Source organism: Nicotiana sylvestris, chromosome 2, assembly GCF_000393655.2.
Source record: "Nicotiana sylvestris chromosome 2, ASM39365v2, whole genome shotgun sequence".
Lineage (NCBI taxonomy): Eukaryota > Viridiplantae > Streptophyta > Magnoliopsida > Solanales > Solanaceae > Nicotiana > Nicotiana sylvestris.
The window spans coordinates 150478271-150550359 of NC_091058.1; the positions used below are offsets into that span (position 1 = coordinate 150478271).

The 72089-nt window shown below is 40.7% G+C and overlaps 1 protein-coding gene across 1 annotated transcript; it reads left to right on the plus strand.

Moving 5' to 3' along the window:
- The first annotated feature begins 29411 nt into the window (after nt 1–29411).
- LOC138885783 (uncharacterized) lies at nt 29412–29909 on the plus strand. Its single transcript, XM_070166762.1, has 2 exons — nt 29412–29464; nt 29558–29909. Exons 1-2 carry the CDS (start codon nt 29412–29414, stop codon nt 29907–29909), a joined length of 405 nt encoding a protein of 134 aa, XP_070022863.1.
- The last annotated feature ends 42180 nt before the right edge of the window (nt 29910–72089 follow it).

The window sequence follows — 72089 nt, forward strand, 5'->3', positions numbered from 1 at the left end:
TTTGTATGTTCGATTGGGTTGTGCGCCACAACATAAATGCAATGAATCTGGGTGTTTGACTTAAGATGTTGTCCTCTTTTGTGGTAGGCTACATTGTTCCTGGATGTTGTTTATCTTCATTGATTTGAGCGGTTAAGAGAGGCTTTGTTGTTCTCATTCGAAAAATGTGGTTATTATTTCTTTTACTGAATCTCTTTACTAGTATTTGTCTTTAATCCTATTATTACTATTGTTATTTTTCTTGTTATTTCTACTTCTTATTAACTGTACATGCTTATATGGTAAGCATCTTGTCATAGCCTTGTCATTGCCTCATCAAGGTTAGGCTCGATATTTATTAGGTACATGTTTGATTATACTCATACTATACTTCTGCACTCCTTGTGCAAATTCTAGTGTGAGAGCTAACAATGTTCAGAGGGGAGCATAACTTAGACATTAGGGAGACTTGAGGTAGTGTTGATGATGTGACAAAAAAACACTCACACAAGTGTACGCGGTCGTCAAGTAATAAAGTAGTGAGTAGAGTATCGTTCCCACGAAGACTTGTGATTAACTTTTGACTGACTCAAACTCAAATAACTTATCAATTCAAGAGGTTTCTTGCCAAATATATATAAGTGACTAATTTACTGCCTAAAAGTATCGCGCAATGAATTAATTAGAACTCAACCAAAATAGTTGAACAATTTCGATTAACAATCAGTGGGAGAGGATATTCCAGGGTCACAGTCTAGCTAACTATCGTGCTGCGTTCTCGGCTTAAAATGACGAATTGATCTATCTAGATTGTTGATTGACATGGTTGACATTACTCATAAGACTCTGTCGAGTTCTTACTCGCTTATTCAAGCTAACTTAATGCCTATATGTCTATAGAATTAATATTAACAAGAATGCATTTACATTTCCTATATTTTAATTAAGTAAGGCAATTAGGTATATGTCTATCCTAATTGCGAATCCGTTCCCCGATGCTCGGGTTCAAGAACTTGCTCTATTTAATTCTCTATGCAATCTAGAATTCCCACTTTCGAGTTCAACTCTAGATTAGTAGATAGTATTTCACTTTTAGCTACTTAGAAAAATAATTAAAAACTGAATTAAATAAACAACCCAATAAGATAAAATCAACTTTGTCAAATTAAACTTCAAACATCAACATTCATGTTTCACCCATGACCCTAGAACAATAGGGTTCTTAGCCACGCATGCTCATAGTAACAATTTCAAGTAATTCCCAACAATACATAAAAATCAATAAAGAAGGAAAAAGTAAGTACTCAAGACGAATTCCGTGGTTCCCAAGCTTTGTCGTGGCTTTTTCTCGCTTCCCAATATGTTAGATGACCTAAAAGAGGTGTTTTTGGCTTATATATTGCGTACAAAAGTCGTGGACCAAAATTCTCCTATTCCTAGTCCGACTTAACTTCAGGGATTGATGCTGGGGTGGATGCTTCGCATCCACCTCGTCCTCCACTTCTCAGCTTCGCATGCTAGGGTGGATGCGAAGCATCTTGTTCCTCCATCTCAGATTTGTCCAGGTGTGGATGCTAAAGTAGATGATATGGTCCGACTTTACTGCTAAGGGTGCACGAAACATGATTTTTCTCTAGGTTGGATGCGACTCTAGGTAGAGCATCGTTTCTTCATATTTTTGCACTCCAAACACCCTAAATCATCACACACAACTCCATTAATGATAAAACCAATAATTAAACCATGTTGGGTATTTTAAAGATCAAATAGCATCAAAAAGCAGTTAAAACATGAGTTATTAATATTAAAACATATAGAAATATGCCCAACATCACTACCCCACACTTAAACCTTTGTTCGTCCTCAAGCAAAGTAGAATCAACCCACAATAGATCGAACAAAATTAAGCTTATCGCCATCAAGCCACACATTTCAATTAAGCTTAAGCATCCATGACTTTGGTTGATAACAACAATTAGCCCTTTGCATATGCATTCTCGAAATTCCTCCCCATGTTAATAACATGCCAAGTACGCTATTGAACAATTCAGACCAATCAAATAGCAAATTCGGGACATCTCAACCTCAGAAACTGACTCCTTAGGATAACTACTTTCAAGCAAACTTACTCACTCTGACTGAAAAGTTTAATAAAGTCGCCTATCCATCATGAAACATGTTCCCTCACCACAAAACTGAGAAAGATAGTCCGCACACTCAAATAAAATTTGAACATAATTTAAGGACTTTAAACAATAGAAGAATTCTCTCGCTCTCTCAAAGAAGTACACATGCGCACAAAAGGTACCATATGCTTGCCCTTAATGTAAATCTCTACTAATGTAAGTCTGCTTGATCTAAAATCAATTAGGACTTTTCATGGTTTTAACGTGGGCTAAGGGACGGGTAGGATATATTTAGGAATAGTGGTTCACCCTCCTAAGCACTTTAACACGTCACATAATCAACTTTAAGCGCAAAAATCTTCAATACCAACTTCCATTTTACAACTAAAATCACTCCCAACAAGGTTCCTTTTTTATTTAAGCACTACTTTAATTTATACCCCACTAGTAAGAACAGGATATCAATTTTGTCACGACCCTAAACTCGGATCCGGTCGTGATGACACCTCTCGTGAAGACAAGGCCAACCGACACTTACCTATTACAATTTTTAAGCAATTAAACAATATGAATTAAGTCTAAAATGTAATAAAATAATCCAAAAGTAAGCAGTGACAATACAGAACAATTTGCGGAATACAACCTAACATAGCCCGATACCGGGGTGTCACTAGTCATGAGCATCTATCAATTCTAACACAAGTCTGATAGTCTACAAAGATATTACAAAGTCACTAAATAGGGAAAAGAAATGAGATAAGAGGGGAGAAACACGGGACTGCGGACGCCAAGCAGCTACCTCGTGAACTTTGAAGTCTGCCGGGAGCTCTCAACACGCGCTAGCAGGATTAGCAACGCCTAAATCTGCACATGGGGTGCAGGGAGTAAAGTGAGTACTCCAACTCAGTGAGTAATAATCATAAATAAAGATTGAAAGCAAGAAATCACGTAAGGCACAATACAGGCTATAATGAAGCAGTAAAAGCCAGTAAAACGGTGAATCAGTAAAGATATGTAAAAAACATTTCAGTTCAGTTTAAACTTCATAAAAGGCCTTTTTAACAATTAAAAAGGTAAATGACAGGCAATAAGGAATATAAACACATAAAGGTTCGCCTCCTAGAGGGGCCCCTTATGACCCAAACGCAATATCAAGCCATCTTGTGGCATCATCACTAGGCTCTTGGCCTCATATCAACAAGCCACCTCATGGCGTACATATCTCAGGCCCTCGGTCTCATAATCATAATCAGTGTTTCCTCACAACATAGGCCCTCGACCTTACTCAGTCAAAAATCCTCACAAGCCACTCGGGAAATAGTAAAACATGATTCTCAGCCCAAAATATCATTAAAAAAATCATTTAAGTGTTAAAACAGAGTAAACGTGGCTGAGTTATGAAAACAGTGGAATATAACATGACTGAGTTCAAGTATAAAGTCAAAACAGTGAGGAAATATCAATAAAAATCCTCTAAGGGTTCAAATACTTGGCACTAGGCCAAAATATGGCATTCAACCCAAAACATGATGATAACAAATAGATTTCAGGCAAATACGTTGTAAAATAGCCATTCGGGACGGACTAAGTCACAATCCCCAAGAGTGCACGACCCTACGCTTGTCATCAAGCGTGTGCGTCACCTCAATATAGCACAACGATATGCAATCCGGGGTTTCATACCCTCATGACATCATTTACAATCATTTCTCACCTCAATCCGGTCAAGTCTCTAGCCTGCGATGCCTTTTCCCCTTGAATTGGCCTCCACTTGCAAGGGAACGAAGCCCAAGAAAAAATATTCAATTTACAACATAAATCCCAAAATTACCAAAACTCGACCCCCGGGCTCGCGTCTCGGATTCTGGTAAAAATCACATCAATGTATTCTTCATCACTCTCCGAATTCATTCATACCAAAAGCATCAAACTCCATCCACAAATGACCCCTCAAATCCCAATTTCTAGGTCTCCAATTTCAAGCCCTAGTTCTTCAATTTTAAGCTTAATTCCCATGTTTAATTAGGTATATTCACATTAGAATCGAGTTTTAAGTCCATGAATCTTACCTCGAAGTGATTCCCCTTGAATCTCTCTTCAATCCTCTTCAAAAAACTCCAAAAACGCTCAACAATGGAGGAAATAAACCCCAAAATCGCGGATAAGACGACTATTTAAACATTCTGCCCAGGCCTGAAATCCTTCACTGCGATCGCGGGACCTCCTTCGCTATCGCGAAGCACAAATTCTCAGAACCAAAATTTTACCCTATGCGAACGCGTCAACTCCCACGTGAACGTGATGCTCAAGCATCCTACACCTACGCGATCGCGGACAGGGGACCACGTTCGCGATGCATAAACTCAAAGTCAAATCCCCTGGTCCACTTAACCCTACGCGAATGCGACCTTCTCCACACGATCGCGAACAACAACTTCACCACCTTATGTGATCCCGTCTCCGACTTCGCGAACGCGAAGGACAACCTGGAATGCCCCTATAAAAGCAATATGAGATCGCGAAACTCCCTACGCGATCGCGAAGAAGAAAAACCTGCAACAGCTGAAGCTAAAAATCCGCAACTTTTCCAAAACATGAAACGGTCCGATTGACCACTCGAAACTCACTCGAGGCCCACGGGACCTCAATCAAACATGCCAAAATATCTCATAACCTCATTCAAACTTGTTTCAACCTTCAGAACACTCAAAACAACATCAAAACACCAAATTCGCATCGGATTCAAGCCTAAGAATTCCAAAATCTTCTAAATTACGCTTTTGATAAAAAAAACCTACCAAACCACATCCGAATGACCTGAAATTTTGCACACATCCCAAATGACACAAAAGAACTACTGCAACTCTCAGAATTCTATTCCGAACCCTATATCAAAATCTTACCTATCAACCGGAAATCGCCAAAAATCCAATTTCACCAATTCAAGCCTAAATCTAATCCGAACCACCAAAACTCATTCCGATCACGCTCCTAAGTCCCAAATCACCTCCCGAAACTATCCAAACCATTGGAACTCACATCCGAGCCCTCTAACACATAAGTCAACATCCGGTTGACTTTTCCAACTTAAGCTTCCTCGAAAGAGACTAAGTGTCTCAAACCTTATCAAATCCTTTCCGAACCCGAGCCAACCAACCCGATCACATATAGAACTGATAGACAAAGCAATAAGAAGCAAACATAGGGGGAAACGGAGCGACAACTCATGAGATGACTGGCCGGGTTGTAACATCCTCCCCAACTTAAACAAACGTTCATTCTCAAACAACTGAGGATATCTGATTCGCATGTCCCACTCGGTCTCCCAAGTAGCCTCCTCCACGGGCCGACCTCTCCACTGCACTTTCACTGAAGCTATATCCTTTGATCTTAACTTTTGAACCTGATGACCTAAAATAGCTACTGGCTCCACATCATAGGCCAAATCATCATCTAACTGAACCGTGCTGTAATCCAGAATATGAGATGGATCCCCAATATACTTTCGGAGCATAGAAACATGAAATACCGGATGCACACTCGACAAGCTGGGTGGCAAGGCAAACTCATAAGCCACCTCCCCAATCCTCTGAAGCACCTCAAAAGGCCCAATGAACCAAGGACTCAATTTACCTTTCTTCCCAAATCTCATAACACCCTTCATGGGTGAAACCTTCAACAGAACCTTCTCGCCAACCATGTAGGACACATCTCGAACCTTCTTGTCAGCATAACTCTTATGCCTCGACTGCACTGTACGAAGCCTCTCCTGAATCATCTTCACCTTTCTAAAGCATCCTGCATCATGTCTGTCCCCAATAGCCTAGACTCACCCGGCTTGAACCAAACAATGGGAGATCTGCACCGTCTCCCATACAAAGCCTCATATGGAGCCATCTGAATACTCGACTGGTAGCTGTTGTTATAAGCAAACTCTGCAAGTGGTAGAAACTGATCCCATGACCCTCCGAAATCAATGACACAAGCACGCAACATGTCCTCCAATATCTAAATAGTGCGCTCGGACTGTCTGTCCGTCTGAGGGTGAAAAGCTGTGCTTAACTCAACCTGAGTACCCAACTCTCGCTGCACAAACCTCCAAAACTGCGAAGTAAACTGAGTGCCCCTATCTGAGATGATGGAAACTGGGACATCATGCAAACGAAAAATATTCCGGATATAGATATCTGCCAGCCGCTCTAAAGAATAGGTAGTACACAGGAATGAAGTGCGCGGACTTGGTCAGCCGATCCACAATCACCCAAATAGCATCGAACTTCTTCAAAGTCCGTGGAAGTCCAACTACAAAGTCCATAGTGATCCTCTCCCACTTCCACTCTGGAATATCCATCCGCTAAAGCAAGCCACCCGGTCTCTGATGCTCATATTTCACATGCTGACAATTGAGACACTGAGCTACAAATCCCACAATGTCCTTCTTCATCCTTCTCCACCAATAATGCTGCCTCAAATCCTGATACATCTTCGCGGCACCCGGATGAATGGAATTGTTACACCCCATATTTTCGTACATGAAGATACGCCATAAATAAATTAATGACAACCCGAAAGTGAGATGTCACGTCCCGCAGTATTACATTACGGTGATGTCACGTTTCGCAGTATTAAGTTACAACGACGTTGTACCCTGAAGTATTGTACGTTAAAATTTTATTTTCAGTTAACCGACGTAGACTCGGGGATGAGATCATCTTGACATTAACGTACTTACGCTATTTATAATAAGATTAATAAGTGTTATGAAGTATAAAGGGGTACATGGATTAAAGAAAACGAGTTTCGTTGAAAGTGGCCAATTTAGAATAAAATATGGGTCGAGCAATAATAACCGGTAATTATGAACTAGTACCATGCAATGTACCATATGGCCACGGTAGCATACTATATAAAGTAGAGATAAAGTATTTTAAAAATAAATAGAATATAAAGTAATTTGTGATAATTTTTAAATTATACGGGTAATTAATTAATTACCGAGTAACATGACATTAATCGATTAACTAATAAGTGGATAAAAATTAACAAAGAACTTACTCAAAAGAACGTGGCACAAATGCAACAAGGCTAAGCTGACTCTTGAGCCATCTATACCATGTGGCTATTTATGGCCAAATCACAAATTTAACTAACCTAAAAGACATAAAGTCTTATCTTCAAAAGATATCAGAAACATTTTCCCATTATGGAAAATCAAACAAAACACTTTCATTTCTTGGTTTTAAAACCAAAACGTGAGAAACAGATTTCAAAACGTTTTAATGATTTCAACAATTCGATCCTTAAGCCAACTTCTTGTTCAAAACGTAAAAGCAGAATCAATTCGTCCAACTTTATTAAATTTAAGCAAAGTTTCGTCCAATTTCAGAAGCAGAAGTATCACTTCGATCAAATAATTCAAGGAACAGGTATGTTAAGGCCCTTCATTCTTTCTTTTGGCATGGTCCAGATTATACGAAAGAAACGAGCAAATACACAGTTTCTATAAATTACTCTATTCATAGAAATAGTAGGGATGTCTATATTCTTGATTCCCCACGAGAATTATTATTATCTTATGTTCATGGGTCTCAGAATAATACGCAGTTGGAAAAGTTTATCCGGAAGGAATATCGAGATTAGTATGTATTTTTCATGCATTTCACTCATTTATACATGTGCATTAACCCATAATCAGATTGCATTATATACGCGTATATATGTAAATATATGTATATGGGATACGGGAAAAGGTTACAGCGTTATATACACACCACCACCTGATCAGCTGGTATATGATGATGATGTCGCCCACAGTGGCTGAAATATGATTCAAACAACGTTATATATGCATATATATGTAAATATATGTATATGGGATATGGGAAAAGGTTACATCGTTATATATGCACCACCACCTGATCAGCTGGTATATGATGATGATGTTGCCCACAGTGGCTGAAATATGATTCAAATGGCATTATATACACGTATATATGTATGTATATATATGTATATGGGATATGGGAAAGGTTATGGTGTTATAAACGCATCACCACCTGATCAGCTGGTATACGATGATGATTTTGCCCACAGTGGCCGATATGATATGATAGGATGCCCTCAGAGGCTGATGATGTTATGAAATATGTACCTATGCACGACATGACATTCATACGCAAATGCATGACGGTAAAAGTAATTTATAATTTACATAGTTATCCAGACATACAGGTTGAGTCAATTACTCTATATTTCTTCCATGTCTATTATGTACTTATTTATGTGCCTTACATACTCAGTACATTATTCGTACTGACGTCCTTTTTTCCTGGGGATGCTGTGTTTCATGCCCGCAGGTCCAGATAGACGGGTTAAGAGCCCTCGAAATAGGCTATCAGCTCAGCGGAAGATGTTGGTGCGCTCTATTTGCTTCGGAGTTGCGTGTTTGGTTAGTATAATTTAGATGTGTATTGCTTGGTATGGCGGGACTCTGTCCCGACCTCTATGACATTTATGTACTCTTAGAAGCTTGTAGACATATGTCTTGTACGTGAAAGATTGTACGGCCTTGTTGGCCTATGTTTTGAGTTTATAAAGGATCATGTTGGCCTATTAGGACCATATGTCACGTGTATATGATGATGTAATAAGAAAGATACGTTACGTTAGTAATCGATTGAGTAAGGTACCGGGTGCCTATTGCGGCCCATCAGTTTGGGTCGTGACAGGAATACCGCGAGCTATGGGCCTCCTCCAGAATCAACTCTCGAAGCACATCTACATTGGGCACACAAATCCGGCCCTGCATCCTCAACACCCCATCATCACCAATGGTCACATCTCTGGCATCATCATGCTGAACTATGTCCTTAAGGACAAGCAAATGCGGATCATCATATTGGCGCTCTTTGATGCGATCATATAAGGAAGATCGAGAAACCACACAAGCCAATATTTGACTGGCCTCCGAAATATCTAACCTCACGAACCGATTGGCCAAGGCTTGAACATCAACTACAAGAGGTCTCTCCCCAACTAGAATATATGCCAAACTCCCCATACTCACCGCCTTTCGGCTTTAAGGCCACCACATTGGCCTTCCCCGGATGGTACAATATAGTGATATCATAATCCTTTCGCAACTCCAACCACCTCCACTGCCTCAAATTGAGATCCTTCTGTTTGAACAAGTGATGGAGGCTACGATGATCAGTAAACACCTCACAAGACACCCCATACAAGTAATGCCTCCAAATTTTCAACGTGTGAACTATGGCAGCCAACTCCAAATCATGAACGGTGTAGTTCTTCTCATGGGATTCAACTGACGATAAGCATAAGTGATAACTCTACCCTCCTGATCAAAACACAACCAATACCAACTCTCGAAGCATCACAATACACGGTATATGAACCTGAAGTTGATGGCAAAACTAACGCTGGAGTTGTGGTCAAGGCTGTCTTGAGCTTTTGAAAGCTCTCGTCACACTCATCCGACCACACAAATGAATCACTCTTCTAAGTCAACTTGGTCAAGGGAGATGCAATAGAAGAGAATCCCTGGACAAACCGGCAATAATAACCCGCCAAACCAAGAAAGCTCTGAGTCTCTGTGGCTGAGGACGGTCTGAGCCAACTCTGAACGACCTCTATCTTCTTCGGATCAACCTGAATACCCTCGCTGAACACCACATGCCCCAAGTAAGCCAGTGAATTGAGCCAAAACTCACACTTGGAGAATTTTTCATTAAGCTTCTTCTCCCTCAATCTCTGCAACACAACCCTCAAATGGTACGCGTGCTCCTCCTGACTATGCAAATACACCAGAATATCATCAATGAAGACAATGACAAACGAGTCGAGATAAGGACGAAACATGTTGTTCATCAAATGCATGAATGCTGCTGGGGCATTGGTCAGCCCAAAAGACATCACCAAGAACTCATATGACCATATCGGGTCCTGAAAGTTGTCTTAAGAATATCCGAGTAACTAATCTTCAACTGGTGATAACCCGAACGGAGATCAATCTTGGAGAACACTCTCGTTCCCTGAAGATGGTCGAATTAATCATCAATGCGAGGCAAAAGATACTTGTTCTTAACTGTTACTTTGTTCAATTGCCTATAATCAGTGCACATCCTCATAGTGCCATCCTTATTATTCACAAATAAAACTGGCGCACCCCAAGGTGACATACTAGGCCGAATGAACCCCTTATCAAGGAGTTCCTGAAGCTGCTCCTTTAACTCCTTCAACTGCGCTGGTGCCATATGATATGACGAAATAGAAATGGGCTGAGTGCCCGGAACCAGGTCAATACCAAAATCAATATCCCTGTCCGGTGGCATGCCCGGCAGGTCTGTAGGAAACACATCAGGAATATCCCTCACCACTGGAACAGAATCAATACTGGGAGTCTCTGCACCGATATCCCACACAAAGGCTAGATACGAAAGACAACCCTTCCTAAACATACGCTGGGCCTTCAAGAACGAGATCGCTCTACTGGGAACATAATCAGTCACACCTCGCCACTCGATCTGTGGCACACTCGACATATCTAATGTTATTGTCTTGGCATGACAGTCCAGAATAGCACGACACGGAGATAGCCAATCCATGCCCAAAATGACATAGAAATCCACCATACATAATAACAAAAGATCCACTCGGGTCTCCAGACCCCCAATAGTCACAACACACGACCGGTGCACACAGTCTACACCAACAGTATCGCCCACCAGGGTAGATACATGAATAGGTGAAGCAAGAGACTCATGGGACGCACCCAAATAATGAGCAAAGTATGATGACACATAAGAAAAGGTGGAATCAGGATCAAATAATACAGAAGCATCTCGGTGGTAGACTGAGACAATACCTATAATAACAACATCAGAAGCAATAGCATCGAGTCTAGTTGGAAGTGCATAGAAATGGGCCTGACCACCACTTGATCGACCTCCCCCTCTAGGGCGACCCCTAGCTGACCTCTACCCCTAGCTGGTTGGGCGGGTGGTGGTGAAGTAGCTGGCACTAAAGCCAATGACTGACCCCCTGCTAAGATGAACTCACAAGACGACGAGGGTACTGCCTCCACATATGACCCATCTCTCCACATTTGTAGCAACTCCTGGGTGTTGGAGAAGGGGACTGAAGGGAACCCCTAGCACCGGAATGACTAGCTAATGCACCTGTCATAGAAAAGCCCTGAATTGATGGAGCACGGGATGAACTCTGAGCTGGAAGGGCACTAATTGATGACTGGCCCTGATGAGAACCGTGAGAACCATGACCCGATGACGCCCTACGATAACCTGGGCGAGCTGGCTGAGCATGCCTAAATGGACGGCCTCTGTCGTACTGAAACTGACCTCTCGAAGGAACACCGCTATCACTACCAGATCCTCGAGGCCTCTTGGCCTCCCTCTCTTCTCTCTCCTAGCGATTAACAGACTCAATCTCACGAGCAATGTCCATAACCTCCTCAAAGGTAGCACCAGTCACCCTCTCCCTGGACATGAAAATATGAAGCTGATAAGTGAGGCCGTCAACAAACCTCTTAATCCTCTCTCTATTTATCGGAACCAACCAAATAGCATAAAGAGCTAACTCGGATAACCTCATCTCATACTACATCACAGTTGTCTCTCCCTGATGCAATCACTCAAACTGCCTGTGCAGCTCCTCTCTACGAGACTGCGGCACATACTTCTCCAGAAAGAGGACGGAGAACTGCTGCCAGGTAAGGGGTTCTGCACCAACAGGCCTACGCCACTCCAAAGCCTCCCACCAAGTGAAGGTAGCTCCGGAAAAACTGATAAGTAGTGAAAGAGACCCCGCTGGTCTCCAGAATACCGGCTGTATGAAGCATCCTCTGACACTTATCGAAGAAACCCTGGACATCCTCTCCCTCTGCACCACTGAAGGTCGGAGGCTGAAGTCTACCAAACCTCTCCAACCTACGCTGCTCGTCCTCTGGCATGGCAGGAACTACATAGTCCTAAGTAGCTGCAACCGACTGGGCTGGATGTGCCCCCAGTGTCTGAAGTCCCTGCACGAACTGCTCAGGTGTGCGAGCAGTGGAAGTCTGAGTGCCTCCCTCGGCCTGAGAAGTAGCTGCAGCTGTAGTGACTGAAATTGCCTGAGCTTGGCCAGTGCAAACTAATAGAATATGAGCCAAGGCCTCTTGAAGACCCGGAATCACAATGGGCACAACTGGTGCCTAAGCTGGTGCTGCTGGAGCGTCCATAACTGGGACCTGCTCCTAAACTGGGGCAGTTGGTGGATCTTTAGATGCTTCCCTAGCTATTTTGCAGGCCACATCTCTGCCCTTACCACGACCACAACCGCGTCCTCAGCCTCTAGTGGCCACAACTGGTGGTACTAGTGGTCGTCTATCCTGACCGGTAGTGCGTGTCCTCACCATCTGTGAGAGAATAGAATGACAGAAGTTTAGTACTCGGATCAACAAATTCGCACGACAAGAATTTCAAGAATATGAAGTTTTTCCTAAAGGTTCAGCAGCCTCTTGAGGATAGATACAGATGTCTTCGTACCGATCCGCTAGACTCTACTAAACCTACTCATGACTCGTGAGACCTATGTAACCTAGGCTCTGATACCAACTTTTCACGACCCTAAACCCGGACTCGGTCATGATGACACCTCTCGTGAAGACAAGGCCAGCTGACACTTACCTATTACAGTTTTTAAGCAATTAAACAATAAGAATTAAGTCTAAAATGTAATAAATTAATCCAAAAGTAAGCAGTGGCAATACAGAACAATTTGTGGAATACGACCCAACATAACCTGATACCGGGGTGTCACTAGTCATGAGCATCTATCAATTCTAACACAAGTCTGATAGTTTGTAAAGATATTACAAAGTCACCAAATAGGGAAAATAAATGAGATAAGGGGGAGAAACACGGGACTACGGACGCCAAGCAGCTACCTTGTGAACTCCGAAGTCTGCCGGGAGCTCTCAACTCGCGCTAGCAGGATCAACAACGCTTGAATCGGCACACGGGGTGCAGGGAGTAAAGTGAATACTCTAACTTAGTAAGTAATAATCATAAATAAAGACTGAAAGCAAGAAATCACGTAATGCACATTACAGGCTATAATGAAGCAGTAAAAGCCAGTAAAACGGTGAATCTGTAAAGATATGTACAAATCATTTCAGTTCAGATTAAACTTCATAAAAGGCTTGTTTAACAATTAAGCAGGTAAATGATAGGCAATAAGGAAGATAAACACATAAAGGTTCGCCCCTCGGGCACAATGTCAACAAATCCGCCCCTCGGGCAATGTCTTAGAACCATACCAGCCCCTCGGGTTATATCTCACATCACAATGGGTACCCGCACTCACTGCGGGTGTGCAGACTCCTTGAGGAGCCCCTTATGGCACAAGCGCAATATTAAGTCATCTCGTGGCATCATCACTAGGCTCTCGGCCTCATATCAACAAGCCACCTCGTGGCATACATATCTCAAGCCCTCAGCCTCATAATCATAATTAGTGTTTCGTCACAACATAGGCCCTCGGTCTTACTCCGTCAAAAATCCTCACAAGCCACTCAGGCAATAGTAAAACATGATTCTCAGCACAAAATATCATTTAAAAGATCATTTAAGTGTTAAAATAGAGTAACGTGGCTGAGTTATGAAAACAGTGGAATATAGCATGACTGAGTTCAAGTATAAAGTTAAAACAATGATGAAATATCAATAAAAATCCCCTAAGGGTTCAAAAAGTTGGCACTAGGCCCAAATATGGCATTAACCCCAAAACATGATGATAACAAATAGATTTCAGTCAAATACGCGGTAAAATAGCCATTCAGGACGGACTAAGTCACAATCCGCAATAGCGAACGACCCCAAGCTCGTCATCAAGCATGTGCGTCACCTCAATATAGCACAACGATGTGCAATTCAGGGTTTTATACCCTCAGGACATCATTTACAATTATTACTCACCTCAATCCGGTCAAGTCTCTAGCCTGCGACGCATTTGCCCCTCGAATCGGCCTCCACTCGCGTCGAATCTATCCAAAATTAGAATCACGACGTCAAAATATGCTAAGGGAATGAAGCCCAAGCAAAAATATTAAATTTACAACATAAATCCCGAAATTACCAAACCCCGACCACCGGGCCCACGTCTTGGATTCTGATAAAAATCACATCAATGGATTCCTCATCACTCCCCGAGTTCATTCATACCAAAAGCATCAAAATCCATCCACAAATGACCCCTCAAATCCCAATTTCTAGGTCTCCAATTTCATGCCTTAGTTCTTCAATTTTAGGCTTAATTCCCATGATTAATTAGGTAGATTTCACATTAGAATCGCGTCTTAGGTCCATGAATCTTACCTCCAACTGATTCCACTTGAATCCCTCTTCAAAAAGCTCCAAAAACACTCAGCAATGGAGGAAATAAACCCCAAAATTGCGAACATAACGACTATTTAAACATTCTGCTGAGGCCTGAAATCCTTCATCGTGATCACATAACCTCCTTCGCGATCGCGAAGCACAAATTCTCAGAACCCAAATTGTACCCTACGCGAATGCGTCCACTCCCACGCGAACACAATGCTCAAAAATCCTACACCTACGCGATTGTGGACATGGGACCGCGTTCACGATGCACAAACCTAAGGTCAAATCCCTTGGTCCACTTAACCCTACGCGAACACGGCCTTCTCCACGCGTTCGCGAACAATAACATCACCACCTTATGCGATCAAGTCTCCAACTTTGCGAACATGAAAAAAACCTAGACTACCCCTACAAAAGCTCTACGTAATCACGAGACTCCCTACGCGATCGCGAAGAAGAAAAACCTGCAACAGCTGAAGCTAAAAATCTGCAACTTTTCCAAAATATAAAATGGTCTGATTGACCACCCGAAACTCACCCGAGGCTCTTAGGACCTCAACCAAATATGCCAACATATCCTATAACCTCATTCAAACTTGATACAACCTTCGAAACACTCAAAACAATATCAAAACATCAAATTGGCATCAGATTCAAGCCTAAGAATTCCAAAATCTTCTAAATTACGCTTTTGATAAAAAACCCAACCAAACCATATGCGAATGACCTGAAATTTTGTAGATACATCCCAAATGACACAACAGAACTATTTTAACACTCGGAATTCCATTCCGACCCCTATATCAAAATCTCACCTATCAACTGGAAATCGCCAAAAATCCAATTTCGCCAATTCAAGCCTAAATCTACCCCCGGACCTCCAAAACTCATTTCGATCACGTTCCTAAGTCCCAAATCACCTCCCTAAGCTATCCGAACCATCGGAACTCACATCCGATCCCTCTATCATGTAAGTCAACATTCGGTTGATTTTTCCAATTTAAGCTTCCTCGAAAGAGACTAAGTGTCTCAAACCTTACCAAATCCTTTCCGAACCCGAACCAACCAACCCGATCACATATAGAACCGATAGACAAAGCAATAAGAATCAGAAATGGGGGGAAATGGAGCAAAAACTCATGAGACGACTGACCGGGTCGTCACAAATTTATTCACCTATAATTTTCCTTCTGTTTTTTAAGATTTTTCTTTTTCTTTCTTTTTCAAATTTCGCTAGTGGTGTATTATTTTACAAAATAAGTGCACCCTTATTTAATTCATTGGTTCTACTCAAAAGACACCCAAATCCCCTATTTACTTCCTTTAGCGCTCATTCACAATTAAAGTGCTTTAAGAGGCAAACAAATCAAAAATTTCAATTAAGAACAAAAGGGTATAGGCTTGTAATGTGGGTGCCAAATAAAAAAGGTCTACAGGCTCAAAATGGCTTACTAGGGATGATATTAATTGTGGTAGCATTATAGTTCAAAAGGATCAAAGAAGGCCTAAAATCATATTTCAAACCGAGCAGCACCTAGGATTTAGCTTCAACTCACATACCGGGCAAGTTCTAGACACAAATGTACTACACGAGACTTATATAAAATCTCACCACACATTGGCACATGATTCACTTAGGATGACTACATTTCAACTTTAAATCAAAGCAAGTATTGAATTAAGCCCCAATTTTTAATGCACACAACACAACATTAGCACAGGAGTCAAGACAATGAGTCTAAGTGTCACAAAGAACTATTCAACTTTTAAAGGAAAAAATAGTTCTCACAAACTCATGGAGAAAGTTATAATCCACATGCTCAGGTCTAACTCTATTAGTAACAAACAAGTCACAGAATATGCTTAATTTAGTCTAGGTCTTTATATCCTACACTACTCTAAAAAGAAAAACTAATACTCGGTTCAAAAATTTATCCCTTGGAAAAAAACCGATGGCCAAAGAAAAACCAAGGGGGATTATTGCCTAATAGATTATGTTTTTCTAAGGACCTTAATCCCTCGAGAGAACTTTTCAGGTAGTCCGTCGTCGGGAAAAGCCCTCTATTTTCTGATTTTTTTAAAATAATTATTATACGGTTACTTACTGCAACTAAACACAATAAGAGACTAAGAGTTACTACATATAGATGAATTTACTAACTATTATAGCCCATTAATTCAGTGAATATTACAACCCCCAACAGTATCAAAAGCAACAAAAATTATAATAGTTATGTACATTCATCCATACCAAAAACATATGAATAACTCCCACCCCACACTTAAAACTATGCATTATCCCCAATGCACACAAATAAAGTAGAGTAGGGTGAGAAGAAACTCCCTCAAGTCAAGGTGGAGGGCTCCTCCGCGGTCTGCAGAAGAGCAACAGCAGGAGTGGTATGGGCAGTCGTGATGGTGGTAGAAGCAACATCTGAGTGGGTACTTGAAGCATCCATGACATCTATCATGGCTCCCTCTGGCCTAACAATAGCATCCTCACAAATAGGGAGCTCAGTCACAGTCCTATTATTGCCAAGTGGAGTTGAGTCTGTAGTATGCAACACGGCGGCCTCAGTAGACATGGAGGATGGAGACTTAGGGACTATAGGAGGAGCAGAGGTGGATGGTCCAGACATAGGGACACGGCGGTCTCATCCTGGTACGCTACGTCTGGTCATGCATGATGTCTCCCAGGTTGAGCGGTATCCCCTCCAATAAAGCATACAACACTAGTGCTCGGTGTCGAAGGACATCAGTTTTGTGTTGGCATGGCATCAAGCAGTTGCATATGAAATGTAGAACCACACGTGTGAATGCACTCATGAATATTTTGGCTAGAGAAAGGTACTCCACACTCCCATGCTTCCAATCAGCATCTTTCCTAGTAGGGCATAGAACATACTTAATGTGTGAATAATCATGTGCTTTGCACATAGAGTCAACCTATCCGTTAGTGTGTGTGGCACCCTAAGAAATTGTTCAGAGCTTCAACTGAGACATTAATATCCACCCCTCGTACTCTCACAATGTTGCCCCTTAAGTGACGCCAATTGGCGCAAACTCTCTAATGATAGTGAGGTTGGCCTTGTCGTGGACCTTCAAGATAGGTCCCCCATTGTTGCACCTCTTGATTTGATTTAAGAAAATCTGGATGTTTTTTCTTAAGTGCTCCAATGTTGATTGGCTTTTTGGAATATACTTCTTTGAACCCAGGATCTTATCATAAGCTACGAATTCCTTTTCACTAATAAAGTTCTTCTCCCAAGCAGCTCGGCCTATTGGTTTGCCCTCATATTCATTACTCATGTCGACATGTATGAGCTCGTAATTCGAATTAGACTCAGACTCAGATTCTGCAATGGCCTTCTGCTTATCTTTATCTTTCGGGTCACTCTGCTTAGAGGATTTGCTTTGGTGTGGCACAGGTTCTCTAATCTCGATCCCCTTGCTTGGTGGATTTGATGATGTTTTTGTTGTATCCCTCTTCACATACCTCCTTACCAACGACTCCTCCTTATCTTGCTCCAATTCATCAATTAAATTCCTAGTCGGCAGTTGCTTCACTTTCTCAGTTCAATTCCTTTTGTTCTCTATATTTGGAGCACTTGTTGCCTTTCCAGTAGGCTTATTGGGCGGTTGCTTGTTATTATCTCTATCTTGTTGCTTGGACATTTTGCTTGTTGCCGCCATTTATGAACCTAAGTACCTACAATGCAAAGAAGTCAACAATTAGTGTGTAGAAACAATGAAGTTTCAGATATAGAGCAGTTGTGCAAAAGCGTGCACCTCTAATCAATCGCATGTCATGCCATTCAGTGCTTCATGAAAGTACAACCCATGGCTTTCAACCGAGATCAATTAACTGGTACTTCATTCAAATTCACAAGTGAGCAATGCACTTTATAGAATTTATGAAGCACAACAGGAGAGTGATTATATTGATGTTCACAAACCATGGTCAATTACATATAATAATGCACTCGACCCCACACTTGTTCTCAAGACATAAAAATACGCGCAGAGCGCACATAATGCAACTGCTGGACAATGTACTTCATAATACGAATAGTTAAGCAACTTATTTGCATATAATTCAACCAGGTCGTTTGTCACTTGAACACCGCACGGTCATTACATGCCTCAGAACGTGAGTTGAAGGGGTGACGAGCACCCATAACTCCTAACACTTTCAAACGATGTATACAATTCATCAAACGACCCCACACTTATTCACTACCATATACTAGTATCGCTCGTACTCAGACTTCGCCAGCACCTAAATTTACCTCACAGACAATTTGTCGAACATGTAGTATGCAACAATTTTGCCTAGTCTGTTCTATCAGTTGGGCAATTTGATTAACCTCCCAAAATTAACGGAATGAAGGAAATTCTAGTTTATCATCTCGCAACCATCACAGACAACAATGAATACAAGCAAAAACCTCAAAATTATTCAAGGTCTTGTAGAGAATTCAACTTGGTGCAACATAATCTAGGGGAATTTGGGGCGGGGATTCTCTTACTACCAGCGAGAGACAAAGAGAGAAGAGAAGGGAATTAGGAGAGAGAAGAAAAGAGGAAGAAGAAGAACAATTACCTGTTATCGTCGAGGTTGGAGGAAAGGAGTGAAGGAGGGGATTTAGGTGTTCAAAGTGTTTTAGTGTAACACTTACTTGGGCTTGCAGCAACGGATGCGACGCATCCAACTTACTTCGTGGGTTCTGTTTGGACGCGATGGTGGACGCTATAGGAGGACTTCACTACCTTGAGCAATTGGTCTATCAATTTGTTTTTATTCTGAGGGGGATGCGACGCATCCAACCTGTTTTCCCCATACCTATAGATTTTTTATTTTTATTTTTTATAAATACATACAAGAACTAATTCCTACAAAAATAAATAAATAAATAAAAAATTCAAGAAACTCCTTGAAAAGAAAAAAAATATCAGAAATACAAAGCAAACGGGAAAAAATGAACAAACTACGAAAACAAAAGAAAATACTTGGGTTGCCTCCCAAGAAGCGCATGATTTAACGTCGTGGCACGACGCAACACGGTCTTCACGCCTAAGCCAAGTCAATCGAGGTCTTGTGGCGTGCAATGTCCCCCCCCCCCAATAATGTTTTACTCTATGCCCATTTACCAAGAATGTCACATTGGAACTTGTATCCTGCAATTCCACCGCTCCATGAGGTTTCACACTAACCACTTCAAAAGAACCTGACCATCGAGATTTAAGATTTCAGGGAAAACGCTTTAGCCTTGAGTTAAACAAGAGAACTTCTTGACCTGGCTCAAACTCGCGATATTGGATATGCTTATCATGCCACCTCTTGGTATTTTCTTTATACAATTTGGCATTTTTATACGCATGCAACCGAAACTCATCAAGCTCGTTGAGTTGTAGCAACCTCTTCTCACCGGCTAAGTCCATCTCCATATTTAGCTTTTTAATCGCCTAATAGGCTTTGTGTTCAAGCTCAATGGACAAGTGGCATGCCTTCCCATAAGCCAACCTGTACGGAGAAGTACCTATGGGGGTCTTGTATGCAGTGCGATATTCCCATAATGCGTCGTCCAGCTTCCCAGCCCAGTCCTTTCTATTTCCACTTATTATTTTCTCCGGAATCTGCTTTACCTCTGTGTTTGAGACTTCCACTTGACCACTCGTCTGGGGGTGATAGGTAGTGGAAACTTTGTGCTTAACTCCATACTTTGCAAGAACATTATTCAGCAATTTATTACGGAAGTGAGTTCCTCCATCACTTATCAACACTTTTGGGGTCCCAAAACGTGTGAAGATATGCTTCTTTACAAAGCTTACCACAACCTTTGCATCATTAGTAGGAAGAGCAATGGCCTCCACCAACTTAGACACATAGTCGACCGCCTCCAAGATGTACTTATGACCATTAGAGTATGAGAACGGTCCCATGAAATCAATCCCCCAAACATCAAAAATCTCTACTGCCAGTATATTCTGCAAAGGCATCTCATGCTTCTTCGCGATAGTTCCGATTCTTTGGCACATGCCACACTTTTTAACAAAGGCATGTGCATCCTTAAACAATTTTGGCCAATAAAAACCTATTAGTAGCACCTTTTGAGCGGTTGTATCCTCATCGTGATAACCTCCATATGGAGAGGCATGACAGTCATGCAATATGGCATGCATTTCCTCCTTAGGGACATACCTTCATACCAATTGATCTGCACACTGCTTATATAGGAATGGCTCATCCCACATGTAGAACCTCACATCATGTAGAAATCTTCTTCTATTATCACGTGTCAAATCTGGTGGTGTCACCCCACTTGCAATAAAATTCACATAATCTTCATACCACGGAGCTTCACATAAGGTGATTGCTAATAATTGATCATTAGGAAATGTTTCTTTGATTGACTCTCCTTCAGCTACATGGCTCCAATTTTCTAATCTGGACAAGTGATTAGCCACTTGATTCTCTGTCCCTTTTCAATCTCGAATCTCTATGTCAAACTCTTGCAGGAGGAGGACCCAATGAATCAACCTTGGCTTGGCGTCTTTCGTTTCAAACAAGTATCTGATAGCTGAATGATCTGTGTAGATGATGACTTTGGTTTTCACTAGATAGGATCTGAACTTTTCAAATGCCCACACCACTGCAAGAAACTCTTTTTCAGTAATTCTGTAGTTCATCTGGGCTGGATTCAGAGTTTTGCTCACATAGTAAATGGAGTGAAAGATCTTATTTCTCTTCTGCCCTAAAACAACTCTGATTGTTATGTCACTCACATCGCACATCAACTTAAATGGTTGCTCCCAATCCGGAGCAATGATAATTGGTGCAGTCACTAACCTTCCCTCCATCTTCTCAAATGCTTTCAGACATGCGTCATCACACTTGAAGGATATATCTTTCTCAAGAAGCCTGCACAAAGGAGAGAAGAAATTTTCGAAAAGTCTTTAATAAAAAACGATAAAAACTTGCATGGCCCAAACAACTGCGAATGCCTTTGACGGATGTCAGTGGGGGTAATTTTCAATCGCCTCTACCTTTTCTTTGTCCACCTGCAAACCATTTTTGGACACCTTGTTCCCCAAAACCATACCTTCACGTACCATGAAATGGCACTTTTCCCAGTTTAGCACCCGGTTCATCTCTTCACACCTAGCAAGAACTTTATCAAGGTTTATTAAACAATTATCAAAAGAACATCCAAACACAGAAAAATCATCCATGAACACTTCCACAAATCTTTAAACCATGTCAGTAAAAATAGCCATTATACACCTTTGAAAAGTTGCATGTGTATTACAAAGACCAAATGGCATTCTCTTAAACGCATACGTGTCATAGGGACACGGAAATATGGGTTTCTCTTGGTCCTATGGGGCTATAGCAATCTGATTATACCCCGAATAACCATTTAATAAATAGTAGTATTCCTGGACATCTAATCTATCAAGCATTTGGTCAATAAAGGGGAGGGGAAGTGGTCCTTTCGGGTGACATTGTTCAGTTTTCTATAATATATGCAAATTCTCCACCCAATGACAGTTCTTGTGGGAATCAAGTCATTATTTTCATTAACCACTACAGTTATCCCCCCTTTATTAGGTACACATTAGACGGGGCTTACCCATTTGCTATCAGAGATCGGAAATGCAATACCTTCATTAAGCCACTTAATCACTTCTTTTCTTACCACCTCTTTCATGATTGGATTTAGTCGGCGTTGTTTCTCTACACTTGGCTTGTGTCCATCCTCCATGAGGATTTTATGCATGCAAAAAGCAGGACTAATGCCTTTAATGTTAGACATCATCCACCTAATTGCTTGTTTGTGCTCACGTAAGATAATCTTCCGAATTGGAAGGATATACTAATTGGGAGTTACCTTATTAGAAGGATAATATTCTCTGTCACAACCTTGATGTCATGCATATTGAGAAGAATTATTTTGACAATTTGTTTAACACAGTGATGGATGTTAAAGGTAAGACAACGGATAACCCAAAGGCTAGAATGGACTTACAAGAATATTGCAGGTGGCCTGAATTATACTTGCAGACATCAAACAATGGTAAGGTGTTCAATCCCAAAGCAAGTTACACATTCACTTTGGAGGAAAGACAACAAATTTGTGATTGGGTTACGAAATTGAAGATGCCTGAGGGTTATGCATCAAATCTTGGAAAAAAGTAGATATGGAGGTAGGGAAGTTGAGCCATTTGAAAAGTCATGACTGTCATGTTTTCATGGAGACCTTAGTGCTTATTGCATTTTGTGGTTTGCCTGAAAGAATCTGAAAATCCATCATAGAGATTAGTTTGTTTTTCAAAGACTTGTGTTCTACCACATTAAGGGAAGAAAACCTACTCTGGATGGATCAGAACATTCGTGTAACTTCTAGTAAGATGGAAAAAATAAATCCATGTGGTTTTTTAATGTGATGGAACACCTTCCAATCCACCTATACATGAGGCACGACTTAGAGGGCCTATTCAATGCAGATGGATGTATCCCTTTGAGAGGTCATATTATAAGTTTAATGTAATTTTCTATTTTATTTGAATGTTCTTGGCTAACATGACATTATGTAGGACAATTGGCAAATATAAATAATTTGTTAAGCAGAGGAATAGGATTAAAGGATCTATATGCGAAGCTTATGTTGCAAAGGAAACTGCTCATTTTTGTTCTTATTATTTTGAGAGTAACGTGCCATGTTCTAGGAATAGGCCCAATAGGCACACGGTCAAATGCGTGAATGAACCTTTATATCCACCAATGTCCATATTCAATCAACCAGGCCGATGTTCTAAGGATGTTAGAAAGAGAAGTTTGAGTGATATGGAGTACAAGTCAGCTACACTTCATGTGTTGCTAAATTGTCCCGAAGTTGTACCATTTCTCAAGTAAGTATTGATTTATTAGTTATCATAATTTAAAATCTACTATGATTACATCTTGATGTAACCACTAAAAATATTTGATGTGTCACAGTCACTTCGTGGGTCAATTTGGCCATGATGTTGTATATACGAGATTTGATACATGGTTCAAAGAATTTGTAAGTTTATCCTGATAATGTTCTAACACTATGTAGGTAAATAATGTTTGTAAGTTATGCTAACTTATGAACTTTTTTAACACTATGTAGGTAAATGATCCAAATAATGGTGTAAATCAATTTTTGATAGCTATATCTTGGGGACCTGGGCTTCAGGTCATAACAATGTCTAAGTACGTAGTGAATGGTTATAAGTTCCATACAGAGGATTGCTCTAAAAATAAAAATAGCAATAACAGCGGGGTGTGGGTTCAAGGTGGTGATGGCGACCAAGTTGGAGATATTGATTATTATGGTGTGCTCAAAGAAATAATAGAACTAGAATATACGGGTTGACCATATAAGAAATTGATACTCTTTAGATGCAAGTGGTTTGACCCAAATCAAACAAGAGGTACAAGAGTACACAACCAATACAACATAATTGAGATTAATCATACGAGGGAGTATGATCGCTATGATCCTTTCATTATTGCACATAATGTTAGGCAAGTGTATTATGCTCCTTATCTATTGCAGCGGAATAAGTCCGATTGGTGGGTTGTAATAAAAACTAAGCTTGTAGGTAGGGTGGAAGCCGATAATGTGCTAGATGTTGCATATCAAAATGATATCTCCAATGTTCACCAAATAGTGAACGATCAGTTAGAAAATAATTTGGAACATCTTGAATGCATATTGGAAGAAGTTGATATAAATGAAGTAACAATTATAGAAAATGAGGATGAAGAATCAACTGATGAAGCTCAAACAAGTGAGGACGAAGAATTCTCGGACGAGGAACAACACGTTGATGAGCTTTAAAAAGTTGGTTTTTTAATAGCACTCTCGTTTTATAGCTAGTTTCTTATATGTTTCAATCTAAATATGTATTATATTATGCAGATGACAGGCAAGGGTCAAGGTAACAGTGACCTTATTGGTTCTCGGGGTCGAGAAAAGGCTAGGAAGGGAAAGAGAAGGGTAGATAATAATACTCCCTCTTTTCCACCCTCTACAGAGATGCATATGTCTTATCCTCCACCCCACGGCTATACTGAGCTGTCACAACATCACGATCCCTACATCTTCATCCAGACATCAGGTCTTTCATCACAGGGCCATATGACTATACATCCGATATACAGTCCAGTTGCCTCACGACCACGTGGATCGCAGCCATCTGCATCGCAGCCATCTATATCACATACCTACATATCACAGGCACATGGATTGCATCCATCCATGTCACAGCCACTTGGGCCACAACCATCAATATCACAACCACTTGGGGTCCATCCATATATGTCGCAGTCATAGGGATCGCAGCCATCATCATCAACGACTCCATCTATTTCAGGCTTTCGCCTGCGAGGTAGTAGCTCTAACCCCCCTACACCATCCGCACATGCCTATGATATACATTCTTTGACTATGATGATGATGATGATGGTGACGAGGAAGTGAATTATGATCAATATCGCAGGATCATCATAGTCCCTGAGGGTGATGGCTAAGAGTTATTTGTTATTTTTGCGTTTATTTTTTTGTATCGATTTTACTAAGATATTAATGTATTTTTATTGTTAAATTGCAGGTTCATCCTGAGTAATAAGACTGCGAGGATAATCACCAAAGCCATCAGAAAGCTTTATGATGGCCCTTATGCGACTTGGACTGATTTTCCATTCTCGCTGAAGGAGCAAATTTTCAATCAGTTTAAGGTATAAATGTCTTTTTAAGCAGTTTAATAATTTCTATTTATGATATTTAAATATTATAATTAACTTTTAAAATACAGAGCAAGTGTGTATGGGAATATCGCTATAGCGTGAAAGTGGCTGCAAATTTTCATCTTAAAGCTCGCAAGCGATTGTCGGATGCTTTCTCCAATGCTATAAAAAAGAACAATAAGCCTGACTGGTTACTTCAAAATTTATGGGATGATTTGAAAAGGCAATGGCTTACCACAAAGTTCTTAGAGAAAAGCGAAAAAGGAAAGAAAACTCGTGCATCTGAGAAGGGAGGCTCCTTGCACACTGGAGGTGCAATCAACCTAGGAACAATAAAAAGAAGATTGGTACGTAATTGCTTAAATTATTTTAATTTTCAAAGTATATCTATTCTGTTTATTAACTAAATTAATTTGTTTTCAGGAAAAGAAGTCGGGGCGTCCAATGAACCATGATGAGCTATTCAAGCAGACGCATATTGTAAACAAGAAGAAAGAGACGGATCAAGAAAGGTGGGTCGAGGACCGGGCCTCGACTGTATTTGTAAGCTTTCACTTTTTTTAAGTATTTTAATTTACTTTTATATAAATTTTGAAATACTAATTCAATTTAAATTTTCCTATTGGGTCGCTACCAAACTAACATGGAGGAATTCATCCGCACTCAGCTAGCTGGTGAATCGGGCGAGCCAACCCAACCTTCGGACGAGGATGCTGAAAGAATATGGATGGAGTCTGCTGGCGGTCCAACATGGGAGAGGTGTACGGGCTTCCTACTAAAATGTTCCATCGCTGTAAGTGTGGAATGCAAGGAATAGGGACTTCCTCGCAAGGATAGCAACTTAATGGGAAGAGCCTCTCCGCTATGTGGGAGACTGTGACAAATCTCACATCCGATCTAGAAGTGGCCAAGGAAAGAGAAAGGGTTAGATATGCTCAATTCCTTGGCATGCAAGCTCAGATCAGAACTCTCCTATCTACTGGAGCTTTTTCGTTGCTCTGATCTAGTGAGTCATCGCCAGAGGCTCGACCTGCACGTGATCGTTCCTCCCCTCCTCCCCGTGGTCGTTCTTCCCGTCCTCCACAAGACCCTTCTTGACACCGTCTTTTAGATGAAAGTTCATTAGACGGTGATGATGATGTTGTACAAAATACTCCTTGACTTTTATATACTTTAAACTAGACAAATAGAACCCGTTTTGAACTAGTTGTAATAAGTTTTAACTTGGTTTTGGATTATTATGTTCAATTGAACTTTAATTTGTTAGTTTTAATGTATTTATTGATTGTTGTTGTGTTATTGTTGTTGTTTTATGTTTGCTATTAGGTGTATTGCTATGCTGACAGGTGGTGTAGCTGCCAAAACAGGCCTTTTATACCAAATTTAAAACCCAGAAAAGCGACCATAGTTGGTCGGTTTCTAATTAAAAAATATTTTTCTGCAAATTACCGACCAACTTTGGTCGGTATTGTTAAATTTTAATTTTAATATATATATATATATATTCATTTACCGACCAAAGTTGTTTAAATTTAATAATTAATAAAAATATAATTTAAATACACCGACCAACTTTGGTCGGTAAAATTAAATTATTAAAATATGTTTCCGACCAAAGTTGATCGGTAAATGTTTTAAATTCTTCAGATGATCGTTTTAGTAGACTGACCAACCTTGGTCGGTATATTAAAACGACCATCAAAATAGCGACCAAGCGTGTTTGGACGGGTTTTGATCGGTAATCAGCCATAATCGACCAATGTTGGTCGGTTTTTCTGGCCGGTATTTACCGGATTTCTAGTAGTGATAATTAAGTTCGTTAATTTGTTGGGATTTCTCTAGATAAAGATACCATTAAGGGCGTTTGTGCGCCTTAAGTTAACACATGCCAATCACCATTGTTGGCCGCAAGATGCCCTTTTCATTTCCGCTATATCCTCACGTTCGCATAAAAAATTGAGGACGATAAGTCAATAATATTGGACCCTCAAATAATTATACTACTGATGACTCTTTACTTAGTTTCTAGATACATGGGGTTATGAATGAAATCAAATGGCCCAATCTTTCTGGCCAAGTAGCCATTTATGAGAAAGAGAGCTTGTGTTCACTAATCGCTAGTATGGGGTTGGTTATAGGTAGTAAGCTCGAGATGTCTGGAGTCCAAATTTAGCAACTGATATTTAACAATTATCCTATAAAAAATTGAACAACTTGTTTGGATGGTGTTGTATTGTTTTTGTTTTAATTGTTTCTCAAAATATTATTGTAGCGTATCATTTAAATCTGTCATTATGTAACGATAAAAAGTGTCACTTTATAAAAGGACTGATTTGGTGTGGTCGCGTTGTTTCCTTTTTTCCCATCATTTTGCCCTTTTTATTATTAAATAATCATATTTTATCATTTACCCTACCTTTTTATTATTAAATAATCTTATTTTATCCTATTAAATATTACCTCGTACCTTACTTTTTCTTTGCAATATTGTAAGTTTATTCCTCATAGTGTTGACATGACATTATGAAACGACAAAAAATAATATTATAATCTATCCAAACATTATATACATTAAAACAGTACAATACGATACATTATGAAACGATACATAACAACCCTCCAAACAAACTTGCCAACCTTTTCGAGCAAGTTTCTTTTCCCATTTCAATGTGTACTTCCCTAAGGTTACTAAAGAATTCCAAAATTCTAAATTTCATATTTTGTTGATTTCCCCTTCACCCTTTTCTCTAACCAGGGCTATCATCCAAGATTATACGCACAATCCTGGCAATTTGAAACTCACTTTCTTGATCGAGAAACCTAATAATAGTTATATTTTCTCGTATGACAGCCTCGAGGTCAAGATTACCTATACTGAAATAATTCTTTGGCAGACTAATGTTTATGGTAACCTTTACCAAGAAGAACACGCTCAAATTTTCATTGATGCAACCTTTGACGCTTTGCCTAGTGATTGGCCTGCTGAATCCATTAAGAATAATCATATTGCTGGCCGTTCCACTAATTTTTAACAAGTTTAAATAAATGAGAATATTCAAATAAGGCACCATGAGACATATCGCCACATAAACTGTGGAACGCTCCAAGTTTATTGTGATGGTTTGGAAGTTGAATTCTTCGATGACAAGAATGGAATGTTAGCGGCTACTCCACATGCCTACGAGGTACTGATAGGTTTTCAATGTCTTCGCCTTATATTTTGATGATCTAACAAACTTACTGTCAAGAACCAGATAGGGAATCTGACACACATGGACTATTTAACGAATTCCAGCTAAATGTGAACTGCTATAGCTTCAGGAGATAGGAAACCAAACAAGGGCCTGATACCCTTGTGGTTCCCTCATAGTAGTACAAAGTCAATTGGACACAGCTGGAAGCGACGTGACCGCCTGCACTGTTTCTGCCTGCACTGCACTATTTCCAGTACCCACTTATTCCTTGACCAACTAAAGTGCTTACATCATTTCAAGTGATGTCATCAAGGTATATCAACAATGAGTTTATATCAAAACATTACTTGAACATTTCTGTTTCTCATTCAATCCTTTTGCAAAACAGAGAAATAAATTCTCACGGGCTTGAAGAACAAAGTTAAACGCTACTACGGACCAGTTCCTAAAGTTAATATTTTGTTGTCCTTAGTTGAGTTGTAACTTTGTGATTGTTCTTATTGTATCTCCTAAACTGCTTAGCCAGAAGCGTTGATTAGGAACCCTCTTGTAAAATTCGTAAACTTTCTGAGTTTATGTTGTGACTAGGTTTCGTCATAAGTTAAAGTCGGTATTACTAGAGAGTGACAAAGTGGCTTGTGGTGAGAGTATCAAAAGTTAGTTAAAGTCTTTGTAACTAGAGAGTGATAAAGTGGCTTGTAATAGGTATTTACAAGTTAGTGAAGTTGAAAGCCTACAGGTGTAGGTCGTGGTTTTTGTCCCCTTGAGTTGGGATTTTTCCACGTAAAAATCATGTGTCTCATTTACTTACAATTTTACTAGCATTCTCAGCATAACTTCACAGAGGACCAGGTACTCTACTGTTTGGTGGACTCTTATAAACTAACAATTGGTATTAGAGCGAGTTTCTCCTATCAGGTTAATACCTATTATGGCTGCTCCACCAAATTTTGAAGAAGGTCAATCTACATACCGACCACCCAGGTTAAATGGACAATATTATGAGTGGTGGAAAATAAGAATGCATGATTTTATCATGGCTGAGGATTCTGAGTTATGAGATATTCCATATGCCAGATCGATCTTGCAAACAGCTCATGAGGGAACCACCCAAGTAAAACAGTCTAAGATCGATATGCTCACTACCGAGTATGAACTCTTCAGGATGAATGATGATGAATCTATTCAAGAAATGCACACAAGATTCACTTCCATCATAAATGAGTTAAACTCACTTGGTGAAACCATTCCTAGAAACAAGCTAGTGAGCAAAATCCTCAGTATTCTTCCTAGACCTTGGGAAAGCAAGTTGAATGCTATTACTGAATCAAAGGACTTGCAGGAGCTAACCATAGAAGAGCTGGTTGGAAATCTGAAGACCTACGAGATGAAGAGAAAGATAGATAGTGAAAACAGAGAATCAAAGTAAGAAAAGAACCTGGTACTCAAAGCTGATAGCAATGACTCAAGTGAGGAAGAAAGTGACATGGCTTACTTAACCAAAAGATTTCAAAAGATGGTCAGAAGAAATGGAGAAATGCTAAGAAGGGGCAGCTCTAGCAAACCAAAAAACTATGATCTCTATCATAAGTGTGGAAAGCCTGGGCATTTCATCAAAGACTGTCCTCTCTTGAAACAAGAATTCTCCAAGAACAACCCTGAAAAAGAAGATTAGAGGAACCCGGTTCCTTTCAAGGACTTCAAAAGAAAGAGATCTACTGACAATGTGATGAAATAAGCTCTTGCAGCATGAGGAGATTCTTCCGGTGAGTTTGAAGATGAAACTGATGCTGGTGATAGTTCCATGATGGCAATTGAAGGCGAGGAAAATGAATATGACTCAACTTTTTCTTTGATGGCCCAATCAGATGATGATAAAGATGATGACAATAAGGAGGTAAATTTCAGGGATGTTCAGAGAAATCTAAAATCCTACTCTCCTAAGAAACTCATGTATTTAGCTAGTAAATTGATTGATGCCTATCATATTCTTGTGAAGGATAGGGATTCCTTGACCTTAGAACTAGGAGAAGCTGAACAAACTAGAGATGACTTAGTGGTTGTAGTTATTGACTATAAGGAAACCATTGAAAACTTCAAAGAAGAAAGAAATGATCTTTTGGCAGTAATTGCAGACCTAAGGGAAACAATAGAGAGACCATAGACTAATTCAAAACCTAGAAATTCTGGAAAAGGAAAAGAGATAGCCAGTGAGGAACACATTAGGCTTGAAAATGAGTTGAAAGCTATGAGAACTAGTATGTGTGTTGAAACTGAGAAAAACAAGCACCTCCAAACTGATCTGGAAAGAGTAAAAAATGATCTTGAAAGTTTCCTAAAGTGGACCTGATCCTCAGAAGCTCTCACTTCCATGTACACTAATAATGGTGGGAACAGGCAGGGAATAGGGTTCCAAACGGAGAAAAATCCTTATAGCCCTCACAACAAGTACGTCACTATTTTTGATAATTGGCTTTGTACCCATTATGTGAACAATGGGCACTTCAAAGAAAATTGCCAAGCCAGGGTTCAATCTGTTCAGAAAAACAAAGTGTTTGCTGAAAAAGTGATTACAAAAGAGGGACCAGGTTCCACTCACAAAAAATGCACATTACCTGCATGGACTAAGAGAGCTATTATTCATCCTCTTGCCTACTACAAGGGACCCAAACTTTCTTGGGTTCCTAAAACTAACTCTTGATCTTCATATGCAGGGAACAGTGAAAAGAAGCGGTCAACAATGGTTCATGGATAGTGGGTATTCAAAGCACATGACTGGGAATACCATGGTCTTTCTTTCACTAAAAGGCCTGCAAGGAGGGAGTGTATCCTTTGAAAATGGGAATAAGGGGTACATTCTTGGAGTTGGAAAAGTCGGGAAGTCACTCACTCATTCTATTGAAAATATGTACTATATCAATGGCCTTAAGTACAGTCTCTTAAGTGTCTCTCAAATCTGTAATAAAGGAAACAAGGTGAAATTCTTGTCCAAGATATGTACAGTTACTGATCTGGTAACTGATGAAGTGGTACTTGTGGCCAAAAGATATAAGAACATCTATGTGGCTAATTTCGAGTCCTTACAAAGTAGTGATCTGAGTTGTCTGAAAGCTGTTGATGACAATGCTGAACTGTGGCACAGAAGACTGGGGCACACAAACTTTTCTCTTCTGAACAAACTAATTCAGAAGGACCTGGTCCATGGTCTGCCCATGTCAAAGTTCAAGGTGCAAAAAATCTGTGATGCATGTGCTAGAGGAAAACATGTGAAGTCCTCTTTTAAGTCTAAAAGGGATGTGAGCACCTCAAAGCCACTAGAGCTTTTGCATATGGACCTATGTGGTCCTATGAGAGTGCAAAGTAGAGGAGGAAAAAGATACATTTTTGTAATAGTGGATGACTACTCCAGATTCACATGGACTCTATTTCTTAGAACTAAAGATTAAACCTTTGAGGTGTTTGTGGCCTTTGTGAAGAATATCCAGGTGAAGATGGAGTCTAGAGTCGCATGCATTAGGTCAGATCATGGAACAAAATTTGACAATGCCAAATTTGATGAGTTATGCAATGAAAATAGCATCACCCACAACTTCTCAGCTCACATAACTCTTCAGCAAAATGGAGTAGTGGAAAGGAAGAACAGAACTCTGGAAGAGATGGCAAGAACAATGCTAATCGACAATGGAATTGCAAAGAATTTCTGGATTGAAGCGGTTAAGACTGCATGCTACTTGGTGATCAGGTGCATGATCAGATCCCTCATGAACAAAACCCCATATGAGTTGTTGAATGGAAAGAAACCCAAGCTGACTCACCTAAGAACATTTGAGTGGAAATGCTATGTTCTCAATAATGGAAAGGATCAGCTTGGTAAATTCGATGCCAAGAGTGATGAAGGAATATTTCTGGGCTACTCTTCTCAAAGCAAAGCGTACAAGATATACAATAAGTGGACTCAATGTGTTGAGAAAAGTGTTCATGTTATTTTTGATGAGTCTTATCCATCCTGTGAGAAGAATGCTGAAGAAGATCATGACGGAGAACCCTTACTAGTCCCTGGTGAAGTCATTGACATGACAAATGGAAAGGTAGATATGATGAGTCAAATAAAAGAGTTGAGTGAAGACCATACTGTCTCATCTTCAATGGAACCAGGTACTTCAATTACAACCACTGAAGTTGAAGAAAGAGTGGTTGATGCAGTTCAGGGTACTCTACTAACACCTGAGAGAAGAACTCAGGAAAACCAGTCAAATGTACCCACATTCTCTCTAAATGAACCTCAGAAGTCTAACTAGAGACACAAAATCTCTCATCCTTTTGACAACATAATTACCCCTCTAGATTCCAGAGTACAAATCAAGTCAAAACTAAGAAATTCACTTGCCTTCTCAGCCTTTCTTTCCCAAATAGAACCCAAGAATATCAAGGAAGTCTTGAAATATGCAGATTGGTATACAGCCATGCAAGACAAGTTACATCAATTTGAAAGGAACAATGTTTGGCACCTGGTACCCAGACCCTCAGATCGAACCATTATAGGAACCATGTGGGTATTCGGGAACAAGCTTGATGAACATAGAAGTACCACAAGGGACAAGGTCAGGCTAGTGGTTCAAGGCTACAATCAGGAGGAAAGGATTGACTATGATGAAACGTTTGCTCCGGTCGCTCGCATGGAAGCTATTAGAATTTTAATTGCTTTTGTATCTCATATGGAATTCACCTTATTCCAAATGGATGTCAAAAGTGCATTTCTGAATGGACTTCTTAAGGAAGAAGTCTATATGAAACAACCTCTAGTGTTTGAATATCATGAACCCTGTGAATATGTGTTTAAACTAGACAAAGCATTGTATGGGCTGAAGCAGGCTCCTCGATCTTGGTATGAAAGGCTATGAAAGTTCCTCTTGGAAAATGGCTTTAAAAGAGGGAAAATTGACAATACCATGTTCCTAAAGAAACGGAGAAGGAACCTGCTCATTGTTCAGGTCTATGTTGATGATATCATTTTTGGGGCAACAACTGATTCTCTGTGTGAAGAATTTGCAAAACTCATGGGAAGTGAGTTTGAAATGAGTATGATTGGCGAACTGAACTTCTTCTTGGGTCTTCAAGTAAAACAGTCCCCAAAGGGTACATTTATTTGTTAGCAAAAATACATCAAGGAGCTCTTGAAAAGGTTTAACATGGAAGCATCAAAGATGATAGACACTCCCATTGCTACGGCCACTCGACTGGACATGGATGAAACTGGGACTCCTGTGAATCAAACCATGTATAGAGGCATTATTGGGTCTCTTCTCTATCTTACTGCCAGTAGACCTGATATTGTCTTCAGTGTGGGGCAATGTGCAAGGTTTCAATCAAATCCCAAGGAATCTGATTTGAAGGCAGTCAAAAGAATTCTGAGATATCTTAAAGGAACACAGGACATGGTCCTTTAATATCCCACAAGTGACAGCTTTAATCTCATTGGATATGTTGATGCAGACTATGTAGGTTATCTTGTGGACAGGAAAAACACTTCTTGAATGGATCACTTCCTAGGTTCATGTCTCATCTTTTGGGGCATAAAAAGCAAAACTCAGTGGCTCTTTCAACAGCTAAAGCAAAATATGTAGTCGTAACCTCCTGCTATGCACAACTTTTATGGATCAAGCAGCAACTGGAGGACTTTGGGGTACTTACTGAGAGTGTGCCCCTTCTATGTAATAACACCAATGCACTCAACATGGCCAAGAATCCAATTCAACACAAAAGGACCAAGCATATTGATGTGAGGCATCACTTTCTGAGGGACAATGTGGAGAGAGGGTTGATATAGGTTTTGTAGCACAGAAGATCAAATTATAGTCATATTCACCAAGGCATTAAGTAGGGAACATTTTGAAAGAAATAGAGTGAAGTTGGGGCTTTTAAATCCCAATTGAGAACCTGATTCCTCATTATTTGGATATGAAAATCACCTTCAAGAAAAAACTGGCGAAAAGTGTTTTCTGGCGATGTCTAACTTACTTCAATACCATTGCAGGTAAACACGCTTGACAAGTATAGAAGTTGTAGATGCAGTGCATGGATGATAAAAGAGGATTGATACTTTCAAATAACAGGTCAAGAACCTGGTTCTTGTACCAAAGGTTAGTAGTTTAGTGCATTCTTTAATAACGTCTTAAAAAAGTACAAAACACAAATGTCATGTCATCCAACTTTTTAGACTCTAATGTCACGTCTCTTCACTTCAAATCATTCCATCTCCCTCTGAAATGTTGCACTTCTCCACGCCCACCGCCATTTTAGAATCGGTGCCTATCTCTCTCTTCATAATTATCCACTCTTAATAAAAAAAACCTCTGTTCTCCACAAACCATAAGTCCTCTATTAGAACTCCCGAAGTACATTCGCTCCATCTTTCCAATGGCTGATACAAACTCCAACCTCCTTGCCTTAGTCATACCTGTTACTGAAAAACTTATGGAGTCCTCCACCCCTATTGAGCCCTCTTTAACCACTCTTACCCTTCTCGCTAAAATCATACCTCACCCAGATTCCACGTCTCTCTCCATTTTAGAAACCCCTAAAATTGTTGATATGTCCTCTCCATCTTCTGAGGTTCCCACTAATAAAAGAACAAGTGGAGAACAATTTCAAAACCCTGAGGTCACAGAGGGTTCCGCCATTGTTGCTACAGATTCCATGATGGCAGTAGTGTTGATTGAGGAAGAAAAGGTTGTAACCGTCTTTGTGGTGTCTGCTGATGGAGTACTACATGAGATCATCTCTTAGAAAAATGCGGTGCAGGGTATGGGGGACGAAGGGGCCATTGTAACTGTTGAAGGCGTTGCACTAGCAGAAGGTGCTGGGCCTTCACATGAGGAACCTGATCCCTTTCCGGAGGACCCAGGTCAGGATACTCATTCCCAGGACAGTTCTATTCCTGCATTCACTGTTGTGCCGTTGGACATACAAGTACCTGAGATGAAGTCCAGTGATGAGGAGGATTTAGACGACCTAGCTCCAGATGCATTCATAGTTAAGTGAAGGGTGGTGTACACTCCTGAGTCTTCTACCAAGTGACCCACTACTAGATTGAAAGCTAATGTGGCCTACGACTTTGCCCTTCAAAAGAGTAGAAAAAGTAGTAAGAAGCAAAGTAAGAAGCTAGTGAAAGATTGTGTGCCCGTAAGTGATAAGGCAATCCCTGTGGTAGAAGTGGAAGAGGAAACACCAGATGAACCTGGTTCATTGGTTAGACGGTCCCAGAAGAAGAAGAAGCCTACTTCAGTAGAAAGAGTTTCAAACCCTAGTTCCAAGTTGAAGGATGTTGTGAGTGAGTTGTCGATGTCTGATGAGGATGTGTTAGTAAAATCCAAGGGAAAAGAGAAATCAAGTGGTGGGAAGTCTGGCAAAGGAAAGTCTGAAATTGTTCAGGAACCTGGTGCAGTGAAGAGGATGAGAAGTGAAGTCAGCCTAGGTTCAGAATACTTGAGGCACCAAAAGGTTCTGCTGGGTCATACATTTGACCTAGCAATCTCTAAGATGGTTGGTATTCTAGACAATGGCACGAGAAATTGCCTTTTGTATTGTTAGGATATCGCACCATCAACACCTTCATTCTAGACAAAGCACCAAGGCATTTTGTTCTGCTATCCAAACACTCATATCCCTTGTTATCCCCTTCGAACCTTACTTATTTTTCATACACCTCTTTCGGAATCAGCAGCATTATCAGAGAACACAAGTGCCGAACAAAAAAAAAAGAAAAAAAAAAAGAAAAGAAGGGCCTTTTGTCGCATGGGGCATGGATGTTATTGGGCCAATTGATCCAGCAGCGTCAAATGGGCACAGGTTTATCTTGGTAGCTATAGATTATTTTACCAAATGGGTGGAAGCGAAGACATTCAAGTCTGTGACCAAGAAGGCTGTAGTTGACTTCGTGCATGCAAATATCATATGTCGGTTCATATAGGGCAAAAATCACGTGCTTACAGGTATGCGACAAATTCTTGAAATGGTTGAGTTTCAATGATGGGGGCACCTATTTCGAATAGTTGCACCTAAGGCATATGAGGACGAGGTGCAAAGCTTCTTTGCTATCCTCTTTCCCATTAAGACTGTGTCACGCCCCATCCTCGGGAGGCGCGACCGGCGCTCAATTGAGTGAACCCAACTGAGCAAGCCTTACCATACACTTCCTACCCACCTCGATATGAATAAAGAAACCATACTTTTATTTATCCATTTAGACGGGGAAAGACAACACATTCTACATCGATAGTTCATTTTAAACACCACATTAAACCGTAGATGAGTTAGTTTCCAAGATCCTCATAGAGTTACAATTTATAGGCAACATAAGTTTAGAATTACAACATGGTTCGTAGACCCATCCAATCCCCGTACATAACCCACACACGCTGGCAGCAAGGCCCTGGCTATACCTCAAAAGTGAAAGTTCACAATACAAAGATATACAATATAGCCCCTTGAAGGAGAAAGGGGCTCACCAAAATCTTGAGAAGAGGGATGCTTCGCTACAGACGACTGGCACTATCCGCAATGGAGCCACCTACATTCATTTAAAAAAATGTAGCGCCCCCAGCAAAAGGGAGATTAGTACCATGTAATAGTACTAGTATGTATAACTAAACATCATCAAATTAGAAAGAACTTTCATACACAAATAAGGAAATCACAGGTACCACTCCAAAGCTTTAAACGATCACAACATTATCAACATAAAAGAATTACACAACCTTCACATCGTATTTCCATAGCCTGTAGTTGGGCATTTTATACTGTTCCACATTATTCACATTACCACCGCTATTTTGAGCGGAGTCCAATCTCGACCCGATCAGCTAGGCCTTCTCCCAGAGATGTTACCAATATTCTATTCACACTTTCTAGTTTCAATCATCAATGCATAACTGCCATGTGTATATGTCATGGCATCCGATCACAGCCCGATCGGCTAGGCTGCCTTACCAAGGTGTTACCATTTTCCATTATTCATCTCACTCCAATCTTTGGTTACACATGTATTAGTTTACCGGCACTTGGGGCCACAATTTTCACATTCCACAATTCACGTTTTACATTGTTCCCATTTTAAACATTAGGTTTGTAATTCAAGAGAGTATGGCAAACAAGAGAAAATAAGGTTGTAGGCGTAGATGAGACTTCATGTAAATGGCACAACAACGCACTTCAATTTCAATCTAAGGTCTAAGCATTTCGATATATGATTCATAGTCCTTGCACCTTTTCAAATTATCAAGAATAGCACGTTGGTCAATTTGAAACACAGTTTCCACGCATATAAGGTTGCAACACCAAGTCAAGTGAAATAGCAATCAATACAACAATTCAATTTAATCTTACCATACTCACACAACCAACGATAAAGCTCAATTTCTAAAAGACGGGGTTTTAGCCATACATACCTCAATAAAGCTTTCCTTATTCCTTACAAATTTCGGAACTTTTAGCACTTCATCTATTGTGTAAGAATTACAAATTAAACCTAGAATTAGAGACGAGATTGAGATTCTAGCTTGATTTGAGCATAATATCAAACACTAAGGGTGCATTGTGATCTTAGGCCTTTTTTGAGAGAAATTTCTATCATTTTATACCCCAATTGCTTTCTTTTTAGTTCACTACCTCCCAATATTCTATGGTGTGATATGCATGCAAGAAATTCATTCGTATACCCATGAATTACTTCACTAGTGATCCCTTATTGTTAAGCATAGGAATAAGAGCTGAGGCAATGAAGTCTTACCTCTTGGGATGAAGATTTAGGTGTCCTCACTTGATTATCTTCAAAGATTTAGCAAGGTTTTATGGAGTAATTTGATGGGAAGAACTTCCCTCTCTAAGACGCGCTCTCTCTCTCTCTAAAAGCATCAAGAAATATGCTCAAAATGAGCTATAACACTGAATATATCGATAAGGGGTCGTGTTTAAAATTTAGAAAATTGGAGCTCCGAGTCAGGTCTGCGATCGCAAAGTGGAAATGCGGCCCGCAGAATGGACCACAAAAGTGCTCCCAAATCTGAACATTCTATTTGGGCATGCGGCAAAAATGCATCTGCATACCCGTTCTGCGGTCGCATAATGCACTGCAGAATTGCTCCTTACAAAATCCCAAGAAAATTATGTGACGACTATGCGGTCCGCATATCGGTTATGCGATCGCATAATGGACCGCATATTTAACCTCAAATTTGACTAACACACTGACTCACTTTGCGGTGACTAGTCCCCCTATGCGGTCTGCATACCTTATATGTGACCGCATTCTCAACCGCAAAATCTCACTTCTCTAGAAAACATTATTTCTTGACTTTTTAATGCACTGTTCAATCCAAAGGGGGTCCGAACCGCGGCTCGCAAGCTCGTCGCGAAGAATTTTTATGAATCCTAACACATGCTCCTAACTTGGCACCACGGGATTCGAGGTTCTGAGTAGGAAATTCACGGGGCCTTACATCCTCCCCCACTTAAGATCATTCATCCTAGAATGAGGATCAATGTTCACTTATTAGCAGTCTTAGTGCAATCTTCTGTTCTTTATAACCTGAAACATGTTGCCAGTCCCCAAATTTAGCTAAATCCCTATATTTCTGAAAATTTTGCCAGAGTTTCCTTTATATTTAGGCCTATCCACCTGTCAGAGAGCCCCAGAAACATATCCTAACAGCGGGTACACATTCCATGGACATAAGACATGACATAACTCATACAATACTAACCATGGCCGCATTTGCAACATGTATATATATAACCAAAACAGGACAATTTTACATAGATCAAATCAGAAGATAAGAGTTCATAGAAGCTAAGTGCATAAATGCTATTACATGACTATTCGAACAAATGTGGGTACTTCTTTTTCATCTCATCCTCAGCTTCCCAAGTGGCTTCCTCAACTTGCTGGTTTCGCCATAACACTTTCACGGATGAAATTTCCTTATTCCTCAATTTCTGAACTTTCCTATAAAGAATGGCAAATGGAACTTTTTCATATGACAACTCTTCATTAACCTTAATAGTCTCAACTGGCACAATAGAGGACAGATCTCCCACTACCTTTCTCAACATGGACATATGAAAGACCGGGTGTACCATTGACATCTCGGGTGGCAGCTCGAACTTGTATGCCACCTAACCAATCCTCTGAATGATTATGTACGGTCCGACATACCTCGGACTCAATTTTCCCTTCTTTCTGAACCGCATGATGCCCTTCATAGGGGAAACCTTCAGAAATACCCAATCATCTTCTTTGAACTCTAAATCTCTGCGATGCACATCCGAATAGGATTTTGGGTGACTCTGAGCAGTTTTCAATCTCTCTTTAATAATCTTGACTTTCTTCATGGCCTGATGCACGAGGTCTAGCCCTATCAATTTCGCTTCTCTAACCTCGAACCACCCAATGGGAGACCTACATCTCCTACCATACAGTGCTTCGAATGGTGCCATCTGGATACTAGCGTGGAAGTTGTTGTTGTAAGCAAATTCTATGAGTGGCAAATGGTCATCCCAACTACCCTTGAAATCAAGAGTACAAGCACGCAACATGTCTTCAAGCATATGAATAGTCCACTTTGCTTGACCATCGGTTTGTGGATGAAAATCTGTGCTAAGATTTACCTGCATACCCAAAACTTAGTGAAACGTCTTCCAAAAGTTGGCTGTGAACAGAGCCCCTCGATCTAAAATTACTGAGACTGGAGTGCCATGTAACCTGACTATTTCTTTGATATACAACTGAGCATACCGTTCCGTTGTGTCGGTAGATTTGACTGGCAAGAAGTGCGCTGACTTTTTGAGTCGCTCAACAATCAGCCAAATTGAGTTGAAATTGCACGGAGTGTGTGGTAACCCTACCACAAAATCCATCTTGATCATCTCCCATTTCCACATTGGAATTCTATGAATTGAGCCAATCCACCTGGCCTTTGGTGTTTGGCCTTATTGCTGACAATTCGGACATTTTGCCACATGTCCGCCACATCTTTCTTCATGTTATTCCACCAAGAAATTTTCTTGAGATCATGATACATTTTCGTGAAACCTGGGTGCACAAAATACCTGGAAGTATGAGCTTCGGCCATGATCCTTTCCCGAAGACCGTCGATATCAGGAACACATAGGCGATCTTAGTACTGTGGGGTACCATCATTCATGCCAAAGGAAAAAACTGTGGTTTTGTGTTTGAGAATCCCCTCTTTCAGTTGTGCTAACAACAGATCCACAAATTTCTTCTCTTTCACTTCTACCACAAGCGATAATTCAGCCCTATTCTGCACAATTACCCCTCCTTTATTAGAGTCCGCAAGGCGAACTCCCATACTAGCCAACTGGTGAACCTCTCTGGCCAATGACCTCTGATGAGCGTCCAAATGAGCTAAACTTCGCATGAATTTTTGACTAAGTGCATCTGCCACAACATTAGCCTTTCCCGGATGATAGAGAATATCAATGTCATAGTCCCCTTGAGTAACTCTAGCCATCTTCTTTGCCTCAGATTCAACTCTTTCTGCTTTAAAATATATTGAAGGCTCTTATGATCCGTAAATACATCCACATGGACCCCATACAAATAATGTCGCCAAATCATTAGCGCAAACACCACTTCCGTAAACTCTAATTCATGAGTTGGATAGTTCTTTTCATGATTCTTGAGTTGCTTAGAAGCGTAGGCTATAATCTTGTCGTGTTGCATTAACACACACCCAAGCCCGATCTTGGAAGCATCGTAATATACCACAAATCCATCTGTACCCTCTGGTGGGGTTAACACCGGCGCTATAGTCAGTCTTTATTTCAATTCCTGGAAGCTCCTTTCACAAGCATCAAACCATTGGAACTTAACTGCTTTCTAGGTCAATTTAGTCAATGGAGAGGCAAGAGTAGAAAACCCCTCCACAAACCTCCTGTAGTACCCATCCAAGCCTAAGAAACTGCGAATCTCAGTTGGAGTGGTAGGTCTAGGTAAATTCTTCACTGCTGCAATCTTTTAAGGATCAACCATATTTCCTTCCCTAGAGACGACATGACCCAAGAACGTGACGAATTTAAGCCAAAATTCACACTTTGAAAACTTAGCATACAGTTGATGTTGCTGAAGGTTCTGCAGAACTGCCCTGAGATGGTTAGCATGATCTTCTTGACTTCAGGAATATAGGAGAATATCGTCAATGAATACTATCACAAAGTAGTCTAGAAATGGCTTGAAGACTCGATTCATAAGATCTATGAAAGTTGTCGGGGAATTTGTTAGCCCAAAGGACATCACCATAAATTCGAAGTGCCCATACCGAGTTCTGAAAGCCATATTTGGAATATCTTGCTCCCTTATCTTCAATTGATGATACTCGGACTGCAAGTCAATCTTTGAGAAACACGTAGCACCTTGCAGTTGATCAAACAAGTCATTAATTCTTGGTAGAGGGTATTTATTTTTGATTGTGACTTTGTTGAGCTGTCGGTAGTCAATACACATCCGTAGTGAACCATCTTTCTTCTTTACAAACAAGACCGGTGTGCCCCACGGTGACACACTCGGCCGGATGAAACCCTTTTCTAGCAAATCCTTCAATTGTTCCTTTAGCTCTTTCAATTCCGTCGGTGCCATTCTGTAAGGTGAAGTTGATATAGGTTGCGTGCCTGGTATCACATCGATCCCAAAATCAATCTCCCTATCCGGTGGAATCCCAGGGAGTTCATCTGGAAAGACGTCCGAAAATTCATTCACAACTAGTACAGACTCAAGGCTAAGCGCCTCGGCATTGATGTTCGTGACTTGAACTAGATGATAGATACACCCCTTCTTGATCATATTTGCGGCCTTAAGGTAGGAAATAAACCGACCTCAAGGCACTACATTATCTCCCTTCCATTCAATAACGGGCTTATTAGGAAATTCAAGCCTAATGGTTCTAGTCCGACAATCAAGTTTGGCAAAGCATGAATAAAGCCAATCTATACCCATTATTACATCAAAGTCGACCATCCCTAACTCAATAAGATCGGCCGCGATATCCCTACCCTGTACCGTAACAACACATCCCCTATAAACCCGAGCAGCTGTAATAGACTCACCAACTGGGGTAGACACCAAAAAGGGCTCATGAAGCTGATTCGGGTCTATCCCGAATCCTATAGCAACAAAAAGGGGTAACATAGGACAAGGTGGAACTAGGGTCAATAAGTGCATACACATCATGAGATTGGACTGTCAGAATACCTGTAACAACATCTGGAGAAGCCTCTACAGTATGGCGACCACTCATAGCATAAAACCGGATGGGTCCTCCTGAACTCTACGCACCACCCCTAGCTGCACCACGCCCTATGGGTGCTGGGGTACCTCAAGCTGGAGAGGGGGATGAAGATGTAGTAGCTGCCTGGCTGGATGACTAAGCTGTGCCCCTACCCGCTCCCTGGCGGGATGCACGATAATGTCTCTAAATATGACCCCTCATCCCACATCCATAGCATATAGGTAACTCTAGATAGCAAGTCCTTGAGTGCATCTTCCTGCACCTAGAGCACGGGGACCTCTGCTGCTGCTGGAACCTCTCTCCTGACCTACCCCGCTAATGGGATCCCCTGCTACCCTGACCGGACCTGAAATGAATCCACTGTTGCTGGGTGGGCCCTGATGACGGTGCACTGGCTGAAGACTGTACAATAGACTGGGAAGGCCCTGATGATCCTACCCTGAAAGCTGGTCTTCCCCCACCTAGTGACTCTCCTATATTGCCCGTAGACCGGGCCTTGCTACTACCCTCTCTCTCCATTCTGTTCTTTAATTTATGGTTCTCTATGGCCTGAGCAAATGCTACCATCTTCCCATAATTCATGTCAGAATTCAATGCAGTTGTAGAAGCCTCATTAATGGTCAAAGAATTAATGCCCTGAACAAATTGGAGCACCCTGGCCTCTATTATGGGCAACATATGAATGGCATACTTGGAAAAGCGACCAAACTCCATGTGGTACTCCCACACACTTCTGTTACCTTGCCTCAAATTTTCAAACTCTGCCGCACGGGCTGCCATTGTCTCAGCGGGCAGGAAATGGTCAATAAAGGCATCAGCGAACTCACTCCACCTCGCCGGAGGGCTCCCCTCCTCGCGGGAATCTTCCCATAACTCAAACCACGCACAGGCCACCCCTTTCAGGCAGTAGGCAGCCAACTCTACTCCTTCTGTCTCAGTTGCACGCATGACCCTGAGAGTCTTGTGCATCTCATCAATAAAATCCTGAGGGTCCTCTTCTGGATTGGCACCCGAAAACACTGGACGGTCTAACTGAAGAAATCTGTTTACCCTGGAACTGGAGGAATCCCCTTGCTGGCTAGATGAACTGGGTGCAACATTTGACCTCTAGGCCTGGGAGGCCACTAGCTGAGTTAGCATCTGAATAGCTCCCCTAAAATCCCCATCAGAGATACCAGAATCGGAAGTTGGGGCTGGAGGTGGGACAGGAGTATCTGTGGGAGGGATAGTAGTATCCCCCGCAGGTGCAGGAACTAGGTAGTCTGTTCTGGAATAGGAGTACCAGGTAGGGTGATAGCAGGGTGACTACCCTCACCCGTAGTATTAAGGAATGATTCATCAGCCACTCCTGAGGTGTCATTGGCTCATTGGCTAATTCTCGCTTTCTTCTTAGGTGTCATTTACTGAAAGATAGAATAACGCACTAATTAGAGAGAGAACAGTTTCATCGCACGACCCAGAATACCAAAGAAAGGTGTTATTCCTAAATGCCCAAGTATCCTCCAACTTATAGATGTGGTTGACTACATATCGATAAGAAGGACTCTACTAGACACGACTCTGTGACATCCTAGGACACTTCAAAACCTGGCTTTGATACCAAGTTTGCCATGCCCCAAACTCGGGAGGCACGACCGGCACTCAATCAAGTGAACCCAACTAAGCAAGCCTTACCATACACTTCCTACCCACCTCGATATGAATAAAGAAACCATACTTTTTTTTATCCATTTAGACGGGGAAAGATAGCACATTCTACATTGATAGTTCATTTTAAACACCACATTAAACCGTAGATGAGTTAGTTTCCAAGATCCCCAAAGAGTTACAATTTATAGGCAACATAAGTTTGGAATTACAATATGGTTCGTAGACCCACCTAAACCCCGTACATAACCCACACATATGTCTACGGAGCCTCTAGGATACAAAAGATGAGTTTGACAATGCCGGCAACAAGGCCCTGGCTATACCTCAAAAGTGAAAGTCCACAATACAAAGATATACAATATAACCCCTTGAAGGAGAAAGGGGCTCACCAAGATCTTGAGAAGAGGGATGCTTCGCTACACACGACCGGCACTATCCTCTATAGAGCCACCTATATTCATTTAAAAAACATGTAGCGCCCCCGGCAAAAGAGACGTTAGTACCATGGAATAGTATTAGTATGTATAACTAAACATCATCAAATTAGAAAGAACTTTCATACACAAATAAGGAAATCATAGGTATCACTCCAAAGCTTTAAATGATCACAACATTATCAACATGAAAGAATTACATAACCTTCACTTCATATTTCCATAGCCTTTAGTTGGTCATTTCATACAGTTCCACATCGTTCACATTACCACCGCTATCTTGAGCGGAGTCCGATCTCGACCCGATCGGCTAGGCTATCTCACAGAGACGTTACCAATATTTTATTCACACTTTCCAGTTTCAATCATCAATTCATAACCGCCATGTGTATATGTCATGGCGTCCGATCACGGCTAGATCGACCAGGCCACCTTACCGAGGTGTTACCATTTTCACATTGGGGCACTTGGGGCCATAATTTTCACATTCCACAATTCACTTTTCACATTGTTCCCATTTCGATACATGATTCATAGTCCTTGAACCTTTTCAAATTATCAATAATAGCACGTTGATCAGTTTGAGACACAGTTTCCACACATATAAGGTTACAACACCAAGTCAATTGAAATAGCAATCAATACAACAATTCAATTTAATCTTACCATACTCACACAACCAACGATGAAGCTCAATTTCTAAAAGATGGGGTTTTAGCCATACATACCTCAATAAAGCTTTCTTTATTCCTTACAAAATTCCGGAACTTTTAGCACTTCGATCTATTGTGTAAGAATTACAAATTAAACTGAGAATTAGAGACAATATTGAGATTCTAGCTTGTTTTGAACATACTATCAAACACTAAGGGTGCATTGTGATCTTAGGCCCTATTTTAGAGAAATTTCTATCATTTTATACCCCAATTGCTTTCTTTTTAGTTCACTACCTCCCAATATTCTATTGTATGATATGCATGCAAGAAATTCATTCTTATACCCATGTATTACTTCACTAGTGATCCCTTATTGCTAAGCATAGGAATAAGAGCTGAGGTAATGAAGTCTTACCTTTTGGGATGAAGATTTAGGTGCCCTCACTTGATTATCTTCAAAGATTTGGCAAGGTTTCATGGAGTAATTTGATGGGAAGAACTTCCCTCTCTAAGACCCACTCTCTCTCTAAAAGCATCAGGAAATATGCTCAAAATGAGCTATAACACCGAATATATCGATAAGGGGTCGGGTTTAAAATTTAAAAAATTGGAGCCCCGAATCAGGTTTGCGATCGCAAAGTGGAAATGCGGCCCGCAGAATGGACCGCAAAAGTGCTCCCAAAATTTGAACATTCTGTCTGGGTATGCGGCAGAAATAAGGTCCGCATACCCATTATGCGGTCGCATAATGCACCGCAGAACTGCTCCTTACAAAATCCCAAGGAAATTATGCGACGACTATGTGGTCTGCATATCGGTTATGCGATCGCATAATGGACCGCATATTTAACCTCAAATTTGACTAACACACTGACTCACTTTGTGGTGACTATGCCCCCTATGCGGTCCGCATACCTGATATGCGACCGCATACCTGATATGCGACCGCATTTCCGGCCGCAAAACGCACTTCTCTAGAAAACATTATTTCTTGACTTTTTAATGCACTGTTCAATCCAAAGGGGGTCCGAACCGCGGCTTGTAAGCTCGCCGCGAAGAATTTTTATGAATCCTAACACATACTCCTAACTTGGCACCACGGTATTCGGGGTTCTGAGTAGAAAATTTACGGGGCCTTATAGACCGATCATATCTGTGCTTTGGTGAATGGAGTAGATATCGTGTTCGATGTAAAGTTGCTTGGAGAAATTCTTATAGTTCCTTCAGTTGGTGTGTCTAGTGTAAAGGATGTGTGTCAGTTTAACTTCAGAAATGTCGTGGTAAAAGACAATGCAAACCAAAAGGGGGACCAGATCCATAAGAAGGTGTTGCTCCCTGTCTATCAGCTGCTTTTCGAATTGGTAAATAAAGTTCTATTGCCTCGAGCTGAGAGAAGGTCAGTGACTTCCAAGTCTGACTTGTTCTTGATGGAGCAACTGGATAACTTTACTCTTGTGAGCCTGCCTGCTATTATGATTAAACACATGCAAAAGGTAGCCACCTTCAAATATGGTAATCATGGCCTTCCCTATGGGTTTTTGCTTACACGAGTGTGTAAGTCTTTTGAGGTGCCACTGGGGTAAGCCAAGTTGGGGAATAAGAAGCAGACTTTCTCACAGACAACATTGGAAGAATTCGAGTGCATAGAAAAAAATTGGGGGGGGGGTAGGAAGTACATCAACCATCTCACAACTCATTAATGCTCAGAATAGTGCAACTGATGAGATTCGTCGGTTGAAGTCTAGGAATGCTATCATAGAAGGTCAGCAAGCCCAAAGGGGTCTGCATCAAATGATGAAGTAGATCGTTTGACAAAAGAGAATGTTGATCTCAGGATGCAAGTAGAGAATCTGAAAGCAGAACTGCTCAATGAGCAAAAGTCGGCTAATGCCCGAATAGACCTTGTTCTTCAAACACTTGTTGCAGCTTCCAAGCCCTCTACTCCTAGTGCCCCCTAAGTACCCGTTCAGTGACCAATTTTTGGAAATTTTCTTTTCATTTTGTTTTTGTTTTTTTGTTTGGCAGATGTTTTGTTTTCTTTTTTTGATGTGGTTGGGATGAAACAGTACTGCTCCCATCTTAACAGTCCAATGTTTCCTTTGCTTTTTAAGCAAAGGCATATTAACTTTTATTAATATAAAATCTATCCTATTTTATTATCTCATTGCTTAAATTCGATGTTTCTCTTCTCTATCATGTTGTGTGCACATATGTGGCATAAGTTAGCTTGGCTAGATTTCTTTATGCTGTTTATCTGCTCGTGTCTTTTTAATGATGCCAAAAGGGGGAATAAATAATAAGTGTAGATAATGAAAAATAAAGAAGGCATAAAGTCAGGGGGAACTTGTGGAACTTGTGTTATCCTATTACTTAATCTGGTTCTCCTTGCTCTAAATCTACGATTATCAATGTTAAGTTTGTTATCGTCAAAAAGGGGGAAATTGATAGGTTTTCAATATCTTTGCCTTATGTTTTGATGATCTAACAAATATGCTGTCAAGAACCAGATAGGGAACCTAACACACATGGACTATTTAACAAATTCCAACTAAATGTGAACTACTATAGCTTCATGAGATAGGAAACCAAACAAGGACCTGATACCCGTGTGGTTCCCTCATAGCAGTACAAAGTCAATTGGACACAGCTGGAAACAACGTGACCGCCTGCACTGTTTCTGCCTTCACTACCCTATTTCCAGTGCCCACTTATTCCTTGACCAACTAAAGTGATTACATTATTTCAAATGATGTCATCAAGGTGTATCAACAATGAGTTTATATCAAAACATCACTTGAACATTTGTGTTTCTCATTCAAGCCTTTTGCAAAATAGAGAAATCAATTCTCACGAGCTTGAAGAACAACGTTAAACGCTATTACGGACCAGTTCCTAAAGTTAGTATTTTGTTGTCCTTAGTTGAACTTTGTGATCATTTTTATTGTATCTCCTAAACTGCTTTGCCAGAAGCATTGATTAGGAACTCTCTTGTAAAATCCATAAACTCTCTGAGTTTATGTTGTGACTAGATTTAGTCATAAGTTAAAGTCTATGTTACTAGAGAGTGAGAAAGTGTCTTGTGGTGAGAGTATCACAAGTTAGTTAAATTCTTTGTAACTAGAGAGTGACAAAGTGGCTTGTGGTGAAAGTACCACAAGTTAGTTGAGTTAAATCCTTTGTAATAGTGTTATTACAAAGTGGCTTATAATAGGTGTTTACAAGTTAGTGAAGTTGAAAGCCTACAGGTGTAGATCGTGGTTTTTGTCCCCATGAGTTGGGATTTTTCCACGTAAAAATCATGTGTCTCATTTACTTACAGTTTTACTAGCATTCTCAGCATAACCTCAAAGAGGACCAGGTACTCTACTGTGACGACCCGGCCAGTCGTCTCATGAGTTACAGCTCTGTTTCCCCCATTTATACTTCTGTATGCTTTGTTTATCCGTGTTATGTTGTATTGGGTTGGTCGGATCGAATCCGGAATGATTTTGGTAAGGTTTGAGACACTTAGTCTCTTTTAAGGAAGCTTAAGTTGGAAAAGTCAACCGGATGTTGACTAAGGTGTTAGAGGACTCGGGTGTGAGTACCAATGGTTTGGTTAGCCTCGAAAGGTGATTTATGACTTAAGAGCGAGATCAGAATGAGTTTCAAAGTTTCGGAGTAGATTTAGGCTTGAATTGGCCAAGTTAATATTTTCGCAATTTCCGGTTGGTAGGCGAGATTTTGATATAGAGGTCGGAATGAAATTCTGAGAGTTGCAATAGTTCCTTTGTGTCATTTGGGATGTGTATGCAAAGTTTTAGGTCATTCGGACGTGGTTTGGTTGGGTTTTTGATCAAAAACGAAATTTGGAAGATTTTAGAAAATTTGGCTTGAATCGATGTGTTTTGGTTGATTTGATGTTGTTTAAGGTGCTTTGAAGATTGGTACAAGTTTGAATAAGGTATTAGGATATATTTTTTATTTTGGTTGAGGTCCCGAGGGCCTCGGGGTGATTTCGGATGGTTAACGGAAAAGTTTGGACTTTGTTGCAGCTGCTGAAGTTGCTGCTTCTAGTATTTCTGCACTTGCGGATTGAGGACCGCAGGTGCGGCGCCGCATAAGCGGAAGGTAGGCCATAGAAGCGGAATTTGGAGAAGTTTTCAGGAACCGCAAAAGCGGTTGGAATACCGCATCTGCGATGGCACAGATGCGAAAAGTTGACCGCATATGCAGAAAGAGGAGCTTATGTGATTTTCGTAGAAGCGGGGGAAGAACCGCATATGCGGTACTGCAGAAGCGATATAGGCGCAGATGCAAAAATCCCTTACCAGAAGGTATATATTGTCTTCTTCACGAAATTTTGCTAAGTTTATCATTTTTTAGGACGGGAAAGAGGCTAGGGCATAGGATTTCGAGAGGAATCAAAGGGTATTAGTTGGGTAAGTTCCCTAAGCTTAATTACTTGGGTTTAAGATCATTTTTCCACTGTTTAATAATGGTTTTAGTGGAGATTATGGAAGAAAAATTGGGGATTAGGGCTTGAGATTAAAAGACCTTTAAATGGGGATTTGAAGGGTCATTTAGACTCCGATTTCAGTGTTCTTGATATGTATAGACTCGTGGGAGGATAAGGATTCCGTTGATATGATTTTTATCGAGTTCCGAGATGTGGTCCTAGGGGTAGGGTATTGGCCAATTTTGAGATTTTTGGTATTATTTGATTGTTTTCGCTTGGGCTTCATTCCCTTAGCATATTTTGACACAGTGATTCTGATTTTGGATAGATTCGACGCGAGTGGAGGCCAATTCGAGGGGAAAAGGCATCGTGGAGTAGTTTTTTCACCGGTTTGAGGTAAGTAACCATTGTAAATCTAGAATTGAGGGTACAAAACCCCGGTATTTGACTTGTTTTGATAAATGCGGTGACGCACATGCTAGGCGGCGAGCGTGTGGGCATGCACCGGTAGGAATTGTGACTTGATCCTTCCCGTAGCGACTATTAAGCCGCGTATTTGATTTGGAACCTTATGATATTCTGTACTTTAGCTATTTATACTATATTATGGGTTTTTTATACGGTGTTTAGGGCCTTGCGTCGACCTGTTGAGACCCTTAGGGGCATTTTACTGTTTTTCCTCACTTTACTTGTTGAAAGCATATCCTCAGTCATGTTTTACCTATTTAAATATTTAAAACTGGTTTTATCACTCCACTTCTAATTGTGATGACTGTTTGGGCTGAGTTCCCTAATTTCTATTGTTGCGACCGAGAGGATGTGAGGTTAATAACTGAGAGAGGTTGAGAACTTAATAGTGAGGATATTATATGTATATATTATGTATCGGGCTGCACGCCGCAGTGATACTTATATGGATCGGGCTGCATGCTATAGCGATATATATACTGGATCAGGATGCACGCTGCAGCGATATATATATATTGGATCGGGCTGCGCGCCGCAGCGATATGACTCTTGGGTTGTATGAGCCCCTATGGAGTTTGTACACCCCCAGTTAGCGTAGTCGACTATAAATGACGGATCTGGATGCATGCCGCAGCGATTACTATGATTTCTACTACTATGAGATATTAATGAGCCTGAGCGCTGAGAGTGAGTATTGAGTGATGAGAGTTGAGTCACGAGTGACTGAGAGGCTGCCCGAGAGGCCATATCCAGAGTGATACCTTGCTCGAGGGGCCCAGTTATGATATTTTCACTGATTTTACTCTTCTTTTAAAATAAGCCTCTGTTGGAAGAATTGCTAAGTATTTGATTTCAAGTGTTTAAACTGAAATTTGATGATTTTACGACGAAACTGGTTTTAAACTATGAAGTTGACCTGTTATCCTATTGTTTATTCAGTTATATGATTTTTAACTACTCGTCACTGCTTTCAGACCTTATTTACCTTAGTTACTTTCTGAGTTGGCGTACTCGCGTTACTCCCTGCACCTTGTGTGCAGATGCAGATGCCCGAGTGGAAGAGTGAGGGTCCTCAGCTGATCCAGAGGTTGCCGGAAATTTCAAGGTAGCTGCATGGCGTCCGCAGCCCTGTTTTCTCCTTCTTATCTTGTTCTTTTTCTGCATTTCCTAGACTTATGTTGTATCAGACAGTCAGTTATGTAGTAGAGGCTCTAGACTCGTGACACCAGATTATGGGGCTGTGTAGTTTCCTCTTATTTCACTTCCGCATATTTTCTATTACTTTAAACATTTATAATGAAATTTGGTATTTAAAACCTGTGTTAGAAAATGGCTTATTGTTAAAGGAAAGAGGGTTGTGATTCATTGATTGGTTGGCTTACCTAGTAATGTGATAGGCGCCATCATGATTGGAATTTGGGGTCGTGACATCTACTGTTTGGTGGACTCATATAAACTAACAGGTACTTTTGTAGAAAACAAGTTGTTGATTATCAAAACAGATTTAAAAGAAAGTGTTGGGGGCTATGAAGGCATAAAGTGATAGAGCAAGTGTTTTAATTATGTACTTTGTTTTTTGCTTTAATAGGGACAGTTTTTTTTGGAGTGTGTGTATTGAAGTTCATGCAAATATACGAATATTCTGTTACTTGTCAACTTCTCTTCAACATTGCTATTGTCATTTGCTATGAGATACAAAATCATTGCACAAATCTGAGGAGTCCATTTTTTTAGTTCAATGTTTGAGAGCATGATGTAGCCATGGGTGAGAAGTTCATTAAAATCACATCCATGGATTTGTCATAGGGCTGTAATGTGGGCCGAGCCCGGATCTAAATGGGCTTCTTGGGTCCGTCCTAATTGGGCCAGTCCTTAGTGAGCCCGGGCTTGGTGGGCTTTCTGTAGGAACCAGGACCTCGAACTAATGGTCCCGGGCTAATTGGGTCAGTCCCGGGCCTATGTGGCCCTAAATGGGCCCAATCGATACATTTTATTTTTTAAATTTTTTTATCTAAAGCAATTCCTTGTAAATTATATTATAGAATTGTGACCTAAATGTTTTAATTCAAATTTAAACACAAATATTTTAAAGAGATATTCAAAGCAATGCATTATAATTTTATTATAGCATTAATAAAACATGGCAATATCTTTCTTAGTCTTCCTCCCCCTCCCCCCCCCCTCCCGGAATGAGCACAACAAGGTACAAATACCACCATTGAGAAGAGAAAGAAACTAATCAAGATGTACCAAAATACAAGTTACATATTAATTTACATGATATTTCTTACAAATTTCATAAATCCTTCAAGGTTCGGAGGTATTTCCGTTGGTGGTGGAGGAAAAGAAGCTTGTTCATCATCGCTTCTGGACGAAACAGCATCCTCCGTAATTTCAGCTAGCATTTCTTCGTAAACTTCGTCTACCTCTGGTTATGATTTAGCAAGTCCAAAATTTCTTCGTTTCGAACAGATCCAATATCTGGAAAGTACTGATTTTTCCAAGATCTCCCTTATAGATGCTTTATAATCACCGAGTTGAATTCTTGATTGACTGAAAGAGCTCTCCAATACCACTGTTGAAGCTTGAATAGTTAAAATATCTCGGGCCATCCTTGAAAGAATAGGAAAGTGTTTTTCTTTTTCCTTCCACCATTCCAAAATATTAAAGGAGCCGCGGGGATTCACTTCCTCAATTCCTTGTGACAAATAAACTTCAAGCTCATTTAGTTGTAAAAAATTACGAGTACTAGAACCTTGAGAACCCTTGAACTCAGCCGAAGCAGCAAGTGTTATTACTCCCGCAGTTCTTTTAGATGATTGAGAACTAGAAGAAGAAAGAGTTGGAACATTTGGTCTAGTATGATCTAATGCAATTTGATAAGCACTACAAATAGTTTGAGCATTTATTTTAATTGTGTCAAGACCGCAAAACCAATCCGATCGTGATGGCGCCTATCATTGAACTAGGCCAGCCGACACATTCCCAACATAATACGACATTTCATTAAAAATTTAGATGAGAACCCTATACATACTGAAATTTTCATAAAGAGATAAATTCAAAAACCAAAATGCGGAAATAAAATCCCAGCCTAGGGTGTCACTAAGTCATGAGCAAATACTAGAACTGTTCCGAAATATGACAAGACTAATATAGTCTGGAAATCAGCTAATAATATCTATAGGAAGATAGGAGGGAGAAGAGTAAGGCTGCGATCGCCATGCAGCTACCTTGCCAACTCCAAAATATCTGCGGCGGATGAAGATCAATTCTAGCTAGGACGTCCAGCAACCCCTGGATTTGCACATAAGGTGCAGAGAGTAATGTGAATATGCCAACTCAGTAAGTAAAGACTGAGCAATAGAAAAACACATAAAATCCACATCATGAAAACTCAGTAAGTACAACATGCTTTAAAATTAGTATGTGTGTCAAATCATCTTGTTTAAATTCCAGTTTTTTGGAAAAAAATCATTTGAAGATGCTTTTCAGCAATTTCAACAAAGGTTCAATGAAATTTAGAGAAAAAGCGATGAAAATCATAAACAGCCCCTCGGGAAAAACATAGTCCCTATATAGCCCCTCGGGCAACATGAATCTAAACCGCCATCAGGCATAACATCACTCAAAATCGGCCCCCCGGGCAAACCTCACAGTCACTCATAAATAGCCCCTCGGGCATTACATGAATCAAGAACATCCCCTCAGGCATAACATCATATCACTCACTCAGGGTACCCGCTCTCACTAGGGGTGTGCAGACTCCAGTGGGGCTCCTACAGCCCAAACGCTATAACAAGCCACCTCGTGGCAATCAATTAGGCCCTCAGCCTCTCATAATCATATATCAGTAACATCATGTTGCGGCGCGCAGCCCGATCCCATAATATGCTCACAACACAAGCCTTCGGCCTCACTTAATCAAAAATCTCTCAAGCCACTCGGGCTATCAGTAAAAGCAGGGTACTCAGCCCAAAATATCATTTTATGCATCAAAACGGAGTAATAAAGACTGAGTTATGAAATCAGTAAAACATAGCATGACTGAGTATAGATCTTAAGTCAAAACAATGAGTAATTAATAAGAAAAGGCCCCTAAGGGTCCAAACAGCTTGGCACGAGGACCAAATATGGCATTCAGCCCAAACTATAAAAATTCTTTCTAAAACACATAAGTATCATATAGTTTCCAGTCAAATACGCAACTTAATAGATGCTACGGGTTGGACCAAGTCACAATTCCTAATGGTGCACACCCACACTCTCGTCATCTAGCATGTGCATTACCTCAAAATAGTGAAACGATGTAAAATTTGGGGCTTCATACCCTCAGGACAAGATTTAGAATCATTACTTACCTCGAACCAGTCAAATCCCTACTTCGCGATGCCCTTGCCTCTGGAATCGGCCTCCAAACGTCCCGAGTCTGACCAAAAGCATTACAATGCAATCAATATAGGCCAATGAACCAATTCCATACAAAAAATTATCAAATTAAACCAAAATCCCGAAATTCACCCAAACCCGGCTCACAGGCCCATGTCTTGGAATCAAACAAAAATCACAAAACTAGAAACTCCTTTCATTCACGAGTCTATACATACCAAATTCATCACAATCCGACCTCAAATGGTCCCTTTAATCCCCAAATCAGACTCTCCAAAACTCAAGCCCTAAATCCTTCTACTTCACCCCAAATTCCCTCTAATTGCATGACTAAATAGTGGGAAAATCATCATAAACACAAGTAACAGATCCCAAGTAACTTACCTCACTGATATCTCTCGATTCCCTTTTGAAAATCACTGTCCAAAGCTCAAAAACTGGCCAACAATGGTGAAGAATGGGCAAACATTCGCGAAGTATGGATTTTACACTTTCTGCCCAGAGGTCTCGCACCTGCGGTCCACATACGCACACCTGCACTACCGCATCTGCGGTCCGAAGAGCGCACCTGCAGATTTCACTTATCCGCCCATTTTCGCATCTGCGCCTCTCCCCTCGTACCTGCGGGCTCATAGGTTCGACAACACCTCCACACCTGCGCTCAAGCTCCAGTTAGCTAATTCCTTATCTGCAATCTCCCTTTTGTATCTGCGACCTTACACCTGCGGTCCCTAATTCGCAGGTGCGGAAACATCAAAAGCAGCAGCTTCAACTGTACGGTCTAAATTCCATCCCTTCTGTTAAAAATCCAAATTCATATCAAGGCACTAGGGACCTCAACAAAAAACACCAACAAATCGCATGTCACCATTTAAACTTATTCCAACCTTCGGAATTCTCGAAACAACATCAAAACACCAAATCACCCTCGGATTCAAGTCTAAGAACTTCCAAACTTCCAAATTCTGCAAACGATGCCGAAACCGATCAAACCTCATCCGAATGACCTGAAATTTTGCACACATGTCATAAATGACACTACAGACCTACTCCAATTTTCATAATTTTATTCTGACACCGATATCAAAATTTCCACTACCGGCTGAGAAACGCAAAATTTCCAATTTCGTCAATTCAAGCCTAAATCTACCACGGACCTCCAAATTACATTTCGGATGTGCTCCCAAGTACAAACTCACAAGATGGAGCTAACCGAACCATCAAGAATTCACATCCAAGATTGTTTACAAAGAAGCAGAAATTGGGGAAATATGGCTAAAATTCATGAAACGACTAGCCGGGTCTTACATCAATGTGATGACCCAAAAGGTCATCTTCTATTTTAGAACCTGATTCCGTGTTTCGAGGCCTTAAAAACCTTATTTTATATATTCTCAATTTGTGTACGCAGTTTGAGCGTATTTCTGGAAAGCCTTTATGTGGAAAATTGATGAAATAATAATTTTAGCCTAACAAGTTGATTTTTGTTGACTTCGGTCAACGTTTTAGGTAAACAGACTCTGATCTATATTTTGACGATCCAGACGGATCCGTAGTAAAATATGGAACCTAGACGTATGCTTTCCATCTGAGCCCAAAACTGTAGTCTTCTGATTCTAACTTCCACCCTCAGTGGAATATGGACCACGGTGCATCAATAATTCCGTTGCCGTGCAATTTCACCGCGGTTAGCGGTGTCTGTTGAGCCCAAAATTGCATTCTCTGAACCTTAATCCACTGAGAGCGTAATTATGTTCACCTCAGCGATTCAACTTCCGCGGCCGTACATTTTTTTTGCTGTCAACGATTTTAGCTCAACTTTGGACTTGTGCAGGTTTCACTCCTTTATGAGCTGGTTAAGACTTTCTTGCCTCATTTTGACCAAACACTGCAAACAAGCATAATAAGTTAGTTTTTGGGAATATTTATACACATTTTTTTATCCAAAACTTAAGCAAAAAGGAGTATAATTTAGGTGAGAATCTGTAGTTATCATCCAGCAAAATTTTCTAAGTTCCAAAACACCCGTAGCCTATGTGAAACTCATCCGAGCCATTGGGGTTCCAAACCAAATATGCACACAAGTTTTAAAACATCATACGAACTTGTTCGTGTGATCAGGTCGCCAAAATAACAGCTAAAACTACGGATTTAACACCAAAACACATGAAATTCCTCTTTTCTCAACGGGATGCCCGACAAAGTCAAATAAACTCCGTTTTTACCAAATTTCACAGACATGACTTAAATATAATATTAAACCTGTACCGGGCTCCGAAACCAAAATACGGGCCCGATACCAACGAGATCAAACATTAATCAATTTCTTTAAATCCTTAGATTTTCAGTTTAGTCATTTTTTAACAAAAATTCATTACTTGGGCTAGGGACCTCCGAATCTGATTTCAAAGGTGTATAAGGGTGGTTAACAAGTATTAGAAGCTAAACGAATCAAGGATGTTGTCAGCCATATTTTCGGGTAAACCTAGAGGTGCTTAATACACTCAAGAGGTCGTGTTTTAAGGTATTTTGATCATATAATATCTGTATCATAAGTCTTGAAGTCAAACGAGTTATGAAACAAAGGTCGACAAAAGTTGTCGCAACTTAGGTTCATAATTTTACTTAAACATTAGGTCAAATGTTACTAAGTTTTTCTCCCAATTTACAAGGAATTACGGGGTGATCTACCCACCAAATTAAATATCTATGAGTCTAGTTTCCAACTCATTAAACCGTTTGTTGATACGACATCGAAGTAGAGAATAGGCATTTTGCGAGACCGCACAAGCTACTAGGTGACAAGTAGGTGTGTCACCTACTTGGTTAAATGATAGCCCAAAAATAGGATATTTTGGGTCGACCAAAGAGACCATTTAAAGGGTTATCTCCTGCAATATAACCTTCATTATATATCATAAATAATCAGACCCAAACCCCTGCAAATGTCCTCCCACAAATTATCCACAAACCCTAATCGATTTTCCCTCTCTTTCAAGTTCTAATTGGGGGTAAAACCTAAAGTTTGAAGAACTAAGGGAAGGGAAGAGTTATCCAACAAGTAAGGTAAGTTTACTTCTATCTTTCATATATTTTTTCTACAATGAATATATGGTAATTCGTTCTATACATGTAAGAACTCACGGGAAGGTGATCGGAAGTCGTGAGTTCGAGTTATTCACTTGTAGCGGACTGTTTTGTGGACTGTTTTGTGTTGCTATTGGGCTGCGTGTTTTACTACTATTTTGTGGAGTTTTGGAGGAGGAATGGTGTGGAGAAACACCATATAGATTTATGGTTTTGGGCTGGTAGTTCTTCATAATATTTCCGGATCGTTTGACATGACTACGATGGCAGTCATATGTATGAAGTGATTAGGCTGTGCGTGGACTATTTTGGGAGGCTCAATATGATTATTATTGAAGTTGTTTGCTGTTTGGTGACTTTTTGAAATTGTGTGAAGTCATATATATATAGGGGAGGTGTTTTCTATTTCATCGTGAAATAGGTTGTGGTCGATACATAATAGTTTTGACGTTTGAATGATAATGATAGTATCGTTTCTCTTATTGTAGACTAAGGAGTCATGACAATTGAATAACTTGAGGTTGAGGTAGTATATACAAGGTATGTGAGTCTATCCCTTTCCTTCTTTTTCAAGACTCCGATTGTACATATTGTAATGAACGAGCTTCCAAAGATACTCTACTCTTACAAGCTAGCAGTACTTACATTGTTTCCCCTTTTATTGAACGATTGATGTTAATGTTGCTTCTCTTATTCATATATTATCAATGTTGTTGGTACTTCCTGATTCTTATAAGATTCATATAGAAGAGTTAGTCCTAATAATGTATATAGAGGATACCGACCTTACGTCACTCCGAAAGGTTTAGAATGTGATTCCATGATTCGAGCATGCATTATATATGTGTATCTATTTTACTCTACCGAGCCGCGCTATAGTCGGCCAGGTACGGCACCTATTATGCAACCACTGATCAGTTTGGTTTTATCGAGCTCCACATGGCCGGGTACGATACTACCGAGCCTTATAATGGCCGGGTACATTTTTTACCAAGCCTATTACGGCCGGGTACGATATGATGATGATGCCAACATAGGCGTATATTTTAAAAGTTTATGTATATATACATATGTATCATGCATTTTATGTCAGTAGCCCTCAGAGGTATGCAGATGTTACAAGTTGTATATTCTCTATCCCTACTTACATTACTGTTCGTACTTATGGTTCCCTACCTTACATACTCAGTACTTTATTTGTACTGACATTCTTTTATTTGTGGATGCTGCATGTCGTGCTGCTGATCCTGATAGGCAGGCAGGTGCAGCTACCCCACCACAGTAGGCTGTCCAGTTCAACAATGATTAGCGAGATCCCTTCTCCGGACTTGCCGTGGTCTTAGTATGCATTTTTTTATAAATATTATGGGCATGTCAGGGACCTGTTCCTGCTATGTTGCAGCACTTATGTTCCTTTAGAGGCTCATAGATAGGTGTCGACTCATGTATAGTTTGGTATGCCTTGTCGGCTGAATTTTTGTTGTATAGTCTTTCATGGCAGCGTGGTAGCTCGTACCTTATATATAGTTTCTTGATTGTCTGGTCATCCCATATTATGTATGTTCATGCCATCATATTTTATTGTTGGTTGTCCATGATCCATGACTACCATTTATATTGATCTCGTCAGCCCTAAAAGATAATAAAGAAGGTTAGATAAATGTACGTTGGTGCTCGGCAAATATGGCCGGGTGCTAGTCATGGCCCTCCAATTTGGGTCGTGACAGTGACCCAACCCTAGTGTGGGTATTTAATGGGTATTCCATTTTAGAGCTTAATTGTTTATGGGTTAATTATATTTAGCTTGATTCATGCTTTAATTGTTGAATTGGTGGTTGGAAACACTGATTTGTGCCTTTTTTTACTTAGGCTCTTCTTGAGAAAGAGAGAATAAGTCTAGGAAATTTAGGCTTACAAGGAATTGGGGTGCATACAAGAGATTGATAGCCCCAATTAAAGGGTTAAACCTAGAGATAGTAATACCCAATTTGAGCCAATTTTGCTTGCATTGTTTGAAAACCCAATTGGGCTTGAGAAAGCCAATTAGGGCAAAGTCACTCAAACTACCGAGAGGTATAGAGTGAGTAATTATGTGCAATGGTTATATCCTGATCCCAATTATAACAAGTTCTCCCTAAGTTTTAGATCCCATTAGATACTCACCTAGGTGTAAGTCACTTCCTTAGTGCCTTTTTACCAATTGAGAAAACCCTTACAAAAATATTACACTTAGATTCATTTCAACATTCATTAGCATTAAATTAGAATATAAAAAACCCAAACATGTTTTGAAGTGTAATTAAGAACAACGCACATAGATAGAAACCCAATTCCAAACCAATAGTAACTCTCTGTGGATTCGATCCCGACCTTTCGCGTAAAAGCTGCATCGACCACTCTTGCCATTCTATAGTGGTATAGGGTTGGAGCTGATCACTTTTTGGTGTCGTTGCCGGGGAGTTAAACGGTTTTGGGTATCTATCTGACTAGTTGTGTGTCTTGTTTTTCTTTTCTTCTATTTTACTAACTTGTGTTAGTTAATCGATTCAGATATAAAATGGCAAACAATGATCCTATCGGAAATGTTATCCTGGGGGAGGACGTAGATGATAATGGTGATGATGAGGTACCTCTAGTACATCAAGGTCAAAGGAGAGGCCGCCAGGCCAATGAAAACATTCCAGACCCTTCCCCAGCTCCTCCACGAGTGGCTCCTTGGGTGCTTCCAAATGAAAGGTACTCAAGTGCAATTGTCCCACCTCGGATCCGAGCGGGAAATTTCCATATTAAAAATGTCATGCTGACCTTATTGGAGCAAAGAGGGTACTTCATAGGTGCTCCCCATCAGAATGCATATAAACATCTCAAGAGATTTGTGAATACCTGCTGGGGAAGCAAACATACAAATGTGTCGGAGAATGCATTGAGATTGAGATTGTTCCCTTTCTCACTTAGAGGGAAAGCTTTGGACTGGCTCGAAAGACTTCCCAAATATTCCATCACTATGTGGGATAAGTTGGCCGACAAGTTTATAGCTAAGTTTTTCTCGCTGGGGCATATGGCGACATTGAGAGATGAGATCCTGGCCTTCAAACAGGAACCTAATGAACCACTTCATGAGATATGGGAAAGGTATCAAATGATGGCGAAATAATATCCGAACAATGACATGACTGAAGCAATGATCCAGCAAACATTCTACGTGGCATTAACACGACCAATCAGTGCATAGTGAACTAGCTAGCATGGGGAAATTTTATGAACACACCTTATGCTGAGGCATGTGAGATTATGGATGAGATGGCAGATACTTCCTCGGCTTGGCAAAGTCAAGCTAATGTGCCACAAGGTGATCCCACTGTCATTCACCTACACAAATAGCTCCACGATAATGGCCAAGCAATAGCAGAGTTAACTACAACAATGAACTAGTTGGAAAAAGCTCAATTGCAACAAGTTCAAGCGCCAAGGCAATTGAATGCCATGGAAGGGGTAAACATATTGGTCAATAAGTGGAGACAGTCTAGTCAACAAGTGCAAATCAATCAAGATCAATTTGATCAAGGTGGTAGTGGCTACAACCATGATGATGGGTATTGTGAGCAAAGTGAAGAAGTTTTGAATTCCAACAACTATCAAGGACAACAGGGCAATGCTCCAAACCAACAACAACAATGGAGATCGCAAGGGAATAATCAGAATTGGGGCAACCAAGCCCAAGGAAATTGGAGAAATAACAACAACAATTCCAACAATTGGGGGAACAACAATCAGAACTAGGGAAACAACAACAATTGGGGTGGCAACAACAACCAAGGAGGTTGGAATAATGGTAATCAAGGTAATAGGGGGCTAGGTTTTCAAAGGCCTCCAATGTTTCAACAACCTAACAATTCGCCTCCTTTTTCGTCCCAAGGTCCTAGTTCGTTAAACAATAAGATTGGAAGGATTGAGTCGATATTTGAACAAATGATGAAAAAGAACGCTGACTCCGATGGCCAATTGGCTTCCCATAATAATTCTATTCGCATTCTAGAAATTCAACTTGGCTAGATTTCGCAATCTTTGAAAACTCACCCTAAGGGAGCACTACCTAGTGACATGGTAGTAAACCTAAAGGGTGGGAACAATACTGGCCATGCAATGGCGGTGACCACTAGGAGCGGTAGAGGTGGTGAAGCAAGTACTTCCAATCAAAAGAAAGTTGTGAGTGATGATGTTGAAGTGAAAATGATGATGATCTTGTAGTTGTTGAGAAAGTGAGTGAAGAGAAATTGGTTGGTGAGGTGAGAATTGATATTCAAGATTGAGGAGGAGACTCAAAATGACGTGAACCCGTCTGGGGAACACGTGATAGACATGCAGGAAATGGTTATTCCTAAAGCCAAGGCTCCTTTGCCAAGGCCTCCTCCACCTTACCCTCAAAGACTTGCAAAGCAGAAAAGTGAAAACTAGCTCAAGAAGTTTATTGAGATGATGAAAAATTTGTCGATTAATGTACCCTTGGTGGAAGCTCTTGAGCAAATGCCGGGATACACCAAGTTTATGAAAGACTTGGTAGCTAAAAAGAGATCTATGGATTGTGATACCATCAAAATGACTCATCAAGTGAGTGCTATTGTGCACTCGATGGCTCCAAAGCTTGAAGATCCCCCCGCATTTACCATTCCATGTACCATTGGGAGTGCAGATTTTGCAAAGGCATTGTGTAATTTGGGAGCTAGTATAAATTTGATGCCTTACTCCTTGTTCAAAATTTGGGTATTGGTCAAACGAGAGCTACCTACATGAGATTGCAAATGGATGATAGAACAATGAAGAGGCTACTTGGTATTATTGATGATGTTCTTTTCTGGGTGGACAAGTTTATTTTGCACGCTGATTTTGTGATTCTGGACTACGAAGTTGCCTATGAGGTGCCTATAATATTGGGAAGACCTTTCCTTGCAACAGGGAAGGCATTGGTTGATGTGGAAACAGGGGAGCTCTCCTTCCGGGTGGGTCACGAAAAAGTTGTCTTCCATGTATGCAAATCAATGAGACAGTCAAATAGTATTGATGTTTGTTCTTTTGTGGATCTAGTTACGGAGATGATAGTTGATGACACGAGTTCCATGATCAACGTGGAGGAACCTTTGGAAGCGGTATTGTTGAACCATGATGTGACCAAGGATGACAATCGGGTAGAGTGTGTCAATGCCTTGCACATAATGGGTTCTTACTCCTATAATCCCCGTAAACTCTCCTTGGATCTTGAGAACAGAAAGACTCCACCAACAAATCCCTACATCGAGGAACCTCCCTTGTTGGAGTTAAAGCCTTTACCTCCATACCTCATGTATGAATTTTTGGGCCATTGTTCAACTTTACCTGTTATTCTTTCTTCTTTCCTTACTAACGTGCAGGTAGATGCCACCCTTGAGACGCTTCAAAGAAGGAAGAGGGAAATTGGATGGACTTTAGCCGATATTCAGGGGATAAGCCCCGCTTTTTGCATGCACAAGATTGTACTTGAGGAAGATGCCAAACCCTTCGTGGAACATCAAATGAGGTTGAACGAGGCTATGCAAGAGGTTGTCAAGAAAGAAGCTATCAAGTGTCTAGATGCAGGGGTCGTGTATCCCATCTCGGATAGTTCATGGACTTCACTGGTCTAATGTGTGCCGAAAAAGGGGGTATGACTGTGGTCACCAATAAGCAAAATGAGTTGATCCCCACTAGGACTGTCACAGGATTGAGGGTATGCATGGACTACCGGAAGCTAAATAAAGTGAGCTGCAAAGATTATTTTCCATTGACTTTTCTTGACCAAATACTTGATAGACTTGTTGGGCGTTCCTACTATTGCTTTCTGGATGGGTACTTAGGTTACAACCAGATTATGATTGCACCAGAGGACCAGAAGAAAACCATATTCACATGTCCGTATGGCACCTTTGCATTTTCCAGGATGCCATTTGGTTTGTGTAATGTAATGGCTACCTTTCAGCGGTGTATGATGGCTATATTTACTGACATGGTGGAGGACTTCTTGGAAGTGTTCATGGATGATTTCAGTGTTGTGGATGACTCATTTGAAGAATGTTTGTATAATCTTGACAAAGTGTTGGCCTGATGTGAGGAGACAAATCTAGTGCTTAATTGGGAAAAGTTCCACTTTATGGTCGAGGAGGGCATAGCCCTCGGCCATAAGATCCCAAAGAACGGTATAGAAGTGGACAAATAGAAGATTGAAGTGATCTTAAAACTCCCTCTTCCTACCTCTGTCAAAGGAGTGAGGAGCTTTCTTGGGCATGTGGGGTTCTACCAAAGTTCATCAAAGACTTCTCCAAGGTAGTGGACCCCTTGTGCAAATTGTTGGAGAAGGATGCAAAGTTTGTGTTTAATGATGAGTGCATGAAAGCTTTTAAGCTTCTCAAGTACAAATTGACAACCACTCCCATTATTACCGCACCAAATTGGATCTTACCTTTTGAGCTCATGTGCGATGCAAGTGATGTTACGGTAGGAGCGGCCTTGGGTCAAAAAGTAAAGAAGATGTTTCACCTGGTGTATTATTCAAGCAAAATTATGAATGATGCTCAAGTAAATTACACGATGACGAATAAAGAGTTGCTAGCAATTATGTTTGCCATGGAGAAGTTTAGGCCTTATCTCATGGGTGCCAAGGGGAAAGTTCATACTGACCATGATGCACTCTGCTACTTGATGACAAAGAAGGATTCGAAGGCTCGGTTGATGAGATGGGTTCTATTGCTTCAAGAGTTTGACTTTGAGACTGTTGACCAAAAAGGGTGTGAAAACCAAGTGGCTTACCACTTGTCCCGCTTGGAGGAGGAGGGGAGGCCCCGTGATGGCCTCAATATTAATGATTTATTCCTTGATGAGCAACTCCTCTCCGTATCTGTGAATAGCATGCCTTGGTTTGTGGATGTTGCCAACTTTCTTGTGAACAACATTGTCCTGTGTGAGTTCTCTTCTAACTAAAGGAAGAAGCTTAAATGGGATAGCTTGGAATACTACTAGGACAAGCCTTATTTGTTTAATATTTGTAATGATAGTGTGATCCGTAGATGTGTTCCGGAAGAGGAGCAAATGAGTATTCTTGATACTTTCTATTCCTCTCCCTACTGTTGTCATCATGGTGGGGCGAGGAGGCTTCAAAGGTGCTTAGCTATGGTTTTTATTGGCCGACATTGTACAAGGATGCGGGTGAGATTATGAAGAGATGTGATGAGTGTCAGAGAGCTGGTGGAATTTCAAAGAAGGATGATGCCTCTCACCATTATTCTTGAGGTTGACATATTTGACGTGTGGAGAATTGACTTCATGAGGCCTTTTGTGAGTTCATGTGGAAACACGTACATTCTGGTGGCCGTTGGTTATGTTTACAAGCGGGTTGAGGCCGTGGCTTTACCCAACAACGAAGCTCGAAGTGTAGTGGCATTTCTCAAGAAGAATATCTTCACACGGTCTGGCCCTCCACGCACAATCATCAGTGATGGGGGTTCTCATTTTTGCAATAAGGTATTTGATACTTTGCTTGCAAGGTATGGTGTCAATCTCAAGGTATCAACCCCATACCATCCTCAGGCTAGTGGGCAATTTGAGGTCTCCAACAGGGAGATAAAGAGCATGTTGTCAAAAATTGTCAATGCAAATAGGACTAACTGGTAAAAGAAACTAGATGATGCTTTGTGGGCTTACAGGACTGCTTACAAGACTCCAATTTGTATGTCTCCGTACCATTTGGTATTTGGGAAAGCGTGCCATATTCTAGTTGAGTTAGAACACAAGGCCATGTGGGCACTGAAAAAGTTGAATCTTGAGTGGGATGTTGCAGCAAATCTCCGGGTAGAGCAACTCAATGAGCTTGATGAGTTCCGGTTTCATGCCTATTCCAGCTCGTCCTTGTATAAGGACAAGATGAAGTACTTACATGACAAATATGCGCATAGCAAGGAATTCAAAGAGAGCGACTTGGTTATCTTATTCAACTCTCGGTTACGACTGTTTCTGGGAAAGCTCAAGTCAAAATGGAGTGGCCCTTTTGAAGTGGTACATGTGACTCCATTTGACGCTCTTGATTTGAAGAATAGAAATGGTGAACTTTTCAGAGTTAATGGGCACCGAGTCAAGCACTACTTGAGAAAATTTGGTGACAGCCACGTGGTGGCAATGATCCATCTAAAATGATTGATGGTAACCTGCATCATGCCGCGATATTAAATCAGGCGCTTCTTGAGAGGCAACCCATGTGTTTTTCTTCTTTTTGATTTTTTTCTTAGTGTAGGATTTGTTTTGGACTAACTGGTTGCAAGATGTGTGTAGGAATGATTGATGCAGTGCCAGACAATACCTAAAAAAAAATTGGCTCAAGTTTGTAACTGGACCACTGACCGCGCTCAAAATTTTGTGGTCAGCAGAAGCATTTCACGGAGGCGTAATTTGGCAGTGGAAACGGACTTGAAAAGTCTAAAATGAGACTTCTCTAAAGTTTCGTCCGTGTCTGCAGAGTGTTTGTTGCGGTCAGTAGAGCAGTTCCACGGCAGCGCCTATTTTTTTGCTCTTAGCGGAATTATTGAGTAGGCAGCACTTCTAAAAGGTAAAAGCACGGACCGTGGTGGAATTGTACGGCCGCGCTAGGTAAGCTCTGTGGACCCCTACGCTATTTAGTATAAATAGAAGGTCCATAGACCTTTTACCCTTTTCGCTACTTGAGATCTCACAAGAAATTTTTACTGTTCATCTTCCCCAACTAAGCCCTACTTCGCGCAAACACCAAATTAGAGTCCATTTCCATCACTCACTACACAACTGGTATGATCAATTCATCAATTATTTTTAAAATTTGTGCTTTTCTTTTCTTTTGGTTTTAATTTCTTCTTTTTTTCATTTAGTTTCAACCAGGGTTCATTAGTGTTAATTGTATTATGCTTAAATAGTGAGGGTTAATTAGTTAACACCTAGTAGGGGTTAATGGTGTAGATGATATCCGCTAATGGCATGAGAAATTGAAACCCTAGGTTTGCCCAGTTTGTTTTTGATTTACGCAGCGGCGGATGTAATTCTGCGGTCAACGTTCTTGTGAAATCATGTGCTGCAAGTGGTTTAAATTCCACTCTCAATGGTGAAAACCCCGTTGTCAGCGGACTTGTTTACACGGACGGGCTTCATTTTTTGGCGGTCAGCGAAATTAAAGTTTAGAGAAGTGTCAAAGTGGGTCCGCGACCACATGGTTTTTTTGCGGACATCGATTTAACTTCCACAACCGCGCCCTAAATTCTGCTCTCAACGGTTGATCAACATCAAAGAATGGGTAATCTGAATGCCAATCCTCCACGGCCATGTTCAAAATTCCGCTCTCAGTGGTACCGAGTCCGCGGCCGCGCTTCTTTTTTCACTGTCAGCGGATCTGAGATTTTAAAACACTGTCAAATTTTTTCTTCTATTTTTCTCTACTGATTATTTTAGCACCAATACTAATGATCTTTCATTGATTATGTATGCAGACAATGGTTAAATCTAGAGGTGGCATTGTGAAACAAAAAGGGAAAGCAGAGTCCTCCCGAGGTAGGGAACGAGGTCAAATCAAGTTACCCCTAGCAGTACGGCAATCCATTGGGAAAATGCGGAAGGATATCAAAGCTACCGACAGAGCCGCATCCCACTCCGAAGGAAGTGATTATGTTCCTTCCCGGGAAGCCTAAGAGGGTGATTATGTGCCCACTCATGTACCAGACTTCCCAAGGAGATTTCGATTGAGAGACGTGCCTACACCCCAAGCTTCACCTACTTCTCCTACTTCTTCTGAGTCGTCTGATGGCTCATAGAACAGTGGTGAGTCCTCAGCATCAGCCTCTCCTACAGCCTCTCCCCATAGACCAGAGCCCATTGATGTAGATGTTGAGACACCGAATGATGGGAGAAGGGGTGATACCCAGATTGGAGTATTAGAGAGAACACGAAACCCGATGGTGTGGGAGGAAAGGTTTGTTAGTGAAAAAACCTACCATAAATTCCGCAAGTGGTGGCCTCAGAGGTCGCTCATGCTTGAGCGTCAATTTATAGAAAGGGATCTTCTGCCCCACAACCCCAGTGTGAGGCGGCAATTTGATGAAAGAGTGGGGTGGAAAAACTTCACAAGCAATCTTTCGGATGCCAATGAGCACTTAGTGAAAGAATTTTATTCCAATGTCACCCACATCAAAAAGGGCACATTTGTGACCAAGGTGCGGAACTTGGAGATTAAATTTGATGGGAAGACTATGAACGACTATGTCGGATTCAATGATGAGGATGAGTCTTTGTACTTGGAGAAGGTAGCCATAGATGAGTTGGCCCACCCATGGTTGGCATCAATAATTGCTCTCCCGGGGGACCACTCCAGCTTGGTTGACAGCGGGGGTCCCAATCTACAGGAACACCCTGAGCTTCGAGGCGAAGGGTTGGGAGACGTTCATGTGCAGCCAACTAAACCCCACTACTCATGATAATGACATGCCGGTTTCCCAGGCGATTATAGTGGCGGCAATCATGGCGGGGTACCCGATCGATGTCGGGAATATCATGTCCAAGGTGATCACCAGAGTGGTCAACAAAAATGAGAGTTCCTACCCGTTCCCGAATTTTCTCACTATGTACTTGGAGGATCAGGAAGTCGCGGGATAGGATTTTGATACAAAGGTGAAATCCAAGAGGGCCTTCTCATGGTACAGTCTACAGGGTCCAGGCAACCCCAAGTCAAAAGGAAAAGCCTCTAATTCCATTGGCCAGTCTGAAGAGCCAGGGATGGTGGCTACTGGTTTCGAGCCTCCTACTGCCATACCACAGCCTTCTGTCAAACCATCTACTTCCATACCTACTGTAGTGTCATCTTTATCAGCTTACCCTCTCACTGCACTGAGGTTTAACCAGACATTGTCCAGCATCAACAACTGGATGCAAGCAGCTACATCAAAGTTGTCTGTTATATCATGTACAGTTGCAGCTCAGGCAGTTCCAGCTCAGCCCCAGGTGCCAACTTCCATATAGGAATCACTGAAGGAGCTTCTGGACTACCAGAAGCTAATTATGGATGCATTGGAGGCACAGGGAAAGGCAATCACGGACTTGATCAAGCAGACAAAGAAGATGAAGAAGACTCGGGCTTCCAAGGAGTCGGTGAAGCTGCTGAGGAAGGAGGAGGACAAGATTAGATCGGCTGGGGATATTTCATTGGAGCTATTATTAGAGGACCTAGTTCCAGCAGCTTAGGCAAAGCAGGTACCGGAGCAGGAGGCTGATAGAGAGCCTAGGAGGAGAGGGGTGATTCCCCAGACTAATGACCTGGAGATACAGTTGGAGGACCTCGAGGGAGGTGACCCAGGGACCGAGCCACAGAACCACACTGGTGTTACAGACCCTATGCAGACAGTGGACCCATAGGGACTTTTCTTTACTCTCTAGCCGCTCCTTGATCTTATTTTCTGCTTTTAGCATTGAAGGCAATGCTAGTTTTTATTCGGGAGGTGGTCCTATTTTGATGATTTGAACTGGATGTAATTATGATACTAATTTTTCTTTATTTTTCATTTTTGGTATGTATATAACTTTACCATTTATTTTTCAGTTTTCGTTATTTTTCAATTTCGGTATGTATATAAAGTTACTTTTCCATGTATATATTTATTCCCCGTTATGTATATTCGTCTAAATCCCCGATTGTACATATTCAGTTTACTTTTTGTATTTTACTTTATAACTTATTTTGCAATTTTCCTTAATAGCATAGCTTCTTATTTCATTTAGTAGCTTCTTTTTCAATTTATAGCTTCTCATTTTTACAAGTTTTGGTGATCAATAAGCCTTTGGTTTTCTTAATGTCACGGTTCTTTCCAAATGTGGAGTTTGTGTGAACCAGGTAGCTCTTCCATATGATGGATGGCATGAAAACCTTCTTAAGGGTTTGTCTCTATTTTCATTTTGTTTTTGTGTAAATAGTAGCAAGTGAACAAAAGTGACTCATGAAAAGCTTCACTTGGGCCTAACACATTTACAATTGACCTTATGGTTAGAAACAAATTGATGTGTAAAGGAAGATGATAGTTGTGACCTTTAGACTCTTGTGTTGACTAAACAATCATCGAATGGTTTTTCGGGACCATTTGTGTTGCTCAGATCTTAGCTAAGGTTGTTGTGGGCCCTCGACTCTGTCTCTTTAGCAAGCCAATAGCTTGTGTGGTGAGGTATTGATTTGCAAGTCCAAGTCTCGTGCCAATAAGTCTAGAACTTGCCCTGAATGTTTGTCTAGGCAAAATCTTAACTGTAGCTCGACTTGAGAAGTGACTATATTCTCTCCTTGATCCAGAGGACTGCAGTTTTGGGCTCAGATGGAAAGCGCGGTTGGCGAACTTATTTTGTGGCCGCGGTTGAAGACTACATTGAGGCTGTTGATTTTCTGCTCCCAGCGGAACCAAGTTCAGATCAAGCTCAGAAGAGAAGAAATGCAGCCCGCGCTTACTTTTGCACAGCCGCTGAAGTCCCAGCACTGAGGTGCTCAATTCTACGATGACAGCGGAACTTCCGTAGGGGTATTTTGTGCAGTAATTTCAGTTCTGTATAAATAGATCATTTTTCAGATTTTTAGGGTATCAGTTGTTTTTTAGAGCACGTGAACAACCGCTTTTTGCTTTTTAGAGTAATTTTAAAACATCTTTAGCAATTAATCTTAGATTTTACTTCTATACTTACTTTTTATGGCTTATATTTCATCTCCATCTTTGATTTCTACCTTGATTATGAGTAGCTAAACCCATTAGCTAGGGTTGTGACCCAATCCTAGTGTGGATATTTAATGGGTCTTCCATTTTAGGGCTTAATTGTGTATGGGTTATTGATATTTAGCTTGATTCATGCTTTAATTATTGAATTGGTAGTTGCAAATAATGATTTGTGCCTTTTTGACTTAGGCTCTTCCTGCCAAAGAGAGACTAAGTCTAGGAAATTCAGGCTAACAAGGTATTGGGGAGCATTCAAGAGATTGATAGCCTTAATTAAAGGGTTAAACCTAGAGATAGTAATACCCGACATGAGCCAATTTTGCTTGCATTGTTTGAACACCCAATTGGGCTTGAGAAAGCCAATTAAGGCAAAGTCACTCAAACTACCGAGAGGTATAGAGTGAGTAATTATGTGCAATGGTTATATCATGATCCCAATCATAACAAGATCGCCCTAAATTTTAGACCCCATTAGATACTCACCTAGGTGTAAGTCACTTCCCTAGTGCCTTTTACCAATTTAGAAAACCATTACAAAAGTATTATACTTAGATTCATTTCAGCATTCATTAGCATTAAATTAGAATAGGCGAAATTGCTTCCTGACCACTTAAACTTGTAGGGATTTTGAAAGCCGATACATAAACTTTCGTCTTTCCCATTTAAACACTCAAACTCGTAAAACCTATAACTAATAAACACCTTTGACGATTGACTATGCTTATGTGGCAGTAGCTTATCATGGCGCGTGTATCTGTTACTATTCATTAAAAAGATTATAAAATCAAAACAATAAACAGAAACTATAAGGAAAACCAAAAAAGAAGAAGAAAATGGTGGCTGGGTTTATTGACTCCGCCTTATTCTGCTGGTTCCTCCAAAAAAAGAGAAATCAACCATGCATCTTGACTGCCGGAATTTTTATCAATTCCTATGGGAGATAAATTGAAAGAAAAATTGAGGTCTATGAATGTTACCGGAGAAAGGATTAGATTTGAAGGCCTAGATCCACCAGCTCCGACGATGGAGACGGCGGATTTTTTGGGGGAGACGATGGGGAGAATTACAGTGAATGATGCTCGGAAAATTTGAGGTTTTCTCAGTTGGAGAAAGTGAGATCGAGACTTAGAGATATGCTGATGAACTCCATTTCATACTCTAAATTCGTTGAGATCTGTAGTGAAGTTTGTAGCAACAGAGAACAGGGTTTGGAGTTTGCAAAGATATTGGACGATTCAGGCATCGTTTTTGGTGACGTCGTTTTGTTCTGTCCCCATTAAGTAAAAGTTGCACACTTTCTTTATTTTGTGTCTTTCTTCTAAAAAATTATTTTATATATATATATATGTTGAAACCCACTGTCACCATTGAAAATGGTGGCTGGGCGGGGAAATTTATTCCAGCACAGCTATGGTGAAGAAGAAAA

Excerpts from the sequence above, each read along its gene's own strand:
- LOC138885783 (XM_070166762.1), top strand. The coding sequence starts at position 29,412 with ATGGCTGCTCCACCAAATTTTGAAGAAGGTCAATCTACATACCGACCA. Across the intron at positions 29,465-29,557 it reads TCTACATACCGACCACCCAG|ATCGATCTTGCAAACAGCTC; the intron begins GTTAAATGGACA and ends TCCATATGCCAG.